General features: G+C 45.4%; 1 protein-coding gene across 1 annotated transcript; it reads left to right on the top strand.

Moving 5' to 3' along the window:
* Nucleotides 1–23,998: 23,998 nt before the first annotated feature.
* Nucleotides 23,999–63,336, top strand: TMEM35B (transmembrane protein 35B). The gene is made up of 3 exons (XM_040424369.1): nucleotides 23,999–24,158; nucleotides 60,428–60,608; nucleotides 62,884–63,336. Exons 1-3 carry the CDS (start codon nucleotides 24,051–24,053, stop codon nucleotides 63,012–63,014), a joined length of 420 nt encoding a protein of 139 aa, XP_040280303.1. The 5' UTR covers nucleotides 23,999–24,050; the 3' UTR covers nucleotides 63,015–63,336.
* The last annotated feature ends 8,753 nt before the right edge of the window (nucleotides 63,337–72,089 follow it).

The raw sequence follows: 72,089 nt of genomic DNA, 5'->3' as shown, positions 1-72,089 counted from the left end.
GTAACTGTACTCCCATTTACAGTAAGTACTACAGTTACGTTCACATACAGGAAGGGGTTAATCAAGCTAAGCCAGATCTCATGAAATAATGCTATACTATAAGGCTCTGATGTGGTCCCCCAGCAAACCATATTTGCATATAGAGCTCCCTCAATATTGGGGCCATATATCAGTAACAGAAGGGGGGGATTGGATCTATACAGTATGAAAAACAAAATGCTCAGGGGGACACAGCAGAATGGTATAGTTATGTGCAGTTGAAGTGTATGACCTAGTGACATTCTCATTATAAGAAAAAATTGCAGCTATTGAGTAACAAAACAAAAAAGTAACTATCTTCCAATTATATCTGCCTTCTCATGTGATAAGGATATGAGTCACATAACCTTTAGAATGCATGCCAAATCATAATCAAGTTTAAAGTACAACCTATTAGCAGATTATAACAGATATTTTTTTTTAACCACTGAATCCTTAAAGGGGTTGTCCGGGTTCAGAGCTAAACCCGGACATATCCTCATTTTCACCCAGGCAGACCCTCTGAGATGAGCATTGGAGCATTATATGCATTATGCTCCAGTGCTCTCCATTGCCCTCTGCACAGGGCAAGGGCTTTTTTATTTACATTTTTCACTCTTAGGCGAAGGCTTCCATCTAGCAGTGTTGCCATTGAGGACACCGGCTGATCGGTGGGCTTTAGTGCTGCCCTAGCCTATTTTACAGGCTAGGGCAGTGCTAAAGCCCGCCCATCAGTGCCTAGCAGAGATCCGGTACGTCACCGGATCTAATGCCAAGTGTGATTCAGCGCAGGGCAAGGGAGAGCATCGGAGCATGAAATGATCAGATTCTCATCTCAGAGGGGCTGCCTGAGTGAAAAAGAGGATGTCCTTTAAGGATTCAGTGGTTAAAAAAAAAAGATCTATTATAATCTGCTAATCGGTTGTACTTTAAAGGGGTTGTTACATCTTGCCAGCAGGATGGGACTAAGTGCCAGGTGGCTAGGTTTACAGAAACAGCCTTGTGGGCAGGCATTCCACTGTAATCATTAGGCTACATGCAGACGACCGTTCCGTTTTTTGCGGTCCACAAACCGCGGATCCGCAAAAAACGGAAGCCGCCCGTGTGCCTTCCGCAATTTGCGGAACGGAACTGGCGGCCTATTGTAGACATGCCTATTCTTGTCCGCAAAACGGACAAGAATAGGACATGCTATATTTTTTTTTGTGGGGCCACGGAACGGAGCAACGGATGCGGACAGCACACGGAGTGCTATCCGCATCTTTTGCGGCCCCATTGAAGTTAATGGGTCCACACCCGAGCCGCCAAATTGCCGGCTCGGATGTGGACCAAAACAACGGCCGTGTGCATGAGGCCTTACTCTCACTGTAGTGAATAGGAGCCAGGCAAACAGCATAGCAGAACAACCTACACTACTTCTGTAATGACAAGCTCCATATATTGTATAATCCGTTGTTGTATGACACATATAAATTAGGGCTCATTCAGATGACCATATATTTGTGTCTGCATCTGCCAAGCAATTTATTTCAATGGGGCTGCAAAAGAAGCAGACTTCCATTCCGTGGCCCGGCAAAAAAAAATGATAGAACATGTCCTTTTCTTGTCCATTTTTGAGGACAAGAATAGGCATTTCTATCATAGGGCTGGCTGTTCACCAAAATGTGGAACGCACGCAACTGGCATCCGTGTCGTGGCCTTGTGCTAAAAATAAAAAAATATCAAGTTTTCTTTATCAATCTCAACTCAATACTCATGTACTCAATACTCAGTACATGTACAGCAGATGTTGGGTCTTTAAAGACGGCCCCTGCTCAGGGGCGAAGCAAGCATTATAGCCACCGGGTGACTACTGTTTATACAGTAGTCATGCGTGGCTAATATCTGCGATTGGCTATAATGTCGCTCGTGGACATTTAACCCCTCAGATGCCGTGGTCAAATGTGACCACGGTGTCTGAGCAGACTAAAATCTGGAAGCGCGCACTTCCGAGGCAGGAACGCTTTCCCCAGCGGAGATCAGGGAAAGCGTTCTATGCTGGTATCGATCCTTTACTAGGCTTCCAGGCTCATTACCTTTATATTACAATTTAGGCCAGCAGGTGGCAGCACTGAATTGTAATATACCGTATTGTAACATACTGTATTTTTCGCCCTATAAGGCTCACAGGCCCATAAGGCACACCTAGGTTTTAGAGGAGGACAATAAGAAAAAAAAATTCATTACACCTCAGGTCAGACCACCAATATTAATAATCAGACCTCAGCTCACAGCCCCAATCAGATCCCCAATGTTAATAAGACCAAAGCTCAGACCCCAATGTGAATGACCCCCAATCAGACCTCAGATCAGAGCCCAATATAAAAAAAAAAAAACAATCAGACCTCAGATGAGACCCCCATGCCTCATATCAGCCCCCAGCCATATGTGATCAACCCCCAATCATATAATCAGCCCCCAGTCATATATATAATCAGCCACAGTCATATAATCAGCCCCCAGCCATTATTCAGCAGGCCCCAGCCTCAGATCACAAAATAAATTAAACACTTACCTCTCCTGCTCCTGGACGCCGCTCCTGTTCTCCAGCACCATCCTCTTCATCCAGCCATTGGCTGTGCTGTGAACTGGCGCGCACAATGTCGGTTCTGAATCCAAGGAAGAATCTCCTGTAGAGTCTTCAGAACCGCTGTCAATTTGTTTGCATTGGAAGAACTCTCCCAATCAGCACTACCCCCGGATCCCTGAAAAACTCTGTCCAGAACATGGGCCCCCCATCCAGACGGACTGGCGTCTGTAGTGACTATTAAAGGGTTTACCACCTTCCAAGGGACCCCCTGATCTAGATTCTCCTGTACCAGCCACCATTTTAGCAACCGACGGGTCTTCCTGGAGATTTGAATCTTGCTGTTCAGCTCCTCCGGCCTCCCTGACCAGTACTGGATCAGGATTCAAATGTAATCAGTTTTCACACGTTTTTCCGGATCCGGCGGGCAGTTCCGTTGACTTGATTCAAACAACGCTAGTGTGAAAGTAGCCTAAAACATCATTTTTTTGTTTCAAAACTGCTATTATTGTGCTCAAGTGAAATACATAAAAAAAAAAATATATATATATATATTATATATATATATTATAATAATCACAGGTTGGCACTGCTGTATATGGTCACGGTGCACGAGTCTATGGGATGGCGTCCCAATGTAGAATCAATAGAAAAGACCGGCACTCGCTGTGGATAATTCTTTGTATTTATTCAGTCACATGTACAGGCAATAAGTGACGCGTTTCGGTGCTACCGCACCTTCCTCAGACTTATCATCATACAAAGAACATTTCATGTTTAAATAGAGCGCCCAAACATAGGGAAATGACATCACACGGAAAACCACACCCACCAATTCAGTGTTAAAACGAAAACATGTGAGTTCATAGTAACATTCCTTTAAATTCACTTTATATTGTTCCTTCCTTCTTTCTTCCTTCCTTATGTTCGCTGTAAAGAATATATAGAAAAAAAAATTTCTTTATTTTTTTACAAAGGATATTTTTGAACAAAAAGTATTATTCTCATTATTTTATTTTTAAATTTTTTAAATTTTTTATTTTTTCACATTGCGCAATTGCAATGTTCAAAAATACAAAACCATAGAGAAATTATTATCTTGGAAAAAAATGTTATTTTAACAAGGTGATCTATCAAAGGAAGCTTTGTACATTATACTCAAGATTGAGTCCACGGGGCTCAATCGTTTATAATCGATGTATCCAATAAGCTTTCCTCTGAAGCAATAATTTGTTCCTATCTCCACCCCGACGTGGAAGCGCTACACTGTCTATGATCTGGTAGCGCAACTGTGCCACTGTGTGTCTATGTGCATGGAAGTGAAATGGCACAGGGAATAATAAATTTTGCTTTCGGATGGTAGACTTATGGTTACTTAGTCTGTCTTTCATCCTAGTGGAAGTCTCTCCCACGTACAATAGACCACAGGGGCACTTTAAGATGTATATAACAAAACGACTATCACAAGTGAAGAAATTTTTATAGGTATGCGTTCACCAGATTGTGGATGTGTAAAATGTGTACCCTTAATTACACTAGAACAGTGTACGCAATTTAAGCAGGGGAAAGTTCCCATTTTAGGAGTAGCCAGTACTCTCTGTATAGATCCAGTTTTATTACTTCCAATGTCCTCCCGTACTATCTTGTCACGTATATTGCTAGCTCTTTTAAAGCACATCATAGGTGGTAGTCTAAACTCCACTACTTGTGGGTAAGATTTTGACACAACGTTCCAGTGTTTATTTATTATCCCTCTCAATCTCTGAGACCATGGATGATACTGAATTACAAGTGGAATCCGTGGTTCTTTTAATGGCTTATCCTGTTGTTTTATCTCGACTCGGTTCCTTTGTTCTTTTAATAAGTGATCTGGATAACCTCTATCCCTAAATTTCTGGCTCATTTCATCTAATCTTTCCTTGCATAATTCAGTTTTACTCACTATGCGTTTAACCCTTTGAAATTGGGAAAAGGGGAGGGATTTTTTTGTAGCTGCTGGATGGTTACTAGTATACATGAGTAAACTATTCCGATCTGTATTTTTTGTGAATAAATCCGTGTATAACCCACCTGTGTCTCCCTTGATTACCCACGTGTCTAGGAAAGAAATTTTATGTACATCAAAATGCAGAGTGAATTTTAATTCATGCCAGACAGAATTGAGGTGAAGAGTAAATTGTTGAAGGGATCGAACGTCACCCCGCCATACGCAAATAATGTCGTCTATAAAACGACGCCAGAACTTACAATGTTTTCTATAGAGATCATTAGTATAGACGAAATCCGTCTCAAATTGTGCCATATAACAATTTGCGTACGGCGGTGCGACGTTCGATCCCATCGCGGTCCCACGCCGCTGCTGGTAAAAAGAATCCTGAAATAAAAAGTAATTTTGTTCTAAAACAATCCTCAATAATGTCAAAAAGAATTCACATTCTGCATTGTTGTAGTGACTTGATTGTAACAATGTATCAATTGCTTTCAAACCTTTTTCATGTGATATTGATGTATATAAATTACATACATCAAAGGTGACAAGTATATCATCTTTATCTGAATTCAGAGTTTTGATTTCCTGTAAAAAATGCTCAGTATCACGCAAGTACGATAGAGACAGTTTAGTAAATGGTGTAAAAAAAAATTCTAGAAAAATTACCAAGGGTGAGAGGATTGAATCAGTGGATGCCACAATGGGACGGCCAGGCGGTTTGACTATAGACTTATGTATTTTTGGTAGCGTATAAAAAACAGGAGTAATTGGATGTTGATTGACCAAAAATCCGCCCAATGTGGCATCAATGACCCCCTCCTCTATGGCAGCATTCACAACAATTTGTATAATTTCTTTGATGCGAAATACAGGATCATTCTGTAGAATCTGGTATGTATCTATATCATTTAGTTGAGACAAAATTTCTGAAACATAATATGTTTTGTCAAGAACCACCAGAGCACCCCCTTTGTCCGCTGGCTTAAATACCAGAGACTTATCCTCCAGCAACTGGTCAAGAGCACGTTTCTCCTCCAAGGGTAAATTGGATTGTAAATGCATATTGCCAGTCTTGCATTGTTGCAACAATGTCTCAACATCACGTTGCACTAGATTTATGAAGGTTTCAATAGGATGATGTAGACGCGGAGGAGAAAATGTGCTCCTGATCTAAACATTTTAGCTGTTAGGGAACCAGTGCCAATATCAGAATGAACGGGTTGAGGGACCGTATGTTCCGAAGAAAAATGGGCCTTTAAACGTATATTACGATAGAACCGTTGTAAATCAGTGTCAAGATTGAAAGTATCAAGGCTTCCAGTGGGGCTAAATGATAGACCCTTTTGTAACAAGTTCATATCGGCCACACTCAGATTTTTTGAGGACAAATTGAATACTAATTTTTTGTCCTTACCTGGGACCTCGTGATCCGTGGAGCGTCTACCTCGCCTATGATGGCGCCCGGCTCGCCTTGTCTTGCGTGGTCGTCGGCCTAAAAAAGGCGCCCGATATCCAGTAGAGACGTCGCTCCCAGAGCCGGAAGAAGCCGAACCCGCTCGCCGATCTCTCATGCGAGAAAATGGAACCGCGACACCTTTTGCGTCCCGCCACCTGTATACTCGGTGATGCAGATAATCCTCTGTATCCCGAAGAAACTTGGATCGCTTTGTAGCTTCGATCCTGGAACGTAGGTCGCTGCATTGTTTGTCAAGTTTATCCTGTAGTGCGGTGAATTCTCCCGGCTTCAATATATATTCCGGCTATATATATATATTTATTACACACTCACCTAAAGAATTATTAGGAACACCATACTAATACGGTGTTGGACCCCCTTTTGCCTTCAGAACTGCCTTAATTCTACGTGGCATTGATTCAACAAGGTGCTGATAGCATTCTTTAGAAATGTTGGCCCATATTGATAGGATAGCATCTTGCAGTTGATGGAGATTTGAGGGATGCACATCCAGGGCACGAAGCTCCCATTCCACCACATCCCAAAGATGCTCTATTGGGTTGAGATCTGGTGACTGTGGGGGCCATTTTAGTACAGTGAACTCATTGTCATGTTCAAGAAACCAATTTGAAATGATTCGAGCTTTGTGACATGGTGCATTATCCTGCTGGAAGTAGCCATCAGAGGATGGATACATGTTCTTATTCTGTTTACGCCAACCGGACTCTACCATTTGAATGTCTCAACAGAAATCGAGACTCATCAGACCAGGCAACATTTTCCCAGTCTTCAATAGTCCAATTTTGGTGAGCTCGTGCAAATTGTAGCCTCTTTTTCCTATTTGTAGTGGAGATGAGTGGTACCCGGTGGGGTCTTCTGCTGTTGAAGCCCATCCGCCTCAAGGTTGTGCGTGTTGTGGCTTCACAAATGCTTTGCTGCATACCTCGGTTGTAACGAGTGCTTATTTCAGTCAACGTTGCTCTTCTATCAGCTTGAATCAGTCGGCCCATTCTCCTCTGACCTCTAGCATCCACAAGGCATTTTTGCCCACAGGACTGCTGCATACTGGATGTTTTTCCCTTTTCACACCATTCTTTGTAAACCCTAGAAATGGTTGTGCGTGAAAATCCCAGTAACTGAGCAGATTGTGAAATACTCAGACCGGCCCGTCTGGCACCAACAACCATACCACGCTAAAAATTGCTTAAATCACCTTTCTTTCCCATTCTGACATTCAGTTTGGAGTTCAGGAGATTGTCTTGACCAGGACCACCCCCCCTAAATGCATTGAAGCAACTGCCATGTGATTGGTTGACTAGATAATTGCATTAATGAGAAATAGAACAGGTGTTCCTAATAATTCTTTAGGCGAGTGTATATACACATATTAGGTATCGCCCCGTCCGTAACAACCAGCTCTATAAATATATCACCCAATATGACCTAACTCCTCAGGTGAACACTGTATTTCAAAAAAAAAAAAAAAAAAAAAAGCAATTTTTGTCACCTTACATCACAAAAATTGCAACAGCAAGCGTATGTCCCCTAAAATGGTACCAATCAAACCGTCACCTCATCCCGCAAAAAATTATACCCTACCTAAGAGAATCGTTCAAAAAATTTAAAAGCTATCACTTTCAGACAATGGAAACACTAAAATATGATGATTTAGTAGACATATTAGGTATCTCCGCGTCCGTAACAACCTGCTCTATAAAAATATCACATGACCTAACCCCTCAGGTGAACACCGTAAAAAAAAAAAAAAAAACATTTTTGTCACCTTCTGTCACAAAAATTGCAACACCAAGTGATCAAAAAGGCATATACCCCCCAAAATAGTACCAATCAGTCACCTCATCACGCAAAAAAGGAGATCTTACCTAAGACAATCGGTCCAAAAAATAAAAAAAAGCTATGGCTCTCAGACTATGGATACACTAAAACAGTGGTCGGCAAAGTGCGGCTCTTTTGATCCTTGAATGCGGCTCTTTGGTTCGGGCTGGCGGGTAGGCGGCCGCGCAGCCATATCGCGCCGCTCAAGCTGCTTGCAAAATGTCCGTCATGCGCCTCCTGCTCCGTCTGTCTGCTCCTTCCACTTTATGAATAAAGCAGGCAGGCGGGGAAGAAGGAGCGCATGACGGAGGGTGAGATGTCACACTGCGCACAGCAGCAGAAGGGAGGGCAGCGGCGACTTTCGGCAGAACACCGGCCATGTGAGGAGTGGTGAAGAGGCCGCCGCTCAGGAGGTGTGTGCACAGCGCCGGGCACTGCACCGGCCCCGCCGCAAGTGTCCCTGCCTCCTCCCTTCCCCCCACTAATACATTACTTTACTTACTGGAGGGCACTTATGGGGGATATCTGTGGAGGGCACATATATAGCATCTTATGCTATATATGCGTCATCCACAGATATCCCCCATAAGTGCGTCATCCACAGATATCCCCCATAAGTGCGTCATCCACATCTGCAGACAAGTTTAATAAAAGTAAAAAATGATAAAGATAAAATGAAATAATAATCAAGATCCAAATAAAAGAAAGTACATATAAAAGTATTCAAAAACACACTCTGGGCTCATGCCCACGAATGTAAGGGCGCCGTGCCTGTGCTGCAGACCGCAAATAGCGGTCCGCAATGCACGGACACAGACCATGAGGCAGCTGCATGAGGATCGCGGACCCATTCCCTTGAATGGGGTTCGCGATCTGCATCCGACTGCCCGCACCGCAAAAAAGTAGCGCATGCTGAAGTGAATGGGTCCTTGATGCGGGCTGCACACGGCCAGTGCCCGTGTATTGCTGACCCGCCGTATGCGGCCTGCAATATGGCAACGGCGGGCACACGGTCGTGTGCATGAGCCCTAATAGTCCTCACTGGTACTGTTGACGCAATATTTTAGGTTTTAAAAATGTGGCTCTCGAAAGAAATTTCAAATCGTGGTTTTGGCGATATTTGGCTCAGTTGACAAAAAAGTTTGCCCACCACTGCACTTAAACATCAATATTTCGGTTTCAAAAATGCTATTATTGTGTATAACTTAAATAAATAAGAAAAAGTAGACATATTAGGTATTGCCACGTCCATAACGCTCTGCGTTATAAAAAAGAAGTCACTTCACCTAATCAGGTAAACGCTGTAAAAATAAATAAATAAAAACTGCGTCAAAACAACCAATTTTTTGGTCACCTTACCCCATAAAGTGTAATAATGAATGATCAAAAAATCATATGTACCCAAAAATGATACCAATAAAAACGTCAACGCTTCCTACAAAAAACGAGCCCCTGCACAAGACAATCGGCAAAAAAATTTATTAAATAGGGCGTTCAGAAAATGGAGACACAAACATAATTTTTGTTTTCAAAAATGCTTTATTATGTAAAACTGAAACAAACATATTTGATGTCATTGCGTGCATAACAACCTGCTCTATAAAAATAGCGCATGATCTATCCTGTCGGATGAATGTTGTTAAAAATAAAAACGTTGCTAAAACATCAATTTTTTGGTTACCTTGCCTCACAACGTAATATAGAACAATTCAAAATCATATGTACCCCAAAATAGTACCAATAAAACTGGCACCTTATCCCGTAGTTTCCAAAATGTGGTCACTTTTTTGAGTTTCTACTATAGGGGTGCATCAGGGGGGCTTCAAATGGGACATGGCATCTAAAAACCAGTTCAGCTAAATCTGCCTTCCAAAAACTATATGGCGTTCCTTTCTTTCACAATGCACGGCAACATCCGTGTGGCGGCCGCAGACAAATCCAGACCCATTTAACTTGAATGGGTCCGTACCACAAAAAAGTAGTGCATGCACTACTTTTTTGCGGTGCGGAGGCACATACAGAAAACCCACGGAAGTACTCAGAAGTGCTTCTGTTTCGTGCCTCCGTTCCGCATCTCCCGGATTGTGGACCCATTGAAGTGAATGGTTCCGCGATCTGTGATGCACACGGCCGGTGCCCATGTATTGTGGACACGCCGTATGCGGACCACAATACAACCACAGGCAGCACACGGTCGTGTGCATGAGTCCTTATCCTGAGATTTATGAGGAACCTTCTTGGATTTAAGTGGGTTCCCCACTTCCTCTCTAATTAACTTATTCATGCATTTCATCATGGAAGGTGATTCTTCTGCAATTGTGGACTCAATACAATGGCGACAAAGTAGCTTAGTATAGGTGGGAGCTAACTTTGCTTTACACAGTCCACATTCTTTGTTTTAGAGGATGCCTTTTTAAGTTTATCCTGAAAAACAACAAGACTGCCATAAGCCCATATTCATAGAACAGCAGATATCACCGTACATACCCTCCATGCATAACACAAGCGCAGGGGTAGACGGCTCCTTCTGGTCACCAGCACTCTCCATGACCTTCAACAGCCTGGATCCGGACCTTCCCGACAAGGATCTCGGCTTGTAGCTGGGTAGGTGAATTTAAACAGTCCTTTCCCACACTTCCTGGTCTGCAAGGACAAATCTCAATGGATTTCATGACGTCACGCTCTCCTGCGCATGTGACCCACCAGGCCGATCCTCCAATTATCACAATAAGACTCCGCCATCTTCCCAGCTTAGCGTGCCACATGGGAGCCTGCCACAACTGCCGGAGATGCACGCAATGGCGGGGAGTTCTGCTACCCAGTTAGTATCCTGATGTGGGGGGGAAGACTGAAGACAATTATGGAAGAGATGGAGTCTGAAAGCTGATCACGCGCACAGCTGCCTCACTTCCCAGTATAGAGCTTGCGTCCTTGCGTCTTCCGGGCGTGTGGAGTGGGAAAAAATTATGTTTTACACCTAGAGTCTCTGTGCTCTCTTCAACTACCATGTCCTTTCCATTTTGATTGACGGAACCATTCATTTCAATGGTTCCGCAAAAAAAAAACCGGAATATACTCCGTATGCATTCAGGTTCCGTATTTCCGTTACGTTGAAAGAGAGAACATGTCCTATTATTGCCCGCAAATCACGTTCCGTGGCTTTATTCAAGTCAATGGGTCCGCAAAGAAAACGGAACACATACGGAAATGCGTCCAAATGTCTTCCGTATCCGTTCCATTTTTGCGGAACCATCTATTGAAAATGTTATGCCCAGCCCAATTTTTTTCTATGTAATTACTGTATATGCCATATGGAAAAACGGAACGGAAACACAACTGAAACAAAAAACAGAACAACGGATCCGTGAAAAATCGCCCGCAAAACACAGAAAAAGACATACGGTCGTGTGAATGAGCCCTTAAAGTGCAGAGGATGTGGCTGTTGCAGAGAGAGCAGAGCCTCTAGGCATAATGGCAACACCCCATTGATCCTAGAGGCTCATTTCCATATAAGAACTTCATTGTTCTCAGCAATGCGGGCACATATGAACATGGGACCAACACAGATGCCTTCAGCTGCCAAGTACACATGTAACAGGTCAGTCGGCTTCATAGGTACAAATCTGCTGACATGTGCCCTTTAAAACTTACATACTGTATTTTTCGCCCCATAAGACGCACTTTTTCTCCCCCCAAAATGGGGGGAAAATGCCCCTGCGTCTTATGGGGCGAATTCTGGCAGTTTTAAATCGCAGGCTGCGATGTACGAGCGAGCGGGGGAGGGACTGGGAGGAGGAGCTGGGGGCCGGCAACAGCGGCGGGGCAGTGCAGTCAGTGTACTATAGCCCCGCCGCTCCGGTATACTAATATAAAATGTCTTATTCAATTAATAGTTATTAAACATGCCCCCCAACTCCTAATAGTACCGTACATCCTAACCGCTTCAGTAGAATGCAGGCAGGCCGAGCGGGCAGCAGCGTAACTCCCTGATGTCACGTGCCTGCGCCGCCTACTTTATGAATGAAGCAGGCGGAGCAGGCAAGTGACGTCAGTGAGTGACGTGCCAGCCGCCCGACCTGCGTTGTACTGAAGCGGTTAGGATGTAAGGTACTATTAGGAGTGAGGGGGCATGTTTAATAACTATTAATTGAATAAGACATTTTATATTAGTATACTGGAGCGGCGGGGGGGGGGGGGGGATCTGTGGACGACATTTTTATGGGGGACATCTGTGGATGGCACAGTTATGGGCTGGGGGGGGGTCTGTGGGTGGCACATATATAACAGTGTCCGTCACAGATCCGCCCCCATAACAGTGTCCATCACAGATCCCCCCCATAACAGTGTCCGTCACAGATCCCCCCCATAACAGTGTCCGTCACAGATCCCCCCCATAACAGTGTCCGTCACAGATTCCCCCCCATAACAGTGTCCGTCACAGATTCCCCCCCATAACAGTGTCCGTCACAGATTCCCCCCCATAACAGTGTCCGTCACAGATTCCCCCCCATAACAGTGTCCGTCACAGATTCCCCCCCATAACAGTGTCCGTCACAGATCCCCCCCCATAACAGTGTCCGTCACAGATCCCCCCCCATAACAGTGTCCGTCACAGATCCCCCCCCCATAACAGTGTCCGTCACAGATCCACCCCATAACAGTGTCAGTCACAGATCCACCACGTAACAGTGTCCGTCATCCACAGATCCCCCCATAACAGTGTCCTTCACAGATCCCCAGTAATAGTGCCATCCACAGACCACCATTAGTTCCAAACCCACCAAAAGCACACCTTTTGGTTAAAAAAAAAATTCTTCTTATTTACCTCCCCAAAAACCTAGGTGCGTCTTATGGGCCGGTGCGTCTTATAGGGCGAAAAATACGGTACTTTTGTCTAGAAATGCTACTCCATTTTATGTACACAAAACTGCCCCCTCCCCCACTGGAGTCAGCTCGTGACTTTTTTTTTTTGCAACTTTCTAACAATATCCTATTTTGCGACCTATTTATGTACGTGTGCCTTAGGCCCCATTCACACGTCCGCAATTGCGGACCCATTCATTTCTATGGGGCCGCACGATGTGCTGCCCGGCTCCGGAAATGCGGACCCGCACTTCCGGGGCCGCATTTCCGTTCCCGAATTGCGGACAAGAATGGGCATATTCTTTTAGTGCCGGCAATGTGCGGTCCGCAAAATGCAGAACGCACATTGCCGTGTCCGTGTTTTGCGGATCCGCAAAACACGTTACGGACGTGTGAATGGAGCTTTATTTTGCAACTGATTCCATTCCAAGGGTGGTGTAGTTTTCTACATCTGTTTTTGAGTTGTGAGTTGCAACATATTTTGACTAAAAAGTCACCCTTTCATGGAGATGTGCGCCTATTTTCAGCTCACTTGCACATACTTATTAGACCAGTCTTAGGCCTCAGAGACACTACGACTTTTTGTAGGGCGACTGATTGATTTTAACTATTAAACTACAGCTGCAGTCCACAAGATTGCATTTAACTGAATACATTCATTTAGACTGCAGCTGTCATTCAATAGTTAAAATCAATTAGTGGCGCTACAAAAACTCGCAGTGTAGACTAGCCTTAGTGAATATGAACCTGTTGTACTAAAAATTAATCACAAGAGGTCAGTCTAATAGCAATACTTCTAGTCTAAGGCTACTTTCACACTTGCGGCAGACTGATCCGGCAATCTGCATGCAAACAGACAGCATTTGTAGACAGATCCGGATCCGATCCGTTTCTAATTTTTTTTCACATTTTTAAAGGTCTGCGCATGCACAGACCGGAAGGACGGATCCGGCATTGCGGTATTTTGAACATTCCTATGGAAAAAAATGCCGGCTCCGGCATTCAGGCAAGTGTTCGGTTTTTTTGGCCGGAGATAAAACCGTTGCATGCTGCAGTATTTCCTCTGTCCAAAACGCCATACAGTGACTGAACTGAAGACATCTTGAACAGATTGCTCTCCATTCAGAATGCATTAGGATAAAACTGATCAGTTATTTTCCGGTATTGAGCCCCTAGGTGTCACGGCTGAGGATGGGGGAAAACCCTCAGCCGTGCGATGCCAGAAGATGTTAGTGGCTGCTCGACCAGGACAACAGAATTAGGGAGCAGGTCACCTCCTATCGCGTCCCTAATCTGACCCTGACTCCTAACCATATGAGCCAACCCTGATGGTGGGAGGGCTCATACACCGGAACCTAATATTCCTACTCTCCCTCAGGATTGCCCTGGAACAAGGAGCAGGGTAAGACGACCTGTTCCTTCTGGACACGGAGGAACAGGAGTCTCACTGGCCAAGCTGCAAGGAGATTGGGTACATAAACAGACCTATGGATATGGCAGGAGAACTACACTAGTTCACACCTACCTGCCACAGCCTTGCTGACTGGATCCCGTGCACACAAGCTGATGTCCAGACCATACATAAATGGACACAGCAAAGACACATACACACACAGGAACCCAGATCCATAGCTGCATTAAACATGAAAGGAAAACAACATCAACTTAACATCACATATAAAGATTTATGACCACAAGGGTGGCCCTCACTGACAGATTGACTAAGGGACCAGGAGGGTGCCTCCAGCTTACAAACAAGGCTGGAGTACCCCTCAGACTACTGATCTTAACTGAGGCTTTATAGCCCATGTAGCCACACCCACACCCAGTGTACACACACTAGGAAGGAAGTTAACTCTTCCAACACAAGGCAAGGGAAGACGGCCACTTAAAGGGGAAGTACACACATAAACACACACTTCATCTGTTGCCACAGGCAACGGCATGCGTGGCAACCATGTCCTGGGGATCAGCCAGAAGGCCGAGACACTGCCACCACATGCATACAACACCAAACGTAGTCACGGGCAACCAAGTGAAGGAAAATGTCACTACGCACACCATAGGCCGTGACACTAGGATGGAACTCAATGCCGGAAAAGAATAACGCTAGTGTGAAAGTACCCTAATTCATCAAGTGCTGTGAGACTTTTGACACTGTCTGCATGACCAAATGGCTGTTCATTTTGGGGGGGCTCTATGGGATACGGGGTGCATTTCTCAGTGGAAGGACCCCCAGCGATCTGATAGTTATCTCCTGTAGATAGGGGATAACACAACCAGAATACCCCTACCAGCACACGCTGAGGATTACATGCGTTTATTCATGTGGAAAAACTTCAGTCTAAGGGCTCATTCACACTACGATATGAAGGAGTCCGCATAAGTTCCGCAATTCTGCAGAATAGGTGCGGACCCATTCATTTCAATGGGGCTGCAAAACATAGAGCATGTCCTTATTCTTGTCTACAATCATGGACAAAAATAGGCATTTCTATAATTGGCCATCCGTTGCATAAATTGCGGAACGAACACGGGCGGCATCCATGTTTTGCATATCCGCAATTTGCGGAGCGCAAGATCTGGCATGGTTGCGTAACTGCGCCCTAAGGGTGTATTCGAATGGCCGGTGTATGCATTTGTGGATCCGCGATTTGCAGTCCGCAAAATGAAAATGGCCGTGTGAATGCACCTTAACCACCTCCCGTCCGCACGTTGACTATAAACGTCCTGGAGGTGGTTCTCTATTTCTGAATGGACGTTCCAGAACGTCCGTTCAGAAACTGCAGCTGCACGCTAATCGTGCAGCTGCTGATCGGGTTGCCCGCTGTCAGTGACAGCAGGGCAACCCTTAGGCCCCTTGCAGACGAGCGTGTCCGGATGCGTCCCGGTGCATTGCGGCAAACCCGCGCGAGTAGGAACGCAATTGCAGTCAGTTTTGACTGCGATTGCGTTCTGATGTTCAGTTTTTAGCGCAGAAGTTCACAGAAGTTCAGGTTTGGGTTAGTTGTAGTGTAGATTGTATTATTTCCCCTTATAACATGGTTATAAGGGAAAATAATAGCATTCTGAATACAGAATGCATAGTACAATAGGGCTGGAGGGGTTAAAAAAATATAATAATTTAACTCACCTTAACCCCTTAAGGACTCAGCCCTATTTCACCTTAAGGACCAGGCCATTTTTTGTAAATCTGACCAGTTTTACTTTAAGGCCCCTTTCACACGGGCGAGTATTCCGCGCGGATGCGATGCGTGAGGTGAACGCATTGCACCCGCACTGAATACCGACCCATTCATTTCTACGGGGCTGTTCACATGAGTGGTGATTTTCACGCTTCACTTGTGTGTTGTGTGAAAATCGCAGCATGCTCTATATTCTGCGTTTTTCACGCAACGCAGGCCCCATAGAAGTGAATGGGGTTGCGTGAAAATCGCAAGCATCCGCAAGCAAGTACGGATGCGGTGCGATTTTAACGCATGGTTGCTAGGTGACAGTCTATTCACTGTATTATTTTCCCTTATAACATGGTTATAAGGGAAAATAATACAATCTACAGAACACCGATCCCAAGCCCGAACTTCTGTGAAGAAGTTCGGGTTTGGGTACCAAACACGCGTGATTTTTCTCACGCGAGTGCAAAACGCATTACAATGTTTTGCACTCGCGCGGAAAAATCGCGGGTGTTCCCGCAACGCACCCGCACATTTTCCCGCAACGCCCGTGTGAAAGAGGCCTAAGTGCTGATAACTTTAAAGGGATTCTGTCACCAGGTTTGACCCCTGTCAGCTAAACATATGCTGATGTTCAGGGCGTCTTCACGATTCTTAATGTGGGTTTATGAATGTCATCTGTGGGCTTATTTAGCGAAAAAACTGCTTTTACTAACCTGTCAGTCAAACAAATAAGGTGCCCAAGGGGATGTTAATGGGTGCAAGATGCCCGCTGCACCCACCGCCGTTCGTGCCCAGCGCCGCCTTTCCAGACTTCTGCGCCGCCTCCTAATCCTCTGTGCCGCCTCTCGCTCTCCCTCCCTCCTCCTTCTGCTGTAAGATCTCACGCATACAGGGGTTGAGCGAAGTGCCGGCGCATGCGCACTTCGCTGTAAGAAGCCAAATGGAGAAGTCCGCACGGGCGCATCAGGCAGAGCCCTGTGCGCAAGCGCGAGATCTTACAGCAGAACGAGGGGGGAGGGAGGGAGGGCGGGCATCTTGCACCCATTAACATCCCCTTGGGCGCCAAATTTGTTTGACTGACAGGTTAGTAAAAGCAGTTTTTTTAGCTAAATAAGCCCACAGATCAAATTTATAAGCACACATTAGGAATCGTGATGAGGCCCTGAACATCAGCATATGTTTAGCTGACAGGGGTCAAACCTGGTGACAGAATCCCTTTAAAACGCTTTGACTTATCCAGGCCATTCTGAGATTGTTTTTCGTCACATATTGTACTTCATGAAACTGGTAAAATGAAGTAAAAAAAATTCATTTTTATTTATAAAAAAAAATACCAAATTTACCAATAATTTGTAAAAAATTGCAAAATTTCCAAGTTTCAATTTCTCTACTTCTATAATACATAGTAATACCTCCAAAAATAGTTATTACTTTACATTCCCCATATGTCTACTTCATGTTTGGATCATTTTGGGAATGATATTTTATTTTTTGGGGATGTTACAAGGCTTAGAAGTTTAGAAGCAAATCTTTACATTTTTCAGAAATTTTCAAACACCCAATTTTTAGGGACCAGTTCAGGTCTGAAGTCACTTTGCGAGGCTTACATAATAGAAACCACCCAAAAATGACCCCATTCTATAAACTATACCCCTCAAGGTATTCAAAACTGATTTTACAAACTTTGTTAACTCTTTAGGTGTTCCACAAGATTTAATGGAAAATAGAGATACAATTTCAAAATTTCACTTTTTTGGCAGATTTTCCATTTTAATAATTTTTTCCAGTTACAAAGCAAGGGTTAACAGCCAAACAAAACTCAATATTTATGGCTCTGATTCTGTAGTTTACAGAAACACCCCATATGTGGTCGTAAACCGCTGTACGGGCACACGGCAGGGCGCAGAAGGAAAGGAATGCCATACGGTTTTGGAAGGCAGATTTTGCTGGACCGTTTTTTTTGACACAATGTCCCATTTGAAGCCCCCCTGATGCACCCCTAGAGTAGAAACTCCAAAAAATTGACCCCATTTTAGAAACTACGGGATAGGGTGGCAGTATTGTTGGTACTAGTTTAGGGTACATATGATTTTTTGTTGCTCTATATTACACTTTTTGTGAGGCAAGGTAACAAGAAATAGCTGTTTTGGCACCGTTTTTATTTTTTGTTATTTTCAACATTTATCTGACAGGTTAGATCATGTAATATTTTTATAGAGCAGGTTGTCACGGACGCGGCAGTACCTAATATGTATACAATTCTTTTATTTATGTAAGTTTTACACAATGATTTCATTTTTGAAACAAAAAAAAAAAATAATGTTTTAGTGTCTCCATAGTCTGAGAGCCATAGTTTTTTTCAGTTTTTGGGCAAATATCTTGGGTAGGGTATAATTTTTGCGGGATGAGATGACGGTTTGATTGGAACTATTTTGGGGTGCGTATGACTTTTTGATCGCTTGCTATTACACTTTTTGTGAAGTAAGGTGGCGAAAAATAGCTTTTTTTACACCGTTTTATTTTTATTTTTTTACGGTATTCATCTGAGGGATTAGGTCATGTGATATTTTTATAGAGCAGGTTATTACGGTTATTATATACTTTTTTTTTTACTTAAAGGGGTTATCCGAGTTAACTTAACCTTATCTTTATGGCTTTATTTCTCCTATACCTTAGTTTTCCTAAATCACTTACTGTACCTATCTTGTGCCGTTTCTCTGCTACACTAAACAGTCATGTGACCGCCCACGTCATCAGCTGTGACGTTCCGTTGACATGGAGCTCTCTGCTTGTCGGAGTGACTAAGCCATGTCAACGGAACGTCATCAGCCTTGGCCACGCCCCCACCTCTCTGCATTACAGTCCGTGCGGCTGTGAGTTGATCGCGCATGCGCGATCCTCAGGCTACTTTCACACTAGCGTTCGGAGCGGGTCCGTCTGATGTTTCATCAGACGGATCCGCTCCTATAATGCAAACGCTTGCATCCGTTCAGAACGGATCCGTTTGCATAACAGTTTATTTCAGATCTGATTTTTCACTTCGGAAAACTCCGATCCGACAGTATATTCTAAACACAGAAGCGTTCCCATGGTGATGGGGACGCTTCAAGTTAGAATATACTGAGAACTGTGTACATGACTGCCCCCTGCTGCCTGGCAGATGCTGCCAGGCAGCAGGGGGCAGACCCCCCCCCCCTCCTGTATTTAACTTATTGGTGGCCAGTGCGGCCCCCCCTCCCTCCCCAGTATTAATTGTAACCAGTGCGGCCCCCCTCCCTCTATATTCATCGGTGGCCAGTGCGGATATTAAATATGAGCAGTGCGGTCTCCCCCTCCCTCCCTCCCCAGTATTAAATATGAGCAGTGCGGTCTCCCCCTCCCTCCCCAGTATTAAATATGAGCATATTCATGAGGGAGAGATGAGTCATTGTTGTTAGGCTACTTTCACACTAGCGTTCGGAGCGGATCCGTCTGATGTTTCATCAGACGGATCCGCTCCGATAATGCAGACGTTCGCATCCGTTCAGAACGGATGCGTCTGCATTAAAACTTAGAAAATTTTCTAAGTGTGAAAGTTGTCTGAGCGGATCCGTTCAGACTTTACATTGAAAGTCAATGGGGAACGGATCCGCTTGAAGATTGAGCCATATTGTGTCATCTTCAAGCGGATCCGTCCCCATTGACTTACATTATAAGTCTGGACGGATCCGCTCGCCTCCGCACGGCCAGGCGGACACCCGAACGCTGCAAGCAGCGTTCAGGTGTCCGCTCACTGAGCGGAGGCTGAACGCTGGCAGGCGGATGCATTCTCAGTGGATCCGCCTCCACTGAGAATGCATTGGGGCCAGACGGATGCGTTCGGGGCCGCTCGTGAGCCCCTTCAAACGGTGCGCACGAGCGGACACCCGAACGCTAGTGTGAAAGTAGCCTTACTGCTGCATGTAAACACAGCAATAACAGAACCTGGAAAAGGTGTAAGGATCGTTCTTTTTTCAAAAAATCAAGCTTGACTAATGTATATGTATATCCTGATTAATTTTGTTAGGTTTTATTTTTTTTCCCATAACTCGGATAACCCCTTTAAGTTTTACACAATTATTTCCTTTTTGAAACAAAAACTAAAAAATCAAGTTTTAGTGTCTCCATATTCTGAGAGCCATAGTTTTTTCAGTTTTTGGGCGATTATCTTAGTTAGGGTCTCATTTTTTTGCGGGATGAGGTGACGGTTTGATTGGTACTATTTTGGCGTACATACGACTTTTTTGATCACTTTTATTACCTTTTTTGGGAAGTAAGGTGGGCAAAATTTCAATTTCATCATAGTTTTTTATTTTTATGGCGTTCACCGTTCGGGTAAAGTAACATGACCGTTTTATAGATCAGGTCGTGGTGATATCAAACATGTGTAGGGAATTTTATTTTTTTCATTTTTAATCATTGATAAATGTGTTTTTTGATTTTTACTTTTATTTTACCCAGACCCACTTGGTTCTTGAAGATCCAGTGGGTCTGATGTCTGTATAATACAGTACACTATATAGTGTATTGTACTGTATAAATACTAATATATCACCCGTAGGTGGTATTGGACATCAGTGCTGGGATTACAAACTAAACAACTACTACCCTCTAAGTAGATTAAATAAATAGGTAGATGGCACTTAGAAAGAAAAGGGGGGGGGAGTGGTTCAGAGGATTATATGAACTCACAGTGTGTCAGCCGACTATCTGTGTAAAAAGGATTGAATATATGTGCAGTTATTGCGGGCATAAACGTTAGATGCTTGGAAATAGCAATGCAACCTGTACCTGAAATCCTTCTGCTTTACTTTCCTTATTGGTTTTAGGGTGTTCCCCTTCCTTCTTTGTCACTTCTTTCTTTCTTAACTGTTATCCTTGGTCAGTGTTTAAATAAGAACGTCCTCCTTGCTCACCTACTAGCACGGACGCTGCCCCGGCCGGAAGCACGCGCGGTGCGAGGGAGCTTGTTGTTTTGGTTGCCCGGAGAACCGCTTCGGTGACGTCACCTCTGAAGATACCATAGCCTCCGTGGGACAAAAAAACTCCTGTATTGTACTGTATTTTACTTACACTTTGAACAGATCTATGCCTTTAGCACAGATCTGTTAGCACCATGGACAGCAGGATGCCTGAGAAGGCGTCCTGTTGCCATGGGAACCTTCCCCGTCTGCCACAACTGAGCAGACGGGGAAGGAGGGGGGCTGTCTGGGAAAGGAGGGGGGCTGTCTGGGGGAGCTCTCTGACTGTTAACCTTTTCCATACCGCGGTCCATACGGACCACGGTATGGAAAGGGTTAAACGGCTGCCATCGCATCACAGATGTCAGCCGTTTATACCAGAGTGTCAGCAATGTGCTGACACTCTGGTATATCCACTGGACGCCAATGATTATTCAAGAGGAGGCGGGTGGGGGATCGCGATCCCGCCTGCCGCACCCCCCTCCCCTGCACCTCCCGCCGACATAAAATCATTCAGGGGTGCAGGGGGAGGTGAAAAATATATATTTTTGGCATACTAAAGTTTCTGATCCCCGCGGTCAGAAACTGCAGAAAGCGCAGCAAACTGCAGGTCTGAATTGACCTGCGGTTTGCTGCGATCGCCGACATGGCGGCAGTGATCGGAACAACACATGACGTACCGGTACGTCATGTGTCCTGAAGAGGTTAAGTAACTTGAGGGGTGTAGTTTCTACAATTGGGTCATTTATGGGGGTATCCACTATGAAGTCCCCACAAAGTGACTTCAGACCTGAACTGGTCCTTAAAAAGTGGGTTTAGGCAATTTTCTTAAAAATTTGAAGAATTGCTTCTAAACTTCTAAGCCTTCTAACGTCCTAAAAAAAAAAATTATTACATTTCCAAAATGATGCCAACATAAAGTAGACATATGGGGGATGTTAAGTAATAAATATTTTATGAGGCATCACTTTCTGTTTTAAAAGCAGAGAAATTGAAATTTAGAAAATTGCTAATCTTTTTAAATTTGGGATTTTTTCATAAACAAAGGTGAAATATATTGACTCAAATTTATGACTATCATGAAGTACAATGTGTCACGAGAAAACAATCTCTGAATGACTTGGATAAGTAAAGGCGTTCCAAAGTTATTACCACAGAAAGTGAGATATGTCAGATTTGCAAAATTAGGCCTGGTCAGGAAGGGGGCAAATGGCTCAGATGGGAAGTGGTTAATACAGCATCAGCAAAGTGTATATTAGACAAATCTCATGTACACTTTGCTTTTTTTCTTCCGTGTGGAAATTGACCTGCCGAGCGGATTTTAAAATCTGCATCATGTCACTTGTTTGTGCGGATTTCACCCTTTTTAATGGAAGACTGAGATCTACGCCAAAATCGCATAAAATCCGCAAGTAACATATGTGAATTTTGATGCAGATTTGGTATGGAAACACACAGAAATTTCTATAAGGCCTCTTGCACACGACCGTGGTTTTGTTCCGCATCCGAGCCACGTTTTTTGCAGCTCGGGTGTGAACCCATTCACTTCAATCGGGCCGCATAAGATGGAAACAGCACTCCGTCTGCTGTCCGCATCCGTTGCGTGGCCCCACAAAAATTATAGATCATGTCCTATTCTTGTCCGTTTTGCGGACAAGAATAGGCATTTCTAAAATAGGCCGTCTGTTCCGTAACGCAAATTGCGAAAGGCACACGGGCGGCATCTGTGTTTTGCGGACCGCAAAACACGGCAAGTTCGTGTGCAAGAGGCCTAAGCTAAGAGCTCATGCACACAATTGTTTTTTGCGTTCTGTATACGGACCGTATTTTGATTCCATATACGGATCCATTCATTTCAATGGGTCCGCAAAAGATGCGGAAAGCACTCTGTGTGCTGTCCGCATCCGTTGCTCCGTTCCGTGGGGCCGCAAAAATTATGAGTCTTGTCCATTTTGCGGACAAGAATAGTCATTTCTATAATGGGCCTCCTGTTCCGTTTAGCAAATTGCGGAAGGCACACGGGCGGCATCCGTTTTTTGCGGATCCTCAAAAAACGACACGTTCGTGTGCATGAGCCCTAACAACACCCTTGTGCATTTAGCAGTGCAAGGCAGTGAAGTTTCTGTGGATTTTTGTGCTGCTTTTCTAAATCCACACCCGCAGGTCAATTTCCTCATGGAAGATTTCCACACTGTGTAAGGGCTCATGCACACAAACGTTTTTTGAGTTCAGTATGCGTTACTTATACTGAACCATTCATTTCAACGGGTCAGCAAAAAAAACGAAGTGTGCATTCCATATTTCTGTTCAAAGATAAAACATGTCCTATTATTGCCCGCAAATCACGTTCCGTGGCTCCGCAAAAAAAAAACTGAACACATACAGAATTGACTCCGTATCCGTTCCGTTTTTGCAGAACCATCTATTGGAAATTTTATGCCCAGCCCAATTTCTTCTATGTCATTACTGTATATGCCATATAGAAACGCAACGGAACCGGAAACACTACTGAAACAAAAAAAGAAACTGATAGAAACGGCCCGCAAAACACTGAAAAAGCCATACAGTCGTGTGCACATGAGCCCTAAATGAGATTTTGGAAATATCATCCACTTAGCAAGGACTATATTACGCAGCATGTATTACACACCGTGCGCAGATACCCTAATTGGGCACCAAATGTATAACTGACTTTCTATGTGTCATACTGTGGCTCAAAATGCAGGCCTACATGTAGGGCATCTATGAGGTGACATCTTGTACTGTCACATACATTTGGTGCTAAATAGGCCTTGCTCGCCCCGTTCTGGGAGCCCCTCAGAACAAGCCGGTGGGGATATACTCGTCTGTGAGGGTCTCGTACTTCTCCTTTATCTATGGAGGTCGGGGTGACACTATGAGGTATTCCCATGCTTGCTCGCCCGACTGCATAGCTATGTACTAAGCCTCAGCCCCGTAGGCCCCACATGTCGCCACACAAACAACATTCTGGGCGCGTATTCCACCCGGGGTCTCCGAGGCCAAAACACGGGTGGAGACTGGAAAGCGCTTTCGTCCAATGGCCTGCAGGGAGGACAATGGAGGGAGCGGCTCCCGGGCTCGGTGCACTCCTCCTCCCTGCTCCAAGGCTCCACTATCCTGAGCGGGAGGGCAGAAGACAGCAGCCATGGCCATTGTATTCACGGCTATCAGGGTCCTATTGGGGTTCTCCTTCGGTGTCGCGGGAGTGGTTAAGCTGACAGACCAAGTATCAGCGGAGGTGTACCAACAAATGGTAAGTGTGCCACCCCAGTGCTGTGCCCTCATCTGCTCGTGTCATGGCAGGGGTGTCAAGTATTGGCGCCCCTTTTAATGGCCTCAATATGGGCTGAAAAAAATGCGGAAAGAAATCCTGCACTTAGAGCCAGGTCTGAGCCTTACTGGTCTTGTACTGGTGGAGTGTGTTTTAGGATGTCCTCCTTTATAACTGTATTTGCTTCTGCCAGCTATAGTGCCATCACACTGCATGCAGCTGTATAGCAGTAGACTGAGAAGAGACAGGAGCAGGTGACAGTCTAAAGTCCCACAGGTGACCAAAGCGGGCCACACAGTAGCTTATCCGTAAACGGAGCGTATCATGCACCCATATAGACAGCACAGGGCAGGTTTATTAGTACTGCCATGGCCAGGCTACCCCAGGAGCGGGGATTGGAGACGTTCCTGGGTATGAGAATTAGGTGAAAGTGAACTAATGTGCGTCCCTCTTGTTTGTCCGCTGTGCCTCAGTTTGCCTTCATGGACGTATTAAAATGTCACCTCAGGATACGGGTCCATTCACACATCCGTGTGTGTTTTGCGGATCCGCAAAACACGGACATCGCCGGCACTTAATAGAAAATGCCTAATCTTGTCCGCAATTGCGGACAAGAATAGGACATGTTCTATTTTTTTTTGGGAAACGGGATTGCAGACCCGGAAGTGCGGGTCCGCAATTCCGGATCAGGGCCGCACATTGTGCTGCCCCATAGAAATGAATGGGTCCGCAATTCCGTTTCGCATAATGCGGAACGAAGTTGTGGACATGTGAATCGGACCCTACATCTGTTGCTTCAGCGTTACACAATAAGGCCTCATGTACACAAACGGCTGTTGCCCGGCCATTCAAGTTGAATGGTCCGCAATCCAGAGCTGCGGCACGGAAGCACTACAGAGTGCAATTTGCGGTCCCCAATGCACGGAACGGCCGCACAACGGCTGTGTGCATGAGGCCTAAGGCCGAGTTCACATCACAGTTTAGTTTTCCGTTCTTCTGATCCATCAGAAGAACAGAAAAACAAAGATTAAAAAAAAACCCAGATCCTGTATTTTAGGCATTCGTTATGCTCAGTTCAGTGTATTTTGTATAAGTTTTAGCCATTTGTTTGCATGCAGGACGTTTTTTTCCGTGTGAGATAATGGATTGCAGACGGAAATGGCTAAAACAGATGCCAAATGTGCATAAATGATGCTTTATAGGGATCGACCGATATTGATTTTTTTTAGGGCCGATACCGATAATCTATGAACTTTCAGGCCGATAGTCGATAATTTATACCGATATTCTGTGAATTTTCATTTTTTTTTAAAAAAAAAAATTCCTACACATCTGCTGAAAATGAATGTTTATTGTTAACGTGTATTATTTTTTTTTTTTTTTTTTTTACTATTAGCCCTCTTAGGGACTAGAACCTTTGTCCTATTCACCTTGGGACATCTGGTCTTGGTCTTGATAATAAGTGGCAAGCTTTATCGACAATCAGTGACTTTTTCGGGTTGTTCATAATTATTGGACCGAATATATGGTGTTATATCGATCATTTGCTTCCAACATAACCATTGGACTGAATATATGGTGTTAGATTGGAATATCGATCATTTGCTTCCAGTATTACTGATTATTCTATACTAACATTACTCTATATTTGATAGTCAGTTGTATATTATATTGCTATTAGACATCTGTTATCCATTGTTTTATTTATCTGTTTTAGTAACAATAAAAGCTCAGGTTTGCTTTAAATACATGGTCGCGGTTTTCCTTGAGTGCCCTGTTTATCTATATTATACGTTTTATTGTATTGAGTGAGTGGTCTCAATTTACAGGAGCACCTGGTGGTGTTCAGTGCCCCTAGTGCGACATGTTACCTATTATTGAATAGGACTTCACACTCTCCCTGCTGCTCTGTGCACACAGCAGCAGGGAGCCGACTATGGCAGCCAGGGCTTCAGTAGCGCCCTGGCTGCCATGGTAACCGATCGGAGCCCCAGGCTTACACTGCTGGGGCTCCGATCAGAACTTCCACTGAGGAGGAGGGGAGAGGGAACCCTGTGGCCACTGCCACCAATGATTAATACTGGGGGGCTTGGGTGGGGGGCGCGCTATGCACCACCAATAATTAATACTTGGGGGGCTTGGGTGGGGGGGGCACACTGCACCACCAATAATTAATACTGGGTGGGGGGGTGGCGCACTGCACCACCAATAATTAATACTGGGGGGGCTTGGGTGGGGGGGGCGCACTGCACCACCAATGAAGATACCTCTCTCTCATTAATTCATATACAGGAGGCGGGAGCGGGCAGCAGAATCACATAGCCGGCTCCCGACCTCTATGAGCGGTAGCTGCGATCCGCGGCAGTTGAGGGGTTAACTATCGCAGCTACTTGTCATAGAGGTCGGGAGCCGCTGTAACGTTATATTTCCCCAGTCGTCTCCATGACACCACATCCTGAGACTGTCTTCCTCTGATAGGACAGGAAAAAACACAGAGGTTTAAAACCCCACCCCTTCTCTCAATCGCCAGTGTTTTTTCCTGTCCCATCAGGATAGGAAGCAGGAGAGGTGTATGGAGGCTCTATACGGGCCCACCTGCATGTTTCAGGCCGAGGTCGGATCCGTAGGTTCGGCTCTCCCTCCTTCTCCCATGGCCTGTGCTCGGATGCAAATGGTTGCGCTCCCTGCGAAGATCCCCTCTGCGGCGGTCCAGGGTGATTTCATGCAGAGGGGAAAGGAAGATGGCGGCCGGAGCGGCACTAGGATGTGTTCCCGCCGGCGCATGGCGTTATTTCCCTACCTCCTGAGATTTCCCTACCCTCGCACACCTCCTCACGTCATGTCCGGTGCGACCGGAAGGGACGAGGGTAGGGAAATCTCACGAGGTAGGGAAGTATAACGTTACACCGGCTATGTAATTCTGAAGCCAGCTCCCGCCTCCTGTATATGAATTAATGAGAAAGGTATCTTCATTGGCGGCGCAGCGGCCACAGCCCCTCCCCTTCTCTTGTCCTGCCTCCTCTCATTGGTGGCAGCACCAGCACAGGGGGGAGGGAGACACTGCTTCCTTCTCCCCTGTGCTGCTGAGGGAACACTGAGAGCGCTGACAGCAGCGTGATCCGTGTTCCCGATACATTACTGGTATATCGGCAAAATAGATACCGATAACGTTCAAAATCCTGAATATCGGACGATAATATCGGTAAAATCAATAATCGGTCGATCCCTAAATTGCTTTAAATACAAAATCCGTTTGTTTGTTTTTTCTTCTGACGGATGGTGATGTGAACCCGGCCTAAGTTCTGCCCTATGGTTCCTCTCATGAACTTGTTCTGCACCATTATTGCTCGTGGCCATATATCTTATGCGTGTATACCGTGCACATGAGATTCGGTGGCCTTAAGACCCCCATACACATTAGTGCATTGTTGGCCCAACTGGACATTTTTGGTAAGACTGGCCAACAATCTAACGTAAGTGTGGAGCTCTCTAGAGAAGGATCTGGCAAATTGAATTTTTTCACCTTCTCCTTTTGCTCTCTGTGACTGGTAGCAATTAGGGATGAGCGAACTTGTCAAGTTCGGCGTACAAGGTTCTGGTTATTTAAGAATTATAGGTTCCGCTAGATAACCCGAACGTTATACGCCGAACTTGAAATCACAAGTTTGCTCATTCCTACTAGCAATATTACATACACTCAGCTGAACCAAACACGTATGGGGGAGTTGGGGGGAGGGGGAGAGTTTTTTTTCGGCCGGTCAATACTTTGACCTGCAGCTATTGAAGGTGTATCTATTTTACAAAGAGGTTAGTACAGCGTACATCATGACATGCTGTGTTATGGCGGTATTCTTCCTTTTCCTGCACTTTTGCGCTTTTTTTTTTTGGCTACTTTTTTTCTTCAGCAAAAACACCGGCTCCAGGTGTTAGCTGAAGGTACCTGGGAAAGATTGAACGCAGGCCGCACAAGCCTTATTTTTGCTTCTGCTGTTTTTGTCCATTACGTCAGGGCTGTGGAGTCGGAGTCGAGGAGTCAGAGGTAATTTTGGGTACCTGGAGTCGGAGTCGGCAAAAAATGAGCCGACTCTGACTCCTACTAGATTTAAATTGGAATAATAAAAAAAAAGCAAGTTTAAATGTCCCAATTCTCAAAGTTATAATTAATTACCGTATTTTTCGCCTTATAAAACGCACCCGCCCATAAGACGCACCTAGGTTTTTGAGGAGGAAAATAAGAAAAAAAATAGGTGTGCTTTTGGTGGGTTTTGAACTAATGGTGGTCGGGGGATCTGCGGATGGCACTGTTATGGGGGATCATTGTGGGGGCATCTGTGGATTGCACTGTTATGGGGGCATCTGCGGATGACACATATACAGCATCTTATCTTATGTGTCATCCACAGTTTCCCCCCCACCCCCATAACAGTGTCCCTGTGTAGTGAATGGGGCCCGGCATCTGTTTCTGTAATGGCAGCGGGGCCCGGTGCCTGCTTCATTCATAAAGTGGGCGGAGCAGGCGCGTAACGTAGTGAGCTACGCTACGAGCGCCCACCCGGCCTCCTGACTGCCAAGAAGTTAGTAGTAAGTAGTACAGCGCTAGATTTAAGATGATTGGAATACTTTAACAATACCCACAAGTTAGATATGATTACTGTATACTACAGTGAGCGGGGCCCGGTGTAGTAGAATACAGTGACTGGACCATAAGATGCACTGCTCCCCCCCCCCCCCCCCCCACACTTTTGCGAAAAATACGGTACTTCTCTACTGTAAGAATAAAGGCCAATGCATGCAGTGCGTGACGTTACCGCAAAACGAACACGTTAAGTGACCATGAAGAAGCATGCTTTTCATATGCTTCACTATATGGCACGCAACGCACAGTTAAGGAGCGGCAATACTTATACTTTCCGCTGTTACAGGGAACGCAACACCCATGGTTAATCTAGCCTCTCACTGATAACTGATTGCAGGACTGGAGACACTTGTATAAGGGAAGGGAATGGATAGTCAATAGTTCAAGACTGAAGCTGTAAACCATTTGAAAAACTGCTGTCATTCAGCTAAAGCTATAAAACCTTGTAAACTCAGATTGTTAGCTTAAACTTTAAACATGACTATGGGATTCTACTAGGGAAATCATGTCTTACAATAAATGCCCCTTCCTGCATCCCCCCACTGCCCGATCTTCAGCAGAAGATCATCACACAAAGGAGAAGGCAGCAGCTTCCTAGCCAGTAGTTCGGTGGTAATGACATGTATGTTGCCTTTCTTTCCTTCAAGGAATGTATAAAATACATTCGCATATTAAATACAGAGGAGTCGGGGAGTCGGAAGTGCCAAAAACTGAGGAGTCTGAGTCGGAGCATTTATCTACCGACTCCACAGCCCTGCATTACGTGGAAACGGAAAATAACGGAATGCCTAGACAGAATGCTTCCTGTCCTAATAGAAGTCTATGGGAAAGCATAACGGATCCGTCTGGGTCCCGTTATGCAAGACAGAAAGGACTTTGTTTTCCGTCTTGCATAAGGGGACCCAGACGGATCCGCTTTGATTCCCATAGACTTCTATTAGGACGGAGAGCAAACGGAATGCATTTTAAAGGCTTCTGTTTTGCATTCCGTCATAATGCAAGTCTATGGGCAGAAGAACGGATCCGTCCTTCCGTCTAATGGATTCCGTTATAGCATGGTTATAACGGAAAGCCATAACGGAATCCCAACGCTAGTGTGAACCCACCCTTACTTGCTTTTTTTTTTAAATACTCTGGAAGCGTTTGGTGTTTTCAGGCCTTTTCACATCACCACCTCAGTAGGGAGAAAACACTAGTGACATAATGGGGGTCATTTTTTCCAAACCTGCTTTTTACACCCCCTGCGATGCCAAAGGAGTTGCCTAATTTATGACAAGGCGTGCCCCTCGTCATAAATTAAGCGCAACTCCACCAGTCCATGCTATCTTTTATTCTTGTTTTCAGGTGTAAAATATGGCAAATTTTCCAAAGTCCCTTCCCCTACCACGCACCCGCCTATTCCAAGTGGCGAGCATGGCGTACAAATGCTTATGCAACAAAACATTGTCGCACAGGCATTTAAGAAGTCGTTAGGTAGAACTTTTTAAACTGTCATAAAATGTTAGTACATGACCCCCACTGTGTGCACAAAAACAAGAAAAACTGCAGGTGGCAAAAAAAACAACCTTACTGGTAAAACTAACAAACAAAAGAAACACTCAGGCTACAGTCACACAAAGGACACACTGTCAGTTTTTCATGGCCATTTTGCTTCAATGTGCATTCACAGCAGTGCCCTCAGTATATTTTATGTGCCCCCTCGACATCAAATGGCCCCCATAGTAGCCCTGGTATGAATAATGTCCTCTTAGTGCCCCCCAGTATGAATAATTGCCCGCATAGTGCCCCCTCAGTATGAGGCCAGTGTCGGACACGATTGTTACTGGCTGCAAGTCTACTGATCTGAGCTCATACGGATCTATTATGCTGTCAGGTCAGGTCATTGGACCTTTGCATAGGCCGGGACTCTGTAGTGTGGGTGCATGGATGTGCCCAAATTACGCTCACGTAAAACTGACCTTAGGCTAAGTTCTTGGCTGTACCGCAGCATAGTGCACTTTCCATGCTGTTTGTGCTGTGGATTTGCCACAGATTTTAACCTCGAACATGTATGGCTGCTTTAAACCGCCACTGTCAGCATGATCAACCCTATTAAACCAGGCATATCTCTTTTGTCTCTAGGGTTAATAGTTGCTGAAAAATATAACGTTATGCTAATGATCTTTTTGTTTTGTGCACCAAGAGACTGGCTGTAGCGCCTGGAGCACAGCAAGTGCTACGTCCCTGTGTTCTGTTCACTCTCCATTTGACTGACTGGGCTCTCACGCCAGCTGAATGACATGGCGCTTGCACAGTGGATCAGATGCTGCTTGGGAAGCTCCATTGCGCAAGTGCTTAGTCGGCTCAGTGACTCGGCGCCCGCACAGTGGATCTGATGAGCGATTCTTTCAAAGCTCATCAGATCCACTGCGCAGACGCAGAATCACAGGTGTAATAGTGTTGATCATGCTGACAGAGGCTCTTTAAACCAAATCTGTCACCATGATTCTTGACGATTATCTCCAGTATTACATGAGTAGTAGGGTTGTTGCGGGTATCGAAATTTCGATACCCAATCTATACTTTTGTCCCGGTATCGTATTGGGATTTCCATTTTTTTTCTATACTAGGCTGCGCAGTCTAGTATTTCTGAACATGAGCGCGCTGCTGTCGGGGAGCTCATGTTCTCTCAGCAGCACAGGGGGGAAGGAAGCAGTGTCTCCCTCCCTCTGTGCCGCTGCCACCAATGGGGAGAGAGGGGCGGGCGCACTGCGCCACCAATGTTAGTACTTTTCATGGGTTCGGACTTTAACCACTTCCCATCTGGGCCATTTGCCCCCTTCCTGACCAGGCCTAATTTAGCAAAACTGACATATCTCACTTTATGTGGTAATAACTTTGGAATGCCTTTACTTATCCAAGTCATTCAGAGATTGTTTTCTCGTGACACATTGTACTTCATGATAGTCATAAATTTGAGTCAAAATATTTCACCTTTATTTATGAAAAAATCCCAAATTTACCCAAAAATTTGAAAAATTTGCAATTTTCTAAATTTCAATTTCTCTGCTTTTAAAACAGAAAGTGATACCTCATAAAATATTTATTACTTAACATTCCCCATATGTCTACTTTATGTTGGCATCATTTTGGAAATGTTGTCATTTTATTTTTTTAGGACGTTAGAAGGCTTAGAAGTTTAGAAGCAATTCTTCAAATTTTTAAGAAAATTGCCAGAATCCACTTTTTAAAGACCAGTTCAGGTCTGAAGTCACTTTGTGGGGCCTACATAGTGGATACCCCCATAAATGACCCCATTGTAGAAACTAAACCCCTCAAGTTACTTAAAACCGATTTTACAAACTTTGTTAACCCTTTAGGCGTTCCACAAGAATTAAAGGAAAATGGAGATCAAATTTTTAAATTTCACTTTTTTGGCAGATTTTCCATTTTAATCCAATTTTTTTCTTTAACACATCGATGGTTAACAGCCAAACAAATCTCTATTTATTACCCAGATTCTGCGGTTTACAGAAACACCCCACATGTGGTCATAAACTGCTGTATGGGCACACGGCAGGGCGCCCACATGGTTTTTAGATGCCATGTCCCATTTGAAGCCCCCCTGATGCACCCTTACAATAGAAACTCCCAAGTAGTGATCCCATTTTGGAAACTAGGGGATAAGGTGCCAGTTTTATTGGTACTATTTTTGGGTACATATGATTTTTTTTATCATTCATTATAACACTTTATGGGGCAAGGGGACCAAAAATTGATTGTTTTAGCAGTTTTTATTTATTTATTTTTACAGCGTTCACCTGAGGGGTTCAGTCAAGTGACATTTTTATAGAGCAGATTGTTACGGACGTGGCGATACATGATATGTATACTTTTTCTTATTTAAGTTTTACACAATAATATCATTTTTGAAACAATTTTTTATTTTTTTTAATGTGTCCATGTTCTGAGAGCTATAGTTTTTTTTATTTTTTGAGAGATTTTCTTATGATGGGGCTCATTTTTTGCGGGATGAGGTTTTATTGGTACCATTTTGTGGGACATACGCCTTTTTGATCACTTGGTGTTGCACTTTTTGTGATGTAAGGTGACAAAAATTGCTTGTTTTGACAGTTATTTATTTAAATTTTTATGGTGTTTATTGGACTGGGTCGATTATGTGATATATTTATAGAGCCGACCGTCATGGACGCGGCAGTACCAAATATGTCTATTTCATTTTATTTTTCCTATTTTTTTTTTATCATAATTTTTTTTTTTTTTTTTTTTTTTACATGTGAAACCTTTTATTTTATTTTTTTAACACTTAATTTTTTTTTTTTTTTTTTTTTACACTTTTCGTCCCCCTTGAAGGTCATACAAGACCTCTGGGGGACATTTACTTCACTTTTTTTTTTTTTTCACTGTTGCGATTTTCACGCAACCCCATTCACTTCTATGGGGCCTGCGTTGCGTGAAAAACGCAGAATATAGAACATGCTGCGATTTTCACGCAACGCACAAGTGATGCGTGAAAATCACCGCTCAGCAGGGCTGTGGAGTCGGTAGATAAATGGTCCGACTCCTCAGTTTTTGGTAACTCCGACTCCTCTGTATTTAATATGCAAATGTATTTTATAGTATAAAATACATTTGCATATTAAATACAGAGGAGTCTGAGTTACCAAAAACTGAGGAGTCGGACCATTTATCTACCGACTCCACAGCCCTGATGTGAACAGCCCCAATGAAATGAATGGGTCGGTATTCAGTGCGGGTGCAATGCATTCAACTCGCGCATCGCATCCGCGCGGAATACTCGCCCGTGTGAAAGAGGCCTAACTGGGATTGCGTTCAGTTCAGTTTTTTCCGCGCGGGTGCAATGCGTTTTGATGCGTTTTTCACGCGCGTGATAAAAAAAACTGAAGGTTTACAAACAACATCTCTTAGCAACCATCAGTGAAAAACACATCGCATCCGCACTTGCTTGCGGATGAAATGTGTTTTTCACTGAAGCCCCATTCACTTCTATGGGGCCAGGGCTGTGTGAAAAACGCAGAATATAGAACTGATGCGTGAAAAAAAACGCTCATGTACACAGACTCATTGAAATGAATAGGTCAGGATTCAGTGCGGGTGCTATGCGTTCACGTCACGCATTGCACCCGCGCGGAAATCTCGCCCGTGTGAAAGGGGCTTATGGGGCCAGGGCCTCATGAAAAACGCAGAATATAGAACATGCTGCAATTTTCACACAATGCAGATGCGTGAAAAACAACGTTCATGTACAGAGACCTATTAAAATGAATTGGTCAGGATTCAGTGCGGATGCAATGCGTTCACGCCACGCATTGCACCTGCGCGGAAAACTTGCTTTTGTGAAAGAGGCCTTACAGGAAAGGTAAGTATTTGATTTAACTGGTGCTGGGGACTGATGGCTAGGAGGGGGAGTTGGTGGCACTGGAGGAGTAACTGATGGCACTGAGCTGTAACCTGATGGCACGGAGGTACTTGGTGTCACTGTGGGGGAGTGATGGCATGGACGGGGCTGATGAGGATTGATGAGTTTTTATAAAGGAAACCATTCTTTTAATTAGTTTTTTTTTCTTATTGAAGTACTCCAATTTATCGTTGGATTGGTAGAATGCTTGATTACTAAAATAATCGATAGCTGCAGCCCTAGTTGACAGAGTTGGGCCACATCGGGACAGATTTTCAGGGCATTTGTTCTCATTTCCGGTATAAACTAGACTGGACAGTCTAAAGATGCATCCGATTTATTATCCAGCATCACTTTTACTGGCATTTTGTTCATTTTCAGACTGTCTAGGCTTACTTTGTCTGCAAATCAGACAGGATTAGTAGATGAGGGTCACCACAGGAGGGTAGAGACCCTCAAGCATATTACACAGAACCACCTCCTGATAATCCACACTGCCCACTTCACTTTCCCAAATCTGCCCTAATCTATGGTGTGGAAGGGAGGAATATATAATCCCCAGTCGTCTCCATGACAGCACAAACTGAGATTGCCTTCCTCTGATAGGACAGGAAAAAGCACACAGAGAGGTTAAAAACCCCACCCCCACCCCTCATCGCCAGTTTTTTTTCCTGTCCTGTCAAGGAAGAAATGCCAGAGAGGTGCTGGGAGCTCTTCTGGGTTCCCTAGTCCTTTTTCTTCGGTTTTTACCTTTTTTCTTCTCGCCCTGCTACGGCGGGGTGTCATCCGTTAGACCAGAGGTCGGTTCCGGGGTCCGTCTCTTCCCTCCTCCAGGCGCGGTCTATGCCCGGGTCACCCTCATTCATGGTGATCCCGGCGAAGTTTCCTCTGCGACGGCCCAGGCGGGCTTGAAGCAGTGCGGTAAGGGCGGCTGGAGCAACGCTATGACGCGCTTCCCTCCAGTCGCCAGGTGAAGACGTCGGACGCCGGGAGGCGTGGCCAGCGTTGTGACATCACGGAGGCCGCGGCCCGCGCAAAATTCAAAAAGACACGCTAATTCGGACCGCTCTGAGGCCTCCACAGTTCACCCTACCTGCTGACAGCAACTCAAGTGGACGGGAGCTGAGAAGATGAGAGCCCCTACCACCACTGGCTCGGGTCCTGAGCCTCCTACTACTCTGGGCGGTGTGAGTAGCCTGCTGGCACCTTTTCATATTGCGTATTGCCCTGCTGTGGTTGACCCTTTCCTCCCTTGTGTGTTACAGGGAGAAAAGGAGTCTACCTCCTCTGTTAGATCCAGACCCAGGAAGTGCGGCGTCTGTTCTAAGCGCCTTCCTTCCTCAGGGTCCAAGCTACTGTGTAAAGACTGCACCTCTACCGTAGTGAAGGCGGAGTCCTCTAGTTTTATTGAGGAGATCAAGACTTTGGTCAGAATGGAGGTCAAATCAGCGTTGGCCGCTAGGGACCCCCCTGCCTCCCTTATACCCCAGCCCTGCAAGGGCCATAGACCACCCTCTTCCAGAGGCCTTGACTACTCTGGGAGTGACCTGGACTCGGCCGACTCTGATTTATCAGATGTGGGGACTTCTGCTAGATCTCTGGAATTGGAGGAAAGTAGCGAGTACAGGAGATTCCTCTTTAACCAAGAGGATATCGAAGAATTGATCCGAACCATCAGGGCCACTGACGTCCAAGTCAGTCCAGGAGGAGATTTTTGGGGGTTTAGGGCAGGGCTGTGGAGTCGGTAGATAAATGTTCCGACTCCGACTCCTCTGTATTAATATGCAAATGTATTTTATACATTCCTTGAGGGAAAGAAACGCAACCTACCACAGGACTACTGGCTGGGAAGCCAACAGTCTACTGTATTGCACAGTTTAAGCAAAAGACAAACACAATGAAAACAAAGTTTTATTAATTTTTTTTTATTAATCAATCAAGTGGCTGGATAGTAGCAGCAGGCATAAACATCAGGAACAGGATCCCTTATCAGTGAGAGGCTAGGTTACACATGGACGCAGCGTTCCCTGTAAAAGCAGAACACAACACTATGGAAAGTATAAGTATTGCAGCTCCTAATTGTGCGTTGCGTGCCATATAGTGAAGCACATGAAAAGCATGCTTCTTCACGGTCACTTAACGTGTTCGTTTTGCGGTTACGTGAGGCACTGCATGCATTAGTCTTTATTCTTACAGTAGAGAAGTCATTAATTATAACTTTTTGTGAATTGGGACATTTAAACTTGCTTTTTTTTTTTTTTATTCCAATCTAAATTTAGTCGGAGTCGGTGCATTGTTTGCCGACTCCGACTCCAGGTACCCAAAATTTCCCCCGACTCCGACTCCACAGCCCTGGTTTAGTGGAGAGGCACAAATCGGTGTTCCCGGTCCCAGACAATGTCCAGAAGATGATACGGGCAGAATGGGAGAAGCCGGAGAAGGGTTCCTTTATCCCACGGGGCCTCAAAAGGTGATACCCCTTCGACGAAACTGTGCCGATTGGGAGGCCATTACCAGGGTGGATGCTCCCGTTGCTAAGGTAGCGAAACGAACGTTCCTTCCGTTTGAGGATGCAGCGCAGCTCAAGGACCCTCTAGATAGGAAAGCCGAGAGTCTGCTCAAGAGGACCTGGGAGGCTACAGCAGCTCTCCTAAAACCGGGGGTAGCAGCAACGTGTGTGGCTCGTACACTCACCGTGTGGCTTGAACGACTAGAGCGCCATATAGCGAATAAGGCCCCTTGGGAGGAGATCCTGGACAGTATTCCTCTTCTGAAGAAGGCCACTTTCTTCCTTGCCTGATGCCGCTGCAGAATCGGTTAGGCTGTCTGCTCGCACGGCGGTCCTGTCCAATACCACCAGACGGGTACTGTGGCTTAAGGCCTGGTCGGGCGACACTGTATCAAAAAACAGGCTGATATCTCTACCCTTTCACGGTCAATACGTGTTCGGGTCCGACCTGGACAAGATCCTTGAGAACGCCACGGACCGTAAGAAGGGCTTTCCAGAGGACAAATCCAAGTCCAGGAGACAGTTTCTTTGGTCCCAGTAGGATCCCAGGGCCGATAGGAGCCGCGAGGGTCGCTGATTTACGATAGGCGGGAGAGGAAAAAGTTTTTTCCTTAATCCCAACAGGGGAGATCCCTCTTCATCAAAACAATGACATCATCCCGGTCGGAGGAAGGCTCGGCTCCTTTCTAGGCGTTTGGGAACAAACCATCACGGATCCGTATATATTAGGCATCGTAGAACATGGCTACACTATAGCACTGGATTCCCTTCTTCCGCAGAGTTTCGTCCTGACCAAGCTCACCAGGGGCCTCGAGTCTCCCTTATCCGAGGGTGTAAGAAACGTATTACGCCTGGGGGCAGTAGAAAGGGTCCCTGCCGGAGAATTGGGGAGGGGTCACTATTCCCCCTTATTCCTGGTCCGGAAATCGAATGGCAATTTTCGGACCATCATGAATTTAAAACCCCTGAACAAACACACCACCTACCACAAGTTCAGGATGTAGACCGTCAAGTCAGCGGTGAAGCTCATCAAAAGGGGGTCTATGATGGCTGCAATAGACCTCTCCGATGTATACTTCCATATCCCAATACAGGTCTGTTCCAGAAGATATCTGAGGTTCGCGGTGGAGCAAGGTGGGACAGTCCGCCACTATCAGTTCAAGTGCCTCCCTTTCGGCATATCATCGGCACCCCGCATATTCACCAAGGTTATGGCGGGGGTCGTAGCCTCCCTAAGCAAGAAGGGGATAATAATCGTCCCTTACCTAGACGACCTGCTAATAGTAGCGGAAACCTCAGATCTCCTTCACAGACCCATCCAAGTGGTTCTCTTGCGTCTCCAGAACTTGGGCTGGTTGGTCAACCGGGAGAAGTCCGACATGTTCCCAGACCATCGGAAGGTATTCCTGGGTATTCTCTTGGATTCAGCTCTTCAAAAATCCTTTCTCCCTCCGCTAAAGGTACAGAAGCGGAAGTCAAGGGTCCTCCACTTCACCAAGCAGTCCCGTTGCTCAATAAGGCAGGGCATGGAAATGCTGGGCCATCTCACCTCCTGCATCCCTGCGGTAGCCTGGGCCCAATTCCATATGAGACCCTTACAGAAGCTGGTTCTAAAACAATAGAAATGATATCAATCATCCCTGGACCAACGGTTGTCAGTGTCCCGGGAGGTGAAGGCTTCACTGGGCTGGTGGCTCAAGACCAAGAACCTGGAAACGGGAGTTCCATGGAGGCAGGAGGGTGTGCTTTGCCTCACAACGGACGCCAGCTCTTGGGGCTGGGGGGCCCCCACGGCTTCAGAGACTTTTCAGGGGATTTGGTCAGAGGACCAGAGAAGGATGTCCTGCAACTACAGAGAACTCTGTGCGGTTTGGGAAGGCCTCAGGTCCATCCAAATACAGGCCAAAAATCGCCACGTCCTGGTCCATTCGAACAACTCCACAGCTGTGGCGTTTATCCAGCACCAGGGAGGAACAAGACACTGTCACCTCCAGAGGCTCTCAGACCGAATCTTCTTTTGCGCAGAAAAGAATCTACAATCCCTTGCGGCAGTACATCTGAAGGGATCCCTGAATCTCCAGACGGATTACCTCAGTCGGCAAAGTCTGGATCCAGGCAACTGGTCTTTGTCCCAGACCGCTTTCCAACAGATTCGGGAGCGTTGGGGGGGGGGGGGGGCGTCCCATGGGGGGGGGGGTCCCATGGGGGGGGGAGTCCCATCCTAGACCTGTTTGCATCAGCAAAGAATCACAATGTTCAGGATTTCTTCTCCCTCAGCCGAAGAGACCCATGTGTGGCAATAGACGCTTTTACCCAGAGCTGGACGACGGGACTAGTCTACGCCTTTCCCCCGATACCAGTAATCCCAAGAGTGCTCCAAAAGTTTCAGTCCGAAAGGTGCAGACTGATTCTGGTGGTCCCATTCTGGCCCAGGAGAAGCTGGTTCGGGCTCCTCAGGTCCCTCAGCCTGGAAGATCCCATCCGTTTCCTGCCGGAGGAGTGTCTTCTAACCCAGGGTCCCATACCGCACCCCAATACCAACCTCCTCCAGCTGTCCGCCTGGATTCTGAGCAGTCCCTCTTGCTAGGGTTAGGGCTCTCTGAAAGAGTAGTTAAGACCCTCTTACTCAGTAGGAAGTCCAACACCTCCAAAGCGTACCTCAAAGTTTGGAGGAAGTTCGCCTCCTGGGGCGGAGTCAGGTTCAACCAGTCCACCCCTAATATCCCTCTTATCCTGGAATTCCTCCAGGATGGGTTGGATTTGAGCCTTGCTCCTAACACATTGCGAGTCCAGGTGTCGGCCTTGGGTGCCATCTATAATACCAGCCTTTATGAGGTCCCCTGGGTAGCAAGATCCCTGAAAGCGGCAGATCGACTAAATCCCCGAGTCAGGAATATGGTCGCACCATGGAACCTTAATATCGTCTTTTTAGGGCTGTCGGATGTACCGTTTGAGCCTCTTCTCTCCCTATCTATTAAGTGGCTCACTTTGAAAACCATCTTCCTAGTGGCCATATCCTCCGCAAGGAGGGTTTGCGAGCTCCAGGCCCTATCCATACAGGAACCCTTCCTCAAGGTGCTAGACGACAAGCTTGTTTTCAAATTAGACCCCTGTTTTCTCCCCAAAGTGGTCTCCTCCTTTCACAGATCGCAAGATATAGTTATCTCGTCTTTCTTTCCTAACCCTAAAGACGAGCAGTAATCGAGATTCCATAATTTAGACGTTAGGCGTTCAGTTCTTCATTATTTACACGCCACAGAGGAGTGGCGTATCGACAAAAATTTATTTATCCAGTTTGCAGGTCCAAATAGGGGTAAGAAGGCAGCTAAGAGCTCTATATCCCGCTGGATTAGATGCACCATCTCCGAGGCCTATAAAGCCTTCGTTAAGGAGGCTCCTCCATCCCTTAGAGCCCACTCAGTTAGATTGGTCTCCACTTCTTCGGCTGAGAGCCTCTGCTTCGTTAGAACAAATCTGCAGGGCAGCTACCTGGAAGAGGGCCCACAACTTCACCAAGCATTATAGGGTGGATGTGTTTGCCGACGAGGACTTGGCCTTTGGACGTAAGGTCCTAGGTGTTGTAGTCCCCCCGTCCCCCTCCCCCTCCCCAAGTTACTTTGTTAGTTCTCAGTTTGTGCTGTCATGGAGACGACTGGGGAAATGAGTATTACACTCACCGGTAATCCGGTTTCCTGGAAGTCACCATGACAGCACAACTTTGTCCCGCCCTTGTTTTCTTTGTCAATAGACTATTTTGACTAGTTTTATGTTCTACCCCTTGTCCTAGTCCTGTTATAATACACTGGCGATGAGGGGTGGGGGTGGGGTTTTTAACCTCTGTGTGCTTTTTCCTGTCCTATCAGAGGAAGGCAATCTCAGTTTGTGCTGTCATGGAGACTTCCAGGAAACCGGATTACCGGTTAGTGTAATGATAGATATATATATATATATATATAATAGGGATCGACCGATTATCGGTTTTACCGTTATTATCGGCCGATATTCAGTATTCTGACCGTTATCGGCATCTATTTTGCCGATATACCGATAACGTATTGGGAACACAGAACGCGCTGCTCTCAGCGCTCTCTGTGTTCCCTCAGCAGCACAGGGGAGAAGGAAGCAGTGTCTCCCTCCCCCCTGTGCTGCTGCTGCCGCTGCAGCCAGTGAGGGGAAGGAGGACAAGAGGAGGGGAGGGGCTGTGGCCGCTGTGCCACCAATGAAGATAAGTCTTTCATTAATTCATATACAGGAGGCGGGAGCTGGCTGCAGAATCGCATAGCCGGCTCCCGACCTCTATGAGCGGTAGCTGTGGTCCGCGGTAGTTAACCCCTTAGGTGCCGCGGATTGCAGCTACCGCTCATAGAGGTCGGGAGCCGGCTATGTGATTCTGCAGCCAGCTTATCTTCATTGGTGGCGCAGTGCGCCCCCCACCCCCATCCCAATAGTAAAAACATTGGTGGCGCAGTGCGCCCCCCCACCCAGTATTAATCATTGGTGGCAGTGGCCACAGGATCCCCTCTCCCCTGCTCCTCCGGTCGGAGCCCCAGCAGTGTAAACCTGGGGCTCCGATCGGTTACCATGGCAGCCAGGACGCTACTGAAACCCTGGCTGCCATGTTCAGATCCATGCTGCTGTGTTCACAGAGCAGCAGGGACAGTGTGAGGTCCTATTCACTCTGATAGAGATCTATCAGGGTGAATAGGACAAGGGTTCTAGTCCCTAAGGGGGCTGAAAGTTAGTAAAAAAAAACCACAAAAATATTAAGTATAAATGAAAAAGATTTACAAAAAAAAAAAAAAAAAAAATACACGTTAACAATAAACATATTAATTTTCAACAGATTTGTGTAGGGAAAATTTTTTTTTTTTCTCAAAAATGAAAATTCCCAGAATATTGGTATAAATTATTGGCTATTGGCCTGAAAGTTCACAAATTATCGGTATCGGCCCTAAAAAATCAATATCGGTCGATCCCTAATATATATATATATATATATATTCAGAAAAATGAGCGGCACTCCAGAAATAAAAGCAGTGAACCCTTTATTCACACCAGTGGTGCAACGTTTCGGCTCTGGTCACGAGCCTTTCTCAAGCAAAGATACAACTCAAATGACAGTGATTATATAGGGGATACAAGTCACGTGGTCACAACCCAGTGGGTGTGTTCAATAATTCATAAAGATACATAACAATCATTAGTGGTGAATATACATCGTGCCGTTGGTACAGGAAATCATACTAATCATCATTATAGGCAGTGACAAGTGTTAAATACAAGACAATGTATGGATCAGGTACATAAACATGAACAAGATCAGATAATGTGCCAACATATAGTGTATACATCATAAATAAGTATATGGGGGAGGAGCAACAAAGTAGTATCGCAGAACATACCTACTGAGCGAGGAGGCTCATTCAGCGCCGTGGAGTCGGCGTTGTGGATGTCCTACTGCGCAGGCGTGGCAGCACACCAAACGCGAGTACTCAGCAAGCCTAGAATACTGCACGTCATCACAGTGGGCCGGCTTCAATACGTCACTACAGACGTCCTCCCAGAAGAACACAGTGTATAATCCTGTGCGCATGCTCAGTAAAGAATCGAGCTAAACGCGCCATCTTAGTTACTGGAAGACTGCCCCTGAACCACCACTCTGCATATCGCACCCCACCACAAACAAAAACGGGCATAGGGGGTTGGAAAAGGGCAAAGGGAGCCCCATGAAACAGGGTACCCATATACCCCGTCCTGGCAGAGAACCCAGCACAACCACGGTAACCGCAGTGTCTGCAGGGATAACGCCAGGAGATCCAACCTCCCCACCTGCCCGAGAGGGATCTCCTCTGTATGGTCCACGGATGCTGCAGAAGTGTGTACAGTGCAGCTCCCAATATACAAGGAAAAATTGTAAAAAGGAGGACTTTGATAGAATATCATAATGCGGTGTCTGCATTTTATACTTATGCTTGATTTAGTTTTGTTGCTGACAGGCATGGCAGACACCGCATTATGATATTCTATCAAAATCCTCCTTTTTACAATTTTTCCTTGTATATTGGGAGCTGCACTGTACACACTTCTGCAGCATCCGTGGACCATACAGAGGAGATCCCTCTCGGGCAGGTGGGGAGGTTGGATCTCCTGGCGTTATCCCTGCAGACACTGCGGTTACCGTGGTTGTGCTGGGTTCTCTGCCAGGACGGGGTATATGGGTACCCTGTTTCATGGGGCTCCCTTTGCCCTTTTCCAACCCCCTATGCCCGTTTTTGTTTGTGGTGGGGTGCGATATGCAGAGTGGTGGTTCAGGGGCAGTCTTCCAGTAACTAAGATGGCGCGTTTAGCTCGATTCTTTACTGAGCATGCGCACAGGATTATACACTGTGTTCTTCTGGGAGGACGTCTGTAGTGACGTATTGAAGCCGGCCCACTGTGATGACGTGCAGTATTCTAGGCTTGCTGAGTACTCGCGATTGGTGTGCTGCCACGCCTGCGCAGTAGGACATCCACAACGCCGACTCCACGGCGCTGAATGAGCCTCCTCGCTCAGTAGGTATGTTCTGCGATACTACTTTGTTGCTCCTCCCCCATATACTTATTTATGATGTATACACTATATGTTGGCACATTATCTGATCTTGTTCATGTTTATGTACCTGATCCATACATTGTCTTGTATTTAACACTTGTCACTGCCTATAATGATGATTAGTATGATTTCCTGTACCAACGGCACGATGTATATTCACCACTAATGATTGTTATGTATCTTTATGAATTATTGAACACACCCACTGGGTTGTGACCACGTGACTTGTATCCCCTATATAATCACTGTCATTTGAGTTGTATCTTTGCTTGAGAAAGGCTCGTGACCAGAGCCGAAACGTTGCACCACTGGTGTGAATAAAGGGTTCACTGCTTTTATTTCTGGAGTGCCGCTCATTTTTCTGAATATATATATATATATATATATATATATATATATATATATATATATAATATCTCTTGAAGGTCTAGGCTGGACCTTCTGCATGAATCTCCGGGGTCTCTAAAGATACATAGGTCCTCTGAGCAATACCAGCTAAGTGTGAACAGCTTCCAATATCCATTTATTTCACTCTGGGCTATAAAAGTGTCTGTGATTTAGGCCTCCTGCACACGAACGTGTGCTGCCCGTTGCCGTATTGCGGACCGCATTTGCGCAAATCTGGAGATGCGGAAAGGAAACCCACGGAAGCACTACGGAGTGCTTCAGTGGGGTTTCGTGCTGTACTTCAATTCCGCAAAAAGATAGGACATGTCCTATCTTTTTGCGGAATTGGCGGATCGCGGACCCATTAAAGTGAATCTGTCCGCGATCCGCTGTGGCTGCCCCGCGGTTGGTGTCCGTGCATTGCGGGCCACAGCACAGCCACGGGGCGCACACGTTTGTGTGCAGGAGGCCTTACACCTTTACCCTTTCATGATCGGGCCCAAAAAGGCCTGAATGTCCAGGCAACTTTTAGTGATTTTTGTGCACGTGGTGGTTTAGTGACCGTAGCTTTTTTATTTGTTTGACTACCAAAATAACCTTTTTTTTTTTTTTTTTTTTTTTTTACTTTACACCTAGGACTTTTTATTAGAATGTTTTTTATCTTTTCTTATTTTTTTAGGTTTAATTTGGAAGAAAACGGCTAATTATTATTTAAGTGTTTTTTTTTTTGTTTTTTTTTAATTATAGCTTTTTATCTCAAATATTAAAACTGACACAAAAATGAATTATTGCAATGGGTTCGCTATTTTGTGGTGATCATTTTCATATATAACGTATAGGTTTGAGAAAACGGGGAGACTATGGTGACTGTTTATGTTAGCGACTGCATTTAAAAAAAAATTTTTTATCCATTTTTGTATTTATTTTTTTCTTACATTTTAACTTCTTTTTGGCACATAATATGTCCCCCAGGAGGTAATTAAAAGACCTTTGGAGGACATTGCAGGGCTCCAGATGGCGACCAATATGGTCGCCAATGCGACTTAGAATTGCAAAATGGCGACAAGACTTTGTAGTCTTGTTGCCATTTGCGCCTAGACCCTCCTCTGCTCTGCCGCTTTAAGAATAACGGGATTTCATACAGCAGACACACAGCAATCCAATAACATACAGTACAGAGTGAGGAGGCTGCTGATTGGTCATAGTATCCGCGGGCTGCCCTGCCATTGGCTGCTCCTCTCACACCACCCCCATTCTCCCGCGCTGAACACAGCAGCAGCTTGCTCTTCAGTTATGAAAACGGGGAGCCCGCTCCATAACTACTGCTCCATAGAACAGGTTAGCTTGACAAGTTTTTCAGCACACACTTAACATTAGCAAGTGACGAGATGACTGATCACCTCGCCAGTTCACTTGCTAATGGCTGCCACTGCCCAGTATCCCCCCCCCCCCCCCCCCTACCTACCTCTTTCTGCGTGCCTCCAATTTTATGCTGAAGTGTGGGGGGGAATGGGGGCTTTTCTGGTGTGAGCCCGATAGAAGTGCGATTGTGACCAGTTCCATCGGTTGGCGCACGTGCGGCGGTATGAGGGTGCACTCCGCCATTTGTACAGTCTGCGGTGCGGAGATGGCACCACGCTGGGGAGGCTCAGGTGGGGCTGGCAGTGAAGGGGTTAAGGCCGCAGGTCGGTAAAGTAACGAGCCTGCTATAACAGGCTGATATTGGGGGCAACCGCGCAGCCCACCTATCCACCCTTCCCAAACTATGGGCCCACATACCGGCAGCAGCCGCCCTACTACAAAGCCAAGGGGCCCTACTGGAAGCCTCCCTACAAGGGGGCCCCAGGGCCCATGAAGTCTGCTCTTCCCTTTGACTGCTTGGATAACTACCGGTGGGCTCAGCTGTAGGCCTCGCTCAGCCAGCTGGGGCGCTCTTACACCAAAGAAATAGGGGTTCAGGTAAATCCCAGAGTGGATGCGTCTGTTCAGTGTTCACTGGGGCCCCGTACGCTGAAGAGACACAAGGGATGGCCCTTACTGTGCTGTGCCACACCTGCCGGACTGCATATTGTCACCCTAGTCCACTTTCCCCGCACCGTAGCCGTGTACTCCAGACTGTCAGACCGGAGACTGTTCACACTGTCTCCTCCAAAAAGAAGAATCCCAGAAAAGTTTGGTGTAGGTATTGCATTCTTTTAGCACTGCTGTCTTGCAGCCCTCCAGTGTCGGCAAATCTGCAGCATTTTTAAGTATCAGCAAAGTAGATGAGCTTTTTAGAAATCTCATCCACATGCTGTGAAAAAAAAAAATATCCAGTGCAAATTGAGCTTCCATGCAGATTTACCTCCACAGAATTTTACCCTTTGTAGGGTACTTTCACACTAGCGTTTTTCTTTTCCGGCGCTGAGTTCCGTCCTAGGGGCTCAAATCCGGAAAAGAACTGATCAGTTTTATTCTAATGCATTCTGAATGGAGAGAAATCCGTTCAGGATGCATCAGGATGTCTTCAGTTCAGTCTTTTTGACTGATCAGGCTTTTCAGAAAACTGTAGCATGTTGTATTTTTACCTCCGGCCAAAAATCCTGAACACTTTGACTGAACGCCGGATCCGGTCTTTTTCCCATTGATTTGCATTAACAGGATCCGGCTTTTGCATGTTAAACACGAAAAATGTGAAAAAAAAGTTAGTCCATAAATGGCGGATCCGTTTTTTCCAATGCATTTTTTCATTGTGTTCAAAATCCTGATCAGGATTCAAATGTGATCAGTTTTCACACGTTTTTCCGGATCCGGCGGGCAGTTCGGGTGTCTGAATTGAACGCCGAATTTAAACAACGCTAGTGTGAAAGTAGCCTAGTGGAGTAAAACCTGCAGTGGAACCTCCGCCACCCTAAACATATGATAAAATTCATTGGCGTTTCTGAAATCGACATACTTTTCCAGATTCACATTCTTGCCCTCCATCACAAACGTGCATGTAGATACATTGTAGTAACCCAACCATTACTGCCCTTCAGTCCCAGCTGCAGCTGTCTGTTATTCATTGCCGTTTTGTCGCCGGTATACGTACATACACTTTACGTTCTCACTATAGTGTGAATTAACAAAACTAAATTCTTACCAAAGCTGTTGGTTTGCAGCTCCCTCTAGTGCTCACTGTGTGCAAGGACAGTTTCTTCAATCTACTTCTTCTCATGCATCGTGTATACATTTAGTTTTGGGCTTAGTGTATGCAGCATAAACATCTTAATTAACAAAGGTAGGTACCTAACTGGGTGTACTCTCCAGGACATTGCTACCAGTAGGGATGAGCGAATGTCATATTTTCAAGTTCGTGTTGGGGTATATGCTGAATTGCGTTATGGATTCCGTTACCACGGACCATAACGCAATCCCATGACGGAATGCCTATAGAGGCATTCCATTATTCATTTAGTCATAATAGAAGTCTGTGGCCAGCATAACGGATCCGTCCGGTTTTTGTTATGCTGGAGTTCTCCTCCTGCATAACGGAAACCAGACGGATCTGTTATGCTGGCCACAGACTTCTATTATGACGGAATGTCTCTATGCATTCCGTCATGGGATTGCGTTATGGTCCGTGGTAACTGAATCCATAACGCAATGCAGCATATACCCCAACACGAACTTCAAAATATGAAGTTCGCTCATCCCTAGCTACCAGGGGTGTATGTGGCGAGGTTCATGGACATGAATATGTAGGAGGCACTTGTATACGAAATTCTTAAAATTTCACATGAATGATCACATTCAGCCAGTGCCTTATGTATGAGCACATAACAAGCCCATGTGCTTAAAACCAGTATATACACTGCATGGAGAAAAGTATTGGGAAACTCCTCATAGTTACTGAATTCATTTGTTCACTTCCAATTTCCACAGGTGTATAAAATCCAGCACCCTTAGGCTACTTTCACACTGGCGTTAATATTTTCCGGTATTGAGATCCTTGGAAGAGTTTAGGAACCACAGCAACTCCGCCACGAAGTGGAGACCACTTAAAGTTCTAGAGAGGGGTCACCAATGCTCTGCTGACTGAATAACTGCAGATTTCCTTGGCATTAACATCAGCACAAAAACTGTGCTAGGAGCTTCATGGCATGAGTTTCCATGACTGAGCAGCTGAATGCTAGTCTTATATCACCAGGTGCAATGCCAAATGTCAGATGGAGAAGTGGAAACATGTTCTGTGGAGTGATGAATCAATCTGATGGACAAGTCTAGGTTTGGTGAATGCCAGGAGAACGCTACCTACCTGCATTGTGCCAACTGTAAAGTTTTTAATGGAGGAGGGATAATGCTGTGGGGTTGTTTTTCTGGGATTGGCCTAGGCCCCATAATTATAGTAAAGGGAAATCTTAATGCTTCAGCGTACTGAGAGTTTGGACAATTGTAAGCTTCCAACTTTGAGGGAACAGTTTGTGAAAGGCCCATTTCGGTTCCAGCATGACTGTTTCCCAGTGCATGAAGCAAGGTCCATAAAGGCATAGTTGGGTGAGTTTGGTGTAGAAGAAATTGATGTACAGAGCCCTGAAATAAACACCATCATACACCTTTCAGATGAACTAGAATGGAGATGAATGGGTATAAGGCTACTTTCACACTGGCGTTTTGGCTTTCCGTTTGCGAGATCCGTGCAGGGCTCTCACAAGCGGTCCAAAACAGATCAGTTTTGCCCTTAATGCATTCTGAATGGATAAGGATCCGCTCAGAATGCATCAGTTTGCCTCCGTTCCGTCTCCATTCCGCTCTGGAGGCGGACACCATAACTCTGCCTACAGCGTTTTGCTGTCCGCCTGACGAAGCGGAGCCAAACTAAGTCAATGGGGACGGATCCGTTTTCTCTAACACAATCTGGCACAATAGAAAACAGATCCGTCCCCCATTGACTTTCAATGGTGTTCAAGACTGATCCGTCATGGCTATAGAAGACATAATACAACCGGATCCGTTCATGACTGATGCATGCGGTTGTATTATTGTGACGGAAGCGTTTTTGCAGATCCATGACGGATCCGCAAAAAAGCTAGTGTGAAAGTAGCCTAACTTTCCACAGAGGCACTCCAAACTTGTAGAAGAGTGGAATGTGTTTTAGTTGCAATGGGAGACCAACTCTCCATATACATGCCTATAGATTTGTAATGTGTTGTGGTTACAATATAGTTTATTTCCATAGTAACGCATATAGTGTATTTTAGGGCTGAAACGATTACTCGTTTGAATCGAGTAACTCAACACAAAAAAAAAATCCTCAATGCAAATTTCCAGTTCATCCCTCATGAGAGCACAAGAGGAGGATGCTCCCCTTTGACCTTCTTGGGCCAGGAAACAGAGAGGTTAAAAAGGTCCCTCCCACCTCCACTTACCAGTGTTCTTCCTGTCCTGTTCCTGGAAGGACACAAAGAGGTTCCCTGCTCTAGGGTTGAAGAGATTCTATAAGAACTGTTAGGCCCTAAGGCTGGCACTAGGATCGGGAGGTGTCGGGCCTCCCCTTCCAGGTCTCGAATAGCCTTGATAAAACCTCTCGGGGTATAGGTCCCTTAGCAGCCCAGAACCTACCTGGCGGGACATGGCTTGCTGCCTGACTCTGTAGAGGCAGAGCTTATAGTTGGGTTCTCTGATGGCCTGGGTTCGATCGTTGGGTTCATCCTCATCCTTGCAGATGCACGATTAGCGTGCAGCTGCCATCTCTGAATGGACGTTCTAAAACGTCCATTCAGAGATAAACAACCGCCCATAGGACAGTTATACTATATGGGCGGTCATGACATAGTTAATATAAAAATTTAAATCAACCCCCCCTTTCCCTAGAATAAAAAAAATACCTAAACAATAAAAAAAATATAAACTTCATGGGCATTGTCTCGTCTGAAAACGCCCGTACTATTAAAATATTTATCCCATGTGGCGAATGGAGTAACGGAAACAATATCAAAATGGCCGATTTGCCATTTTTTTTCATCACTTCTGTTACCCCAAAAAAATGTAATAAAATATGATTTAAAAAAAAAATCATACAAAATGTTATTAGTAAAAACTACAGATTGCACTGCCAAAAATGAGCCCCACACAGCTCATTAGACATAACTATAAAAAAATGTGGGGCGTGGCTTGGCAGCTGAGCAAGTTGGCTGCATTAACTTTTAACTACTGCAATAAGCGACTCTCATAGCGCGTTTTTCTCTCTCTTTTTAACGCTTAAATCTGTCAAACTGCCCAAAGCCTCTTTTAGATGCATAGAGGCAAGAGAGCCCACGCCAAGCAGGGCAGGCTGGACTTTTATTTCGACAGGCCCAACGGAGTCTCCATCACCGCCACAGTCTTAAGGCGGCATCCAGATCCTCTCTGCCGTTACAGCGCAATGCCTCTCAGCTTGCGAATAGCACCACTCGCTCACCTCAAGTCCTCATGTCCCAAGCCAGGAGCTCAGCGAGCAGTGGATCTGCCGGGTCGTCTGCCTCCTCAGACCACGCAAGGGCGCGGAGCGACATCTTACCTCGATACGAGGAGCCCACCGAAGTGGAGTCCGAGACTTCAGTCCGCCACATCGGAGGAGGTGAGCTCTGAGAACCCAGCTACTCACCCGATTTCCTCCTTATTACAGAGGTTCCCCACATCTGAACAATCTGCATCAGGCAATCTCCTGAAGGAAATGTTAATGGCCTTCAGCACGGCCCTGCACAATGATTTCTCTTCCCTACTAGTCCCTCTCCAATCCTCCATTACAGGCCTAGACACCAGAGTTCTACGTGTGGAGACTAAAATGGGGGAGTTTGCTACATCTCATAAATAATTGATAGGCAACCATGAGGAAATGTCGACAGAAATTTACCGCATAAAGGCCAAGATGAATGAACTAGAGCAGGGATGGACAACCTGAGGCTCTCCAGCTGTTGCAAAACTACAATTCCCAGCATGCCCAGACTGCCTACAGCTATCAGCCTACAGCAGGGCATGGGGGGGCAGCTGGAGAGCAGCGGGTTGTCCATGCCTGAACTAGATGATCGCTCTAGGCGAAATAACATCAAGTTTTGGGGGATTCTGGAGGACATTGGGCCCTCTGACCTTATGGATTATCTGACCCTTATGCAGAAACTTTTGCTCTCCTGTGCTGCTCAAGATTTGATCGAGCACAAAGGATTCCCAGACCCCGACATCTACCGGAGACACTCTGGCCCGGATTCACTTTTTCCAGACCAAAAAAGCCGTTCTGTTGGCAGCCCGTCGGCTATCAGAGATGCCGGCACCTTATCAGTCCGTGAAATTGTATACAGACCTGTTGGCTGCCACATTGCGACAGAGGCGTCTTCTGGCTCCTGTCACTTTTACCCTAAGAGAACATAAAATTGCATACAAGTGGGGCTTCCCTGTAAATCTTTTGCTCACTCATAATGGTAAACACCATAGTATTGCCTCCGTGGATGAAGGCCGTCGCCTGTTGAGTTCATGGAATATGTCCCTACCATCTACAGAAGACATCCATCAATCTCCTCCGCAGCATCTGATTTCTGAGTGGCACATAGTCAGTGCCAAGAGGGGTACCAAACACTGATTTTAGCCTTCTTTTTTTTTTTGTGTGCTTGCTTTGGAGTCTACCTTGAGTGCTTGCCACCAATCAGTACTTTTTCCCCCTTGAAGTCCTTGGTCTGGATTATACACCATCTATAGGTGACTATTTCACTCCGGTTTGAGCTTTTGTTTATTTTATCTGTTTTAACGTTACCTTTTAATGTTTTGTACCTGCTTCCACTATAATGTCCCGGATGATTGTGCATTGTGTGTGTGTGTGTGTGTGTGAGGGGGGTGTTGTCAGACTACTACTTAGTAGAGCTGTTGCGATACCAATTTTTTAAAATTAGATTTCGATACCATAAAAAAGTATTGCGATACTCTATACCATTCAATAGCACTCGAAAAAAATAAAACGCCAAAAAAGCCACGTACATTCCGCATTTAAAAAAAAATGCAGAATCGCGCAGTTTATTTATATTTTTTTCTGTTCCACCATTCACCGCATAGATTTTTTTAAAATATTTTAATAGTTTGGACTTTTCGGACGTGGTGATATGCGATATGTTTATTTATTTATTGCTTATATATTTTATATGTAAAATTGGGAAATGGGGTGTTTTTAACACCTGAGGGGTTAACTGCCGCTGATCGCAGCTCCCTGTCAGAGGCAGGGTGCCGGCTATGCGATTCTGCTGCCGGCACCTGCCCCCTGTATTAAAAGTTAAAGACAACCTTTCATGAGCAGGCTACATAGAGTGGCCCCCAGGGATGTCCCTGCACTTACTATTATTCCTGGGCACCGCTCCGTTCTCCCGCTGTGCCCCCATTACTGTCTCCTGCTCCGTATGCTAATTACTACTATCGGAGCAATAGGGAGGAGACATCAGCTTCTCACCTGGGCGTTCCTTCTCCCTGGCTGTGACGTTCTGCGCTGTGATTGGACAGCGCTACAGCCAGGGAGAAGGAACGCCTAGGAGAGAAGCTGATGTCTCCTGCCCATTGCTCCGATAGTAGTAATTAGCATACGGAGCAGGAGACAGTAATGGGGGCACAGCCGGCGAACAGAGCGCGCCAAGGAGTAATAAGTGCAGGGACATCCCTGGGCGCCGCTCTATGTAGCCTGGTAACTTAAAGTTCGGGCCCATTTAAAATCCTCCTATCATTGGAGGCGCAGTGGGCCCGCCCTTTTCTCCTCATTGGTGGCAGCACAGGGGGGAGGGAGACACTGCTTCCTTCTCCCCTGTGGTGCTGAGGGAACATGAGCGCGCGCAGCCCAGTATTAAAAAAAATGGAAATCCCGGTATCGTATCGATACCGGGACAAAAGTATCGAAATTTCGATACCCGCAACAGCCCCTATATCATCTCCAACCCGGTAAGGGCTGAACTAGAGGAAGCTTTAGCAGAATACTTTAGGTTAAATAGAGATTTGGTTTCTAGTCCCCATAGCCTATGGAATGCCCAAAAGGCTTTTGTTTGAAGCATATTTATCAAACTGGGCCATCAGAATTCCCCATCTTACACACCTTACTAACGGTAGCAAGATCTGTGACCCAAAGGTTATGGCTGATCAGTTTATAGAGTACTATTCAGCAGTATATAACCTCCAGGATTCTCCCGAAATACAGGTAGCACCTCCTTCAGATATTTGCACTTATTTAGTGAACCTGAACCTTCCGCTCCTGTCTTCTCAACAGACTTACTATCCCGTCCCATCACTCAAATAGAAATTGCTAAAACAAAATCCTCCCTTCCCCTTCATAAGTCCCCGGGCCCCGATGGCCTATCTAATCTGTACTACAAAACTTTCCAGGACCAACTTTTACCCCACTTACTACCGGTATATAATAGGGCATTTCAGGAAAGGTAGTTTCCAAATGAAATGTTAGCGGCTACCATAGTCGCTCTACCAAAGCCTGGCAAACCCCTGGATAGACCCCAGAATTTTAGACCCATATCTCTTTTGAATACAGATTTAAAAGAATACGGCGAGATTCTCGCAACTAGACTGTCAAACATCTTACCCTTCCTAATAGACGTGGACCAGACGGGTTTTGTTAAAGGAAGGCAAATCACAGACTATACTTGTCAGGCCTTGAATCAGGTTGACTTTATTAATCATGGGGGTGACTCTTGACGCTGAGAAGGCGTTTGACCGCCTAAATTGGTCATTCGCCTTCTCGGTGCTGGAAACTATGGGCCTTGGGGGTCCTCTATAACTGCTATACGGGCTCTTTATTCTAGGCCTTCAGCGAGAGTGTTTGTAAATGGAGCCTTGTCATCGCCATTCCCTTTAACAAACGGCACCCACCAGGGATGCCCTCTTTCGCCCCTGATTTTTATCCTAGCTATCGAACCCATTGCTCAGGCAATCAGACTCCATCCATCCAGATATCACTGGAACAAACAGCACTGCATATCCCTATATGCAGATGATGTACTTTTGATGCTCTCATCCCCTCAGGCTGCCTTACTGGTAGCTCTCTCCCTCATCAAAGAATATGGCCGCCTATCATACTACAAGGTCAATGAGACCAAATCTCAAATCCTTTCATTGAACATCCTAGACCATCTACTTCATTCTCTAAAAGGAGACTTCCCTTTTGATTGGAGACAAGATAGTATACAATAATTAGGAATCGCCATTCCATCGGCAATGTCCTGACTCTACCATCTTAATTATATCCCTTTAATAGACCTGATCAAACGAAATACCACTTTGTACAGCAAATATGAAATCTCTTGGCTAAGCCGTATAGCGACTTTCCAAATGCTAATCTTACCAAAGCTCTTATTTCTGTTTAGGACAGTCCCTATTAAAGTCCCCAATCACTTCTTTAGGAAAACACAAGGCTTACTTAATAATTTTGTGTGATCGAAGAACAAACCCCAGATTGCCGCAGGTATCTTCACTAACGCTAAAATCAGGGGAGGGCTCGTTCTTCCAAATTTGTTGAATTATTTTTTGGCCACCCAGATTCAGGCGCTTAGAAAATGGTGGATGCTAGATGCCCATACCCCTTTTGGTGCAAATTGAATCTTCACTTGCTCCCACTAAACATCTCAAAACTCTCCTTATCAATTGTATTAGTGTTTCTCAACTCAAATTGCCCCCCCTACCAGCTATGTTACTGGCCTCAGTCCATCACTGGCACATATTCCATCAAAAGAGCAAGCACCAATCCTTCTCTTTGTTGGATGTGTCCCATCTACAGCTGGTGGAATTACACCTACCAGACTCTGACCCAGTCCATTGGCGCTATTTGGGTTTCCGACTTATCAGCTAATTAGATAAGGAAGGTAAACTCAAGCCCTTCACTGATCTCCAATTGGTGTTTGGGGTACCTAGAGGAGATTTCTTTAAATACCTGCAGATATGTCACCTTTTACAATCCAAATCTCCACACCAGGTGGTTGCCAATAAGGATATTTTTGAGCTTTGGGACACCCCGACACAGCCCAGTACTAAATTGGGCATTAGACCACTGTATATGGCTTTAGGCTTTAAAATCAACCTTCTCTAAAACCACTTCATTCCTGGCATGGGACAAGGAAATATCCCTGAAGTAGACTGGATAACAACATTTAAATTTCTTACTGTAACCTTCAGCAGCACCTCTCTATATGAAGCTGCTATCAAGACATGCTTGAAAAGGTATTATACCCCTGACAAGCTTAGGCTACTTTCACACTTGCGTTCAGAGCGGATCCGTCTGGGGTCTGCCCAGACGGATCCGCTCATATAATGCAGACTTGGGATCCGTTCAGAACGGATCCGTCTGCATTATATTGTAGAAAAAATTCTAAGTGTGAAAGTACAGTCGTGGCCAAAAGTTTTGAGAATGACACAAATATTAGTTTTCATAAAGTTTGCTGCTAAACTGCTTTTAGATCTTTGTTTCAGTTGTTTCTGTGATGTAGTGAAATATAATTACACGCTCTTCATACGTTTCAAAGGCTTTTATCGACAATTACATGACATTTATGCAAAGAGTCAGTATTTGCAGTGTTGGCCCTTCTTTTTCAGGACCTCTGCAATTCGACTGGGCATGCTCTCAATCAACTTCTGGGCCAATTCCTGACTGATAGCAACCCATTCTTTCATAATCACTTCTTGGAGTTTGTCAGAATTAGTGGGTTTTTGTTTGTCCACCCGCCTCTTGAGGATTGACCACAAGTTCTCAATGTGATTTAAGATCTGGGGAGTTTCCAGGCCATGGACCAAAAATGTCAACGTTTTGGTCCCCGAGACACTTGGTTATCACTTTTGCCTTATGACACGGTGCTCCATCGTGCTGGAAAATGCGTTGTTCTTCACCAAACTGTTGTTGGATTGTTGGAGGGTGTTTTGGTACCATTCTTTATTCATGGCTGTGTTTTTGGGCAAAATTGTGAGTGAGCCCACTCCCTTGGATGAGAAGCAACCCCACACATGAATGGTCTCAGAATGCTTTACTGTTGGCATGACACAGGACTGATGGTAGCGCTCACCTTTTCTTCTCCGGACAAGCCTTTTTCCAGATGCCCCAAACAATCGGAAAGAGGCTTTATCAGAGAATATGACTTTGCCCCAGTCCTCGGCAGTCCATTCACCATACTTTCTGCACAAGATCAATCTGTCCCTGATGTTTTTTTTGAAGAGAAGTGGCTTCTTTGCTGGCCTTCTTGACACCAGGCCATCTTCCAAAAGTCTTTGCCTGACTGTGCGTGCAGATGCGCTCACACCTGCCTGCTGCCATTCCTGAGCAAGCTCTGCACTGGTGGCACTCCGATCCCGCAGCTGAATCCTCTTTAGGAGACGATCCTGGCGCTTGCTGGACTTTCTTGGACGCCCTGAAGCCTTCTTAACAAGAACTGAACCTCTTTCCTTGAAGTTCTTGATGATCCTATAAATTGTTGATTGAGGTGCAATCTGAGTAGCCACAATTTCCTTGCCTGTGAAGCCATTTTTATGCAACGCAATGATGGCTGCACGCGTTTCTTTGCAGGTCACCATGGTTAACAATGGAAGAACAATGATTTCAAGCATCACCCTCCTTTTAACATGTCAAGTCTGCCATTTTAACCAAATCAGCCTGACATAATGATCTCCAGCCTTGTGCTCGTCAACATTCCCACCTGAGTTAACAAGCCGATTACTGAAATGATCTCAGCAGGTCCTTTAATGACAGCAATGAAATGCAGTGGAAAGTTTTTTTTGGGATTAAGTTAATTTTCATGGCAAAGAAGGACTATGCAATTCATCTGATCACTCTTCATAACATTCTGGAGTATATGCAAATTGCTATTATAAAAACTTAAGCAGCAACTTTTCCAATTTCCAATATTTATGTAATTCTCAAAACTTTTGGCCACGACTGTAGCTTCAGACGGATCCGTCCAGACTTTACATTGAAAGTCAATGGGGGACAGATCCGTTTGAAAATTGAGCCATATAGTGTCAAATTCAAACTGATCCGTCCCCATTGACTTACATTGTAAGTCTGGACGGATCCGTTTGCCTCCGCACGGCCGGACGGACACCCGAACGCTGCAAGCAGCGTTCAGGTGTCCGCTTGCTGAGCGGAGCGGAGGCTGAACGCTGCCAGACTGATGCATTCTGAGCGGATCCGCATCCACTCAGAATGCATTGGTAGCTGGACGGATGCGTTCGGGGCCGCTTGTGAGACTCTTCAAACGGAGCTCACAAGCGGAACCCCGGCGCTAGTGTGAAAGTAGCCTTAGCAGGATTTACCCTGGTGCCTCGCATCTTTGCTAGGGATCGACCGATATTGATTTTTTAGGGCCGATACCGATAATTTGTGAACTTTCAGGCCGATAGCCGATAATTTATACCGATATTCTGGGAATTTTCATTTTTGAGAAGAAAAAAAAATTCCTACACAAATCTGCTGAAAATTAATATGTTTATTGTTAATGTGTATTTTTTTGTTTATTGTTAATGTGTATTTTTTTTTTTTTTTTACTAACTTTTAACCCCGTTAGGGACTAGAACCTTTGTCCTAGTCACCCTGATAGATCTCTATCAGGGTGAATAGGATCTCACACTGTCCCTGCTGCTCTGTGCATAGTGCACACAGCAGCATGGAGCTGAACATGGCAGCCAGGGCTTCAATAGTGTCCTGGCTGCCATGGTAACCGATCGGAGCCCCAGGCTTACACAGCTGGGGCTCCGATCGGAGGAGCAGAGGAGAGGGGATCCTGTGGCCACTGCCACCAATGATTAATACTGGGTGGGGGGGCGCACTGCGCCACCAATGTTTTTACTATTGGCCGGGATTGGGATGGGGGTGGGGGGCGCACTGCACCACCAATGATTAATACTGGGGGGCTTGGGGGGGCGCACTGCGCCACCAATGAAGATAAGTCTCTCGATCATTCATATACAGGAGGCGGGAGCTGGCTGCAGAATCACATAGCCGGCTCCCGACCTCTATCAGCGGTAGCTGCGATCCGCGGCACCTGAGGAGTTAACTACCGCGGACTGCAGCTGCCGTTCATAGAGGCCGGGAGCCGGCTATGTGATTCTGCAGCCAGCCTCCGCCTCCTGTATATGAATGAATGAGAGGCTTATCTTCATTGGTGGCGCAGCGGCCACAGCCCCTCCCCTCCTCTTATGTTCTATCCCCTCATTGGCGGCAGCGGCAGCAGCAGCACAGGGGGAGGAGACACTGCTTCCTTCTCCCCTGTGCTGCGGAGGGAACACAGAGAGCGCTGAGAGCAGCGCGATCTGTGTTCCCCATACGTTATCGGTATATCGGCAAAATAGATGCCGATATCGATAATATCGGCCAAACCGATAATCGGTCGATCCCTAATCTTTGCTGGCGCGGATGTGGGCATAGAGGTACCTTACTACATGTGCTATGGTCATACCCCTTAGTACTGCAGGTATGGACAGAGATATTTGAGGTCGCATCCTGTTTTTGTGGCATCACTATTGAAAAATCCCCATATAGGGCTCTCTTCTTTATGGGCATGCATACCATACCGGCTCGTAGCAGAGTCCCAGTGGCTTATCTCTTTCTGGCAATAAAATTGGCAATCACCAGGTGTTGGAAATCCACCATCCCTAAGGTAGCTGAAATTATAGCTAGGGTACACAACTACTGTATGTATGAGAAAAGTATGGCTTACAAGGAACATAATATGGATAAGTTTGTACGCCATTGGGATACCTATCAGCCATGTCCCCGAACACGACTCACCTACAGAGACTGTCCATCTAAAAGCATCTGAGACTATTGTTTTTTTTTTTTATGTTTTATGCTGTTTTATCTGGTTACATTTTATTTTGTTACTTAAGTATAATGTACCGCTTAATTGTATCATCATCTGTGCCTACCTGCATATTGTTCCCTTACTTTGTGAAGCATAACAGATGGGGTGTGTTATATAACTCTGTTTGATATATTCTGTAAAATCTCAATAAAAAGATTTAAATATAAAAAAAAGTTATAGGGGTCAGAATATGGCAATGTAAAAAAATATATATATTTTTTCAAAGTTATTACATTTTCAGTATGAAAACACAAACCTACACATGTTATACTGACCCAGAGAATGAAGGGCACAGGTCAGTTTTTCTGCATGGAGAACACTGTAGGGACAAAACCTGTGATGGAATTGCGATTATTTTTATATACGGTATATTTTTTTTTCCAATTCTTCCCTTTTTTACTTTAATTTTTATTTTTTTACTGCTTCCCACTACATTGTATGCCATATTAGGCTACTTTCACACTAGCGTTCGGGTGTCCGCTCGTGAGCTCCGTTTGAAGGGGCTCACGAGCGGCCCCGAACGCATCCGTCTGGCCCTAATGCATTCTCAGTGGAGGCGGATCCACTGAGAATGCATCCGCCTGCCAGCGCTCAGCCTCCGCTCAGTGAGCGGACACCTGAACGCTGCTTGCAGCGTTCGGGTGTCCGCCTGGCCGTGCGGAGGCAAACGGATCCGTCCAGACTTATAATGGAAGTCAATGGGGACGGATCCGCTTGAAGATGACACTATATGGCTCAATCTTCAAGCGGATCCATCCCCCATTGACTTTCAATGTAAAGTCTGAACGGATCCGCTCAGGCTACTTTCAGACTTAGAAATTTTTCTAAGTTATAATCTGGATGTATTTCTGGAGTGTAATAATATTACAGGCTATGGCTACTAGAGAGGGGTCGTTGATCCAGGGAGTTATTCTGATTGCCTGATTGGAGTCGGGAAGGAATTTTTTATTCCCCTAAAGTGGGGAAAATTGGCTTCTACCTCACAGGGGTTTTGCCTTCCTCTGGATCAACTTGCAGGATGACAGGCCGAACTGGATGGACAAATGTCTTTTTTCGGCCTTATGTACTATGTTACTATAATGCAGACGGATCCGTTCTGAACGGATGCAAACGTCTGCATTATAGGAGCGGATCCGTCTGATGAAACATCAGACGGACCCGCTCCGAACGCTAGTGTGAAAGTAGCCTTAAATGGTGGCATTAAAACGTACAAGTTGTCCTGATAAAAAAACAAGCCCTCCTATGGCTATGTGAACGGAAAAATAAAAAAGTTATGACTCGGAAGAAAAATGAAAAAAATCTGTTATCCATTGGGTTTAAGGAAAGCATTTTGGTAGCAAAAATAGTGAAATATTTTAAAAATGTAACGTTTTTCAAAGTGATATGCAAATGTGGTGCGCATATAGGGGTGATTTATCAAACTGGTGTAATAGAAGTGGTGGGAGAGGTGACAGATTCTTTAAAACTGCAGCCGTAGTAAGTTTCACAAGTTTTTGTATATTGCTGCTATAACATGATATCCACAAGTATCTAGTCTGCTGTAAGACCTTCTGCTGTCACACTAGATGTACGGCTGTTTTTGACCACAGCCGAATCTTCTGGCCCCAACCAGGTGTAGATTAATGGGGTCATTTATCAAATTGGTGTAAAATAGAACTGACTTAGTTGCCCGTAGCAACGAATCAGATTCTACCTTTCATTTTCCAAAGGAGCTGCCAAAAATGAAAGGTGGAATCTGATTGGTTGTTATGGGCAACTGAACCAGTTCTACTTTACACTAGTTTGATAAATGACCCCAATAGTCTGTAAATGTGTGCCCCAGTGAATATACTTTTCAGCTAACTTCTTTAGAAAATGTGGCATTGTTAATAATATTAGTTCTTTTTCCTTTGCAGAAGTCTCAGTTTGTGCAGTTTGCTGATGTGTTCCCTCTCAAAGACTTTGGTTTCAAGCCTGATCCATACCAGTACTTGCAGGCAGTGGGGTGGATAGAGCTGGTGGCTGGGATACTCCTGGCTTTTGGTCCTCGGATTCTTCAAGAGATTAGTAACCTTGTGCTTTGTATTATCATGATTGGTAAGGCTGATTTATTTTGCTTACGTGTTTTTCTAAGCTGTTAATGTGTCTGGTACATTAGCGCTTTCATAAGTTGCCTGCTTTCTGTATTTCTTGACTGTAATTTCTGTTCTATCCGTTTATCTCCAAATAGCCTCCAAACATTAAAGGGAGTCTGTCAGCACATTTACCCCTTTTTTTAACAGTTCCCATAGCGCTGTAGCCGCAACACAGATGATTAAAACGGTACCGTTATATGCTTTTGTGGACTTGTAAAACTGGCAAAAACGAACTTTGATGCATATGTAAATGCGGGCTCGCAAGTGCTCAGGGGCGGCGTCCACCGCGTTGGTGCCCAGGCAGCTCTGCCTCTTCGGCTCTTATCCCCGCCCAGCCTCTTCCTCTGCCCGCCCATCTGTTTTCTCTCCCCCTCAGCGAGATCCTGCGCCTGCGCGCTGACTTCCTTGGCTGGGTTATGCGCACTACGATGCCCATTGCTGGCACGGCAGAAAGGAGGTAGTCCATCGGCGCAGGAGAAGAGGAGGAAAGCCGAGCGAGCAGCTGTCACTGCAGACACAGAGAGCCAGCAGAGGTACATTTATCTCTTTGATCCGTTAGCCAGCTCACGCGCATAAGCTACTGCGATGCCGTGCCAGCAATGGGCATCGCAGTGCGCATGCCTCGGCCAAGGAAGTCAGCGCGCAGGCGCGGGATCTCGCTGAGGGGGAGAGAAAACAGATGGGCGGGCAGAGGAAGAGGCTGGGCGGGGATAAGAGCCGAAGAGGCAGAGCTGCCTGGGCACCAACGCGGTGGACGCCGCCCCTGGGCACTTGCGAGCCCTCATTTACATATGCATCAAAGTTCGTTTTTGGCAGTTTTACAAGTCCACAAAAGCATATAAAGGTACCGTTTTAATCATCTGTGTTGCGGCTACAGCGCTATGGGAACTATTAAAAAGGGGTAAATGTGCTGACAGACTCCCTTTAAGAAACTTCATCACTAGTTTTATATTATTTTCTTACCTTTTTTGTTAGTAGTAAATGGTCATATGGAGAACCTATCTTTATAGAGTTTATTAATTATTAATGGTTAAGATGTGTGGGTTTTCTTCCACACTCCAAAGGCATACTGATAGGAAATTTAGATTGTGAGTCTGACTGGGCGCACTGAGTTTATGATATAATGTCTGTATAAGCGACTAAAATAAATATATCATAATTACCCCATGTATAAAAAACCTAATGAACAAACTGTAGCTGTTGTGCTAAATTCTGATGTACTAATAAGGCAAATACCTCTAGTGACAAAAGGTTCTAACAGATTATCTCGAAGGAAGTGATGATGATTTTAAAGGAATTTTCTTTGACTCCTACAGTATATTGAAGACCTATGCTGTCTGGTGGGGGTTTGACACCCAGCAACTATGCTGATCAGCTGTTTGAAGCAGCCAGCGAGTGCTGCAGACTCCTCACTGTTAAACCAAGCACAGTGCTGAATATTGTATAGTTGCCGTGTTTGGTATTACAGCTCAAGTCCATTCACTTCAATGGGACTGAGCAACAAATAGGCCATGTGAGCGATGAAAGTGATGTTACTGGCCTAGGAAGAGACAGGGGCACACACTGAACAAGTGCAGCCTCTTCAAACAGCTGGTCGGTGGAGGTGCCAAGAGTTGGACTCCCACTGGTGAGATATTGAATGACCTGTCCTGAGAATAGGTCATCAATATATAAATCCTGGAAAACACCTTTAGCAAAATAAGGCTATTCTTGCGCTGTTCTCAGAGGCTTCATTTTCAGCAGATTTGATGGAATAGTTCAGTGCTTATCTTCATGTCAAAATAAGACACCACATATGGCTATTGGTTTTAAAAGTAGCATTATTAAGCATACAGGAGATTACAGCACTACATACCTGTGTACTGGTTCAGGTGATCGCAATGAGATCATCACGCTGCTTTTGACTTCCTCTAGTGGCCTATGATGCTGAATGGCTGGGCGGCATCGGTTCCTGTGACTTGTCACAGTATTCAACTGTATTGCTATCCTGAGGATGGTGTTACAGTTGAATGTGGACTGTCCCCATGTCAGTGATCTATCAACCAGCAATAATATGTTGTTAGATGCTGGGGCAGTCTTGCATACCCCCTCACCCTGCAGTGCGCGCTCTCTGGGGTACGTGTACTGCAGGGTGAAAAAACCTTGTACTAGTATATAGGCTTTGTCATGTTTTGGGTGAAAATCTTCTTTACCGTCTGTTTCTGTACTGAACTTATTTTCAAATAATTTTTTTTTAGGTGCCATTTACACTCTACTAGTACTGAAGGAACCAATTTCCATGTGTGCTCCAGCCACTGTTTGTCTGGGGCTTCTCTTGCTGCTTAAGATTCGTGGAAATGGCCAAAAATCCAAATCAAAGGCTGAATAAGAGGCATCAGATGTCATGTGGACCAGCGTTGGACCAGTCACCTTTCAGAACCAAAATTTATGTCGTATTGCAGAGGCTGTTAGAATAGATTCTACTATCACGTAGACTCTATTGTAGTTGTCTCTGCAGGCTGTTTTATTCACCCAGCCTTTCGTACCTGCCATGTTTTAATATCTTACCAGTGATAAACAGTATATCTCAGGTTTTAGATTTTGGATAAGAAAATGTCTGTCATGCCCATTAGTCCTCAGGGCACTTGAGACCAGTTATCTCACTATAAAGCGTAATCTCTTTTTCCTTAATAAATATTTTTTCAACAGATGGTGTGTACAGTATGTTGGATGCTATGTCTGATACAAGATTTTGGCGCAGTATACAGTATTTTGGTGTGTTTTGAGGGCAAAGTGATTACCTAAACATTATGGATCGACCGATATAGATTTTTTTTTTTAGAGCAGATACCGATCACCTGTGAACTTTCAGGCCAATATCCGATATTATGTGCATTTTTTCATTTTTGAAAAAAAATAAAAAATTTCTGTTACGGCGTTCACCACCAGTGATGGCCAGTTCGCATTGTTCGCCGGCGAACACATGTGGGCTGCCATCTTTTCTCACAAGTCCAGCGAGGCACAGGTAAGCCCTTACCTGTACCTGTGACTGTGCCACGAGCCGGTCTGAAACAAATGCGGTCTGCGGGAGCAGGCAGTTCCAAGAACAGCCCGATGAAGGCCCCCGGCGGCTGTTCTCGGAACTGCCTGCTCCCGCTGACCGCATTGGTTTCAGACCGGCTCGCGGACGTGGCAATATGTGATATGTTTATTTATTTATTGTTTATATACACTGAACAAAAATATAAACGTAACACTTTCAGTTTTTCTCCCATTTTGCATGAGCTGAACTCAAAGATCTGAAACCTTTTCTACATACACAAAAGACCCATTACTCTCCAACATTGTTCCCAAATTTGTCTAAGGCCTCTTTCACACGACCGTTTTTTTTTTTTTTTCGTTTACGGGCCGTTGTTTTTGCGGTCCGTATACGGAACCATTCATTTCAATGGTTCCGCAAAAAAAAGGAAGGTACTCCGTATGCATTCCGTTTCTGTATTTCCGTTTTTCTGTTCCGTTGAAAGATAGGACATGTCCTATTATTGCCCGGAAATCACGTTCCATGGCTCCATTCAAGTCAATGGGTCCGCAAAAAAAAAAAAAACGGAACGCATACAGAAATGCATCCGAATGTCTTCCGTATCCGTTCCGTTTTTGTGGAACTATTGAAAATTTTATGCCCAGCCGAATTTTTTCTATGTAATTACTGTATACTGTATATGCCATATGGAAAAACTAAACCGAAACGGAAACAAAAAACGGAACAACGGATCCTTGATAAATGGACCGCAAAACATTGAAAAGCCATACGGTCATGTGAAAGAGGCCTAAATCTGTTTTAGTGAGCACTTCTCCTTTGCCGAGATAATCTATTCCACCTCACAGGTGTGGCATATCAAGGTGTTGATTAGACAACATGAATATTGCACAGGTGTGCCTTACACTGCCCACCAATGAGAATGGGAGGGGACCCTGTGGCCACTGCCACCAATGATTTTAATACTGGGGAGGGGAGCGGGGGCACTGCGCCACCAAGGATAATTAACCTTTAATACAGGAGGCGGGTGCCGGCAGCAGATCAGCGGCAGGTGACGCACCTGAGGGGTTAACTGCTGCTGATCACAGCTCCCTTTTAGAGGCAGGGTGCCGGCTATGTGATTCTGCTGCTGGCACCTGCCTCCTGTATTAAAAGTTAAAGATGACCTTTCATGGGTCCAGACTTTAAGTTAGCAGGCTACATAGAGCGGCGCCCAGGGATCTCCTTACTATTATTCCTGGGCGCCGCTCCGTTTGCCCGCTGTGGCCCAGTTACCGTCTCCTGCTCCGTATGCTAATTACTACTATTGGAGCAATGGGGAGGAGACATCAACTTCTCTCCTGGTCGTTCCTTCTCCCTGGCTGTGACGTTCTGCCCTGCGATTGGACAGCGCTACAGCCAGGGAGAAGGTTTTCAGACAAACTTTGTAGCCACCTGCTTCTATAGCTGTGGATAGGGTTCCCAGCCCTGTCAACTTTATGTAGTAAAATCACTGTTTTCGGCCGATAATTCAGCCTTCGTCGGGCATTGTGCCGCTGGAGGGTAGAAGTTCAGAAGGAGTAACACAAGTTGTGGCAGAAGGGGGCATAAAGGCCGGCTGCTGAGGTGCGCCCAGATCTAATAGTAAGTGCAGGGAGATCCCTGGGCACTGCTCTATGTAGCCTGCTACTTAACAAAGTTCAGACCCATGAAAGGTCCTCCCATCATTGGTGGTGCAGTGTGCCCGCCCCTCTCTTTATTGGCAGCGTGGCACAGGGGGGAGGGAGAGACTGCTTCCTTCTCCCCTGTGCTGCTGAGGGAACATGAGCGCGCTGACAGCAGCACGCTCATGTTCTGTGATACTAGACAGCGCAGCAGTATCGATTGGGTATCGAAATTTTGATACCCGTAACAACCCTAGGGTGAATAGGATCTCACACTCTCCCTGCTTCCCTGTTCATAGTACACACAGCAGCAGCGAGATTACTATGGCAGCCAGGGCTTCAGTAGCATCCTGGCTGCCATGGTAACCGATCGGCGCCCCAGGATTACACTGCTGGGGCTCTGATCAAAAGCTGCAACTGCCGCTAATGGAGGGGACCCTGTGGCCGCTGCCACTAAGGATTTTAATACTGGCAGGGGAGGATTGGGGGGGGGAGAACTGCGCCACCAATGATAATTAACGTTTAATACAGGAGGCGGGTGTATCGGCACAGAATCACATACCCGGCACCCTGCCTCTGACAGGGAGCTGTGATCAGCGGCAGCAGTTAACCCCTCAGGTGCGGTACCTGAGGGGTTAACTGCCTCTGATCGCAGCTTCCTGTCATACAGGCTGGATACCGCCTCCTGTATTTGTATTAGATGTTAACTTTCATTGGTGGTGCAGTGCGCCCGCCCCTCCTCCTTCCGTCTCTCCTCATTGGCAGCCCGGAACAGGGGGAGGGAGAGAGTGACTCCTTCTCCCCTGTGCTGCTGAGGGAACATGGCGCGCTGACAGCAGCGCGATCATGTTCTGTGATAGCGCGCTTGACGCATTATTGGCGTTATCGGCAATGTTAGATGCCAATACTGATGACTTTAAAAATCATGAATATTGGCTGATAACATCGGTAACTCTGATAATCGGTCGATCCCTACTAAACATAACTTGGAGTTGATTTGTCCCTTTAACCATACATTATGGAAAATATTAGTCAACTGATTCATATGCAGAGTACAAGCCACCGCTTTACCCTAAATAGGACGGTCTTCATGGCAACAGAACAGTAATGGCTATATTAGGGATAATAATGCAATTCTGTAATGTGAGTAGAATATGGAGCTTCATTTTAAATGAGACCTGTCACTAAATCCACAGCAATCCTGCTCAGTGCTCAACATGTATTTTAGCTTGTGTGTGTTTCTCTCTATATACCTACACATTCAGTGTGAAGTACATTTGGAAGTTAGAGTTCCCCACTGTACAATTAAAGTATTCAGATGCTAGTCTGAAAAATGTAGAATATTGTAGGAAAAAAAAGAGAGAGCAGGAGCCTTCTGTGGCACATGCCAGTACTGGGTGAGAAGCCCAAGTCAGGATTTGAGGGATATTTTCTCTCCTTGAGGAAAGCGCCTTAATCTGTGTGAGGAGACTTATAGGCCATACATGCTCCTCTGGAATTCTGGAAAGAAAAGGATGCAAATGGACTCTTAACAAGCTCTGCCTCTAATGCCACCAGATATAAGGCAGCTATCCTATAAGTCTATAAATAGACCTTGAGACATGAGTGGGATATTAAATAAGCCAGCACCTGATCTGCAGACAGCTGTTTCGGGGTGATTGCAAATTAGCTTTTTAACAAACTCTGCCTCTAATTCTACCAGCTGCTTTACATCTTGCGTCTGGTGGCATTAGAGGCAGAGCTTGTTAAGAGCTCAGTTGCATCCTTTTCTTTCCAGAGGAGCATCTATGGCCTATAAGCCTCCTCATGTTGACTAAGGCGCTCTCTCCCCAAGGAGAGATGGAGTCTCCCAAATCCTGACTTAGGGCTCATTCAGACGGCCGTTTGCTGTCCACAAAAATACTGAATGCTATCCGTTTTTTTGCGGATCCACAAAAAAACTGATAGCATTCAGTATTTTTGCGGACCCATAGACTTCAATAGGGCCATGTTTTGATTTTCGCGGACAAGTATAGGACATGTTTCATTTGTTTTGCGGAACCGTGGAATAGAAAAGCGCCCCATAGAAGTGAATGGGTTAGCATCTAATCCGCAAAAAAACGGATCTGCATTTTTGCGGATAGCATACGGCCGTCTGAATGAGCCCTTAGGCCTCTCACCCAGTTATGCCAGTATTCTCTGCTCTGCACTGATGAGGGGCAATAACCCCTGCTGCAGACCCTTGTTCTTCTGATAGTAGAATTCATGCCACACAAGACAACAATTACTGGAGACACCTATGCTTCAACAATGAAGGCATTACATGAGGCAATCAAAGGGAAATCCCGTGTCGGCCGGTGTGTTGCTGCTTCCTGACAGTGTGCCAGCTAACAAATCATATGCTCCTGTCAGGGAATGCGGCTTCATGGAAATTAACAGTCCAGACCTGGCCCCCAGTGATTACTTTCTCTTTCGGAACCTGAATACATTTTTAGGTGGGTAATATTTTCCTGATGATAATGCAGTCAAAGAGGCGGTAACAAGGTTCCTGCGACAGCAAGAAGTCTCCTATTCTGATGGCATCCGATCACTGGAGGCAAAGTGGGCTGAATGTATTGAAGTCAATGGGGATTACATTGAAAAGTAGTAAGTTTAATTTTCTCAGAAAATTTAGTTTTTATATTCAGGTAGATAACTTATTGAACACCCCTCCTGTGTGTATATATACAGATGTAGCCGAGCTAAACTTGACTCTGATAACACATGGCACAGTGTTAGCTCAGTTATCTCCAGACGAAAGCCATTAAAATCCAATGAAACATTAGTTAACTTTTTCTTGCTATTCTTTACTTAACACATTAACCATCAAGTTTAGCTCGGCAGCATATGCTTTATATATATATATATATATATATATATACACACACACACAATAATAGCAGTCTACCATCACTAATGTGTTTAATTACTGTTTTTGGCAGAAAAGATAATACAACATGGGAAAAAATTCATAAATAGGTGTAGCCGAGTAATAGACAACCAACAGAATCAACAGTCATGACATGCACGCTACTAATTGGATGTAATTGACTGATTTTATGAAAGGGGGTGTTCAAATTAATAGCAGTGTGGAGTTCAAATAGTGAGGTAATTAATTCTGTGAAGAAACAAAGGTCAATTATGGCCCATATTTAAAGTAGGAGGGCAGCAAATGTTGTACCTGCTGGTTTTAGCACTTGCTCAGTGAGTAAAATGGGTTGTTCCAGACATTGTGCCGAAGAAGTAAGAAATTTCATAAAGAAGTTGACTGGAGAGGGGAAAACATATAGAGAAGTGCAGAAAATAATTGGCTGCTCAGTTAAAATGATCTCCAATGCTTTAAAATGGCAAACAAAACCAGAAGAATGTGGTAGGAAAAGAAATACTACCATCCGTGTAGAACATAAAATAACAAGAATGGCAACAAAGCATCCAATGATCAGCTCCAGGGAAATCAAAGAAGATCTTCAGTTACCTGTGAGTACTGCAACAATCAGAAGACGCCTACCTGAAGCCAAACTATTTGCAAGAAACCCTCGTAAAGTACCATTGCTGAGAAAAAGACATGTTGAAAACATTACAGTTTGCCAAAGAACACATTGACTGGCCTAAAGATTAGTAGCGCACCATTCTATGGACAGATGAGAGCAAGATTGTTGTTATTGGGTCTAAAGCAGGGGCAGACACAGACAGCAGAGGGCCCCTGTGCAAAGAATGTGCCTGGGAATATTAATGCATTATAGCAATGCCCTCATTAGTGCCCCCCAGAATTACTAGTGCCCCCCCAATATCAATAAAAATAATGTTCCCTTCCCTGCTTGTGCAAAAAAAAAAAAAAGAACTCGCCTCATCCATTTGATCACGCCGCGGTGAACACTCGCTGCTTGTGCTCTGGAGAGGACCTGCGCTCCAGCGTGATGATGTTTCGCAGGTCCTGCTGCTTCCAGTCAATGCTGTGAAACGTCATCACGTTGGAGCGCAGGTCCTGACCCCAGCGCCATCAGATGGATGAGGTGAGTTTTTATATTCTTTACTGTGGGGAAGAGGACAAGAGTTAGGCCCCTTTCAGACAAGTGAGGGTCGCATCGCATTATATTGATTTATGATGCTATTTATCCCTTAAACTACTTTCACACTAGCGTTTCTATTTTCCGGTATTGAGATCCGTCATAGGGTTTCAATATCGGAAAAAAAACGCTTCAGTTTTGTCCCCATTCATTGTCAATAGGGACAAAACTTAACTAAACAGAACGGAATTCTGCAAAATGCATTCTGTTCCGTTCTCATACCAGATAGCAAACCGCAGCATGCTGTGGTTTGCTTTCTGACCTGGGATGTGGATCCAAGTCAATGGGGACGGATCCGTTTTCTCTGACACAATAGAAAACAGATCCATCCCCAATTGACTTTCAATGGAGTTCATGACGGATCCATCTTGGGTATGTTAAAGATAATACAACCGGATCCGTTCATAACGGATGCAGATGGTTTTATTATCAGTAACTGAAATGTTTTTGCTGAACCCTGCTGCAAAAACGCTAGTGTGAAAGTAGCCTTAGCGGTCTGGAATGTATAGGATACCACTGACAGCATTATGTCAGTGTTATCCAATACTTTCCAGAACTGTAAGTGTTACATGGCATCATAAATCAATATAATACTAATTGACCCCTTCAGTGCTGGGAGTTCAGGACGGGTGCTGCGCTGCGAGTCCGGAGCGTGACACTTGCTCGTCTGAAACCAGCCTTAAAGACTGTACTAATGAGCGCTCCACAATGGAAGCACTCATTAGTAACAGTCCATATAGGAATACAGGCAATTATTAAAAATAAACAGGCACTGGCAGGGTCACTAGATTTCCGGCTTGGCCAGTGAGTTACCAATCAGGTGGCAACCTTAAGCGTCAGTCACAAGAACATAGAGGAGCATTGGCAGTCAGTGCTGCTGCAGGGGGCTCGCTGCAGCAGCACTAACTGCTGTGCCTGAACTGTTGGAGCCCAGCACAAGGTAGTGCACAGCATGCCGAGCCTCCTTCCTCTGCCCTGCTCATTGTCCTCCCAAACCAGGGGCGGTTTGGCCATAGACCTTACAGGGAAATTTCCTGGTGGGCCGATGCCCAGGGGGCCGTCTGAGGCCTCCTCACGACTGGCCAGTGGAAGTTTTTGGGGATGTATTTTATGCTGCTGGTGGCAGTATTTTGTGATGGAGTGGCATTTGGCTCTGTTGGAGTGGTATAATGTGCCACTATATGGTATTGCTGGCCACGCCTTCTTGTGTTGGCCCTGCTTTGGCAAGCACCCTAAGCCAAGATGAATGCCTGGCGACTAAAACTAAACCAAGAGAAACAAAAAATCCTAACCAATACAAAACATCACTGATCACCACCTATAACTCCAACCACAAAACCCTGAGGGGAATTTTGACGAAACACTGGCACATTTTAACCAATGATCCGTACCTCAAACCCAATATACCACAGAGATCGCGAATTACATTCAGGAAGGCGAAGTCGCTGAAGAATATCTTGGCCCCGAGTAAACTAAAAAAGAAAAAAACAGCCACGATCAGCAATATCAGTGGGACCCCTGGCCCTGTTGGCAGCTTCAAGTGCGGCCACACCTTATGTAAGTGCTGCACCAATATCTCTAATAAAATCAGAACCTTCAGGAGCAACATCAAAAATTTCATTAACTGCTCCACATCCTATGTGATATACCTACTGGAATGCGAATATGGTTTACAGTACGTCAGCAGGACTATCCAGGCCCTAAGGGAGCGCATCAATAAACACTGATCCAACATCACTAAGGCCCCTTGCAGACCAGCGTTCCTCCCGCTACAAGTCTGCATCGCAGCACCTGGCCTGACCACCCATCGCTGCCGGGAGTCATATAGCATTATATCGATTTATGATGTTATTTAACCCTTATAGTTCTGGAATGTACTGGATAACACTGGCATAATGCTGCCAGTGTTATCCAGTACATTCCAGAACTGTAAGGGTTACATAGCATTATATTGATTTATGATGCTATGTGACTCCCGGCAGCGATGGGAGGTCAGGCCGGGTGCTGCGATGCGGACTCACTGCGGGAGGAACGCTCGTCTGCAAGGGGCCTAAGGGGTACCTAAAACATAGTTTCTCCAGACACTACCTGGCCACCCATAACCAGGACCCCTCCAAACTATCCATAACCCCTATAGAACATATGGAAGCTCATTGCCCGGACAGATACAGGACCCTCCAAAGACGTGAAATGTTTTGGATATTCAAACTCCACACACTTGAACCCAATGGACTTAATGAAAGCATGGAGAATCAGTGCTTTTAACTACTCTCGCCCATATATCTCACACCGCTGGGCCCACTTCGCCTTTCCTCCCTGACCGCCCCCTCCCACCCCTTCCCGACCATTTCCGGATATCCAGTCCGACACCATCTTATGCCAGTTCTGCACATTTTCCTGACCGCATCTGGCCCCTTATCCGGACATCCCCCTTATGGCCCCTTATCCGGACATCCAGTCCGACACCATCTCAAGCCCATTCTGCACATTATCACCATGAACTCATCATACCTCCCACTATACGATCACCCCGACATCCGGATCTCCCCTCCCCCCCTTTCTTTCATCCATCTCTATATAGCTCCCTTCCTTCTCATCCACCCCATTTACTCAAGCTACATCCAATTGTACTGACAGCAACTCCCACACACTCCCCTATCCCCCTACCTCCCTCCCAAGCCCTGCAGCGCATCCTCCCA

This window comes from Bufo bufo, chromosome 3 (assembly GCF_905171765.1).
Source record: "Bufo bufo chromosome 3, aBufBuf1.1, whole genome shotgun sequence".
Classification (NCBI taxonomy): Eukaryota; Metazoa; Chordata; class Amphibia; order Anura; family Bufonidae; genus Bufo; species Bufo bufo.
Note: the sequence above shows the minus strand (reverse complement) of the source record. Positions and strands in the feature narration are given on the sequence as shown.

Bases quoted from the DNA above. Each gene is read 5' to 3' on its own strand.
- TMEM35B (XM_040424369.1), top strand. From the start codon at position 24,051: ATGGCCATTGTATTCACGGCTATCAGGGTCCTATTGGGGTTCTCCTTC. The intron at 24,159-60,427 runs GTAAGTGTGCCA...TTTCCTTTGCAG, and splicing joins CGGAGGTGTACCAACAAATG to AAGTCTCAGTTTGTGCAGTT. The intron at 60,609-62,883 runs GTAAGGCTGATT...ATTTTTTTTTAG, and splicing joins GCTTTGTATTATCATGATTG to GTGCCATTTACACTCTACTA.